We start from the raw sequence: 72,089 nt of genomic DNA, 5'->3' as shown, positions 1-72,089 counted from the left end.
AGATGGTGTATAAGAAGCCCGGGAAGGTACTCAATACTTTTTATCTTTCTCTTCCTTCTTCAGGCTTTGCCATAGAGTTAGCCAATCACGCTCATCTCCAGTTTCCTGCTTCCCTTGGATTGGTCTTAAGAGCTGGGTGGAGGCCAGTCTAGTTTTCTATTTCATATTCTCAATGAAGGGTGGGACATGGCATCTTGGTTCCCAGCTATTACCCCCCAATGTCCCAGGCTCTCTCAAAAGATGGACCCCAGGCAGGAAGGCAGAAGGAGCCAGGAAGGATCAGAGAAAACAATTGAAAATGAGAAGACAGGTCTGGCGTCACCAACTAGAGAGTCTGTAAGAAACAAGGAGAAAGGGGAGCTGAGGCCTCAGTCGAGGAACTCGGGGTGAGGCTCAGTGAGGGAGCCTTAGATGTGTCTTGCAGGCTTATGCACGAGACCCCCAGACTTTGAGAGGAGGCACTTGGCAGGGCAAGGTGTCCCACGCATGCATCTCACACATAGCCACCCTCCCCCACCAGACTTCCCCCAGCCTTGATTTTGGAAGAGTTTCTTTTTCCAGTTTTCAACTCAACAAAAACTGAAAGCATGTGCCCGTCAGAGTTTCTTCTCCACTTTGGAGAGTGATTCACTGATTCAAGAAGCAGTCGTTGATCGTCTGCCTTGTGTCTGGCTCTATATTACACATCAGGGTTACAGTAGGAAACAGAATGGATATGGTCCTTGCCTTCAGGGAATTTGCTAGAATCCTCTTGTCTAGCCACCAGTGTCCCCCATGGCAGTCTCACTGCTCAGTATTGAGAGAGCTGCATTGGAACACTCATTTCTTCATGAGACTGTTATGAAGAAGACAGCTCGAGGAGGCAGACCAGGCAAAGTCTTGAATCAGGGGTCACAGAATCTCCCCAAATTCTCCAGAATGTGTGCAATTGGGATCTCCAGGCTGGCCTGGGAGAAGCTTGTCTTTATCCAATTCAACATAATAAATACTGAGCCTAAAATGCCTATGACTCTGTGCCAAGCACTAAGGATTCAGCCCTGCCTGCATAGAGTTCATAGACTAGTTGAGCCAACAATCAATTAAACACAAAGCTGCAATATGGTGCAGTAAGCCAGTGTTAGGGGTGCACAGTGATGGCAGAGCACGTAGGAGGAGTCAGCCTGGAGGTCGGAGCGGGCTTCTTAGAGGGAAGGGACATCTCTGTGAACCTAAGAGGAACAGAATCTAGCTCACGTGCACCGGCTTGGCGGTGAGAGAGCATGAGGCTGTCAGAAGCGAAAGAGGTTTGGAATGACTGGCACTTGTGAAAGTCCAGATCCCGCTTGGTTCCCAGCTATTACCCCCCCCCCCCAATGTCCCAGCCTCTCTCAAAAGGATGGACTCCAGGCAGGAAGGCAGAAGGAGCCAGGAAGGATCAGAGAAAACAACTGAAAATGAGAAGACAGGCCACGCTGAGAGTCTGGACTTCATTCTCTGGAAGTCCTCGAATTGATTTAAGGAGGGGCAGGACTGGAGAGGGGATGAAATTCAGGCAAGATTAGCCTGGACGATGCCAGGAGGCAGGGAAGCTAGCAAGTAACCTAGCAAGAGCGATGCTTCCCTGGCCCCAGGGCCGAGGGCAGGGGTTTTGAATCAGACAGAGGGAAGTCGAATGTGGACTGCTAAGCCCTGGAGGGACTGAGGCAGGACTCACTTTCAGTCAACTTTACAAAAAATTATGTATGAGTCCAGGGACAAAGATTTCATGTATGTGTACCTCAATCACTATGCTGTACACCTGAAATTAACACAACATTGTAAACCGACTATAATTCAAAACAAAAAAAAAAGAAAAAAGAATAATTTTAAAATAAATAAATCAATAAAAATAGCCACCTTAAAAAAAAAAGATTGCATATTGTCCTCCAGTGATCATTCTCCCTTCTTACTTGGTAATTGAGCCTCTAGATTTTTTTGCCTCCTGACAAAATCTTCCTTTCATAGTCTCTCTTGCAAGTAGCTGTAGTCATGAAGAAAAGTTCTGGCCAATAGGATGTAAGCAGAAGTTGCAGGGGCAACTGCCAAGAAGTGTCCTTAATAATACAGGGCACATCCTACTCAATCCAGTCTTTTTGCTGGATGGAATGCAGGGGCCTAACAGGCTTCTGCCACCACCTTAGATGATAAGACAACCTTGAAAATGGAAACTACACACTGTGCGATAAGACGGAAGGTCCCTGACCGGTGAAGCTCCAAACAGCCCCTGATAAACTACCTATTGTCTTCTTGAAAAAGAAATAAAACCCTATCTTGTTAAGCCTCTTATTTTGAATTTTTCTGTTACTTGCAGCCAAGCTTGATCCTAACAGATGAAGTCAGAAAGGGTTGGCTCGTTCTAACCACAAACACAACCATGCTTACTCAAAACTGAAAAGCGTCTGGGGAGAGAAGGGCTGAGAACACATACACAGCTGCACAACATCCCCATTAAGACTGCCGAGACGGGATGTCTCCCTGCCCATGGGCTCACGTTTACGATGATCCTGTGGGATTCTAAGTGTGTGCATGTGTGTGTGTGTGTGTGTGTGTGTGTGTGTATTTTACAACACTCACTCAGACACACTGCTTGTTCAACTTAATTTGTCTTTGGATAGTCAGTGACACAAAGGGAAACTTGAAGGAGACAAAAGAAAGTCCACTCTAGCTCTCTTTTTATATCCCTTCTCCTGGTCTCGTATTTTCATTCTTCATTATAACCTTGTTCTTACCCTGCATTATATTCTTACAGCCTGCACGCTTCTGGCCTTCTGTCTTTACTGCATCCCAGATCCTCAAAATCTTTACATCCTCATTTGATTTTTAGTGCTTTAAAAATAAGCCTTCAAAAAAAAAGTAATATGCCTTCAGAAAGGTCAACTTCATGCCCACATGTTGAGGTCACAGAACAATCCTGCAGATAAACCATCCACAGACTTTAGGCCAACTTCCACCAGGCTCTTGGCAGAGAGATGCAGCCCCAGGAAGCAAGGAGATGAAGGTTTCTGATTGATTCAAGCATTTAATGAGCGAAACTCTGAGAGAGTTTGTCCTCTCCCTGCCCTCAGGTGGCTACAGATGTCCAAAGGCATCTGGGTGCCCAGCTCAGCCTCCAACCCAGCTGTCATTGAGTCTTTAATCAGATAATTTTTCTGCTCACCATTTGAGTGAAAGCGTCCCTCAGAGCCCTAAAATAGGAATCAAAATCAGCTTCCTTCTGTGGCCTGTCTCCTCAGCACTTAGCCCACTGAATCGTGTGGGTCAGGGCACAGATGTTTACTCAGCACCACGTGTGCCAGGCACTGTGCGAGACATGGGATGCTGTGCTGGAGACACAAACGAGACCTCTGCACTGAGGGTGAGGGGAGACAGGCCTAGAGCAGACCAGGCCCTGATTAAAAGGCAGGCTTGACGAGGGCTCTGCAGTCATGTGGTGCTGCGGGAGGCCAGCCTCCCAGGCCTCAGCTGGTCCAGTGCCTCAAAGGCCCTTCCCTGGGAAAGTGATATTTAAAGCTGCAGGCAAGTCTGAGGAAAGTAGCTATGTTCTGCGCTTATTTTAAGTCATTCAGAAAGGTAGGTCCCACAAGAAGTATATGCTTTGGGTGGTTACAAAGGTAGCAAAGCACACCCTCCTGTTTCTGAAAATGACAGTTTTCAGTGCCCCCAAGGGAACAGTAATCTTCTGAAACTGAATCACAGAATGATTGAACACCCTCAACTAAGGAACTGTCCTTGCTCAGAAGAGACAATTTGTTTCCCCTGGGGTTGGTTATCACAAAATTTGAATATAATCGAGACTCTTGTGACAGTCGCAAAGCTGGTTTCTTGGTCATCTGGGGGGTGGAGTTGTCTTGGGGAGATAGAGAAACATATACTGTCATCCAGCTCCCGGAGCTAATGTTTCACAGGCTGACAATGACAGAGTGATCGCCTTTGATTAAGGCACATTTTCAATTATCCACTGGGTAGATACAGACTGTTAGAGTGTGCGCTACAAAATAAAGGACCCAAGGCCCTACAGGGATCCCATGAGAGGTCCCAAGTTCCTTACTGTGTGCATTTGGTTAATTATTTTATTGCTCCCTAAACGTATTTATGAAATGACTTCACTGTGTGGTAAAAGCCTAAATGGTTAATGCTGATTCCTGCTTGGCCAAAACCCAGCCAGTCCGTTGAGCTCTATCTCTGCTCAGCTGTGATTTGAAACCACCAGAGGGCGCAAGAGGCCAGCTCAGAATCTCAGCCTGCTCTGGGTGCGTCCACAATTAGTGCCTGAAACCAAGCCAAGTGTTCCCCAGTGTTCTGGAAAGAAGCCAGATCAGGGCCTCTCCCTTCCCCAAGACTCCCCAGTCACCCCTAGAAAGCGGTTCAGTTCCAGTCCAGCCCTCAGCAAGCTGAGGTTCCACCAGCAGGTCTGACCCTGTCTGGCGTCATCCTTGAAATATTAAGTTTTACGCATCAGTACAACGGGGAGGGGAGGAGGGCGCAAGAAGTAATTGAAAGGACAGTTTGCATCCCCAACCAAGTGTCAGGCTCTGTGCTAGGTCGACAGGTAATTTCCGTGAAAAATTCAGTGATAACACCGAGGTACGGATTGTAAGGCCGTGAATGCACGGAATCGAGGCACTTTGCCAAACCTCAGAGACTGGGGAAGCCTTCCTGGAGCTGTGTGCTAAGATTTGAAGAGTGAGTAGAAATAAGCAGGGAAGAAAGGTGAGAGACATGTCCCTGGTAGAGGGAAGAGCTTCAGCAAAGGCATCCGGGTGTCGGGGATGCACCCCATCAGAAGCAGGCGCTGAGAGCCCCTGACTTTGTGGCCAACATTAGAGCAGACTGAAATCCAGCAGTCCCCCAGGAACTTCAAAGAGACAACTCAAGACCTGAACGTAAGTTCAACTCAAATTTGAAATGCCCAAAATGAGCTGCTCTAACAAAAATCAGTGCCTCATAATGCTCAGTCTGCATCTGTCGCTGGAATTCTCAAACACCGAAACAAAAACTTTAGCTGCTGGCGAGGAATGTCCTAGTAAGATCTGCATTTATTACCGCAAAAACAGTAAATTTTTCACAAAATTCTCCTGCATCGAGAAGCCAAAAGATTTAACTTTCCGAAGCTCTCCCAGGAAGACGGTACTCTAAAATTGGAAGGCATCAGGGAAAAACTTAAAAAAATTTTTTTACAATATTGTGTTAGTTTCTAGTGTATAGCATAGTGATTCAGTTAAACGTATATATACACATATTCTTTTTCATTACACATTACTATAAGCCTTTGAATATAGTTCCCTGTGCTGTACAGTAGGACCTCGTTGTTTATTCTGTACATAATAGTTTGTACCAGCCAATATTTCTTATCAAATAATTTTCCATGGCAGACCTGTGAAAAACCTGATATCGTGACTGTGGGTTAGCTCCCTTATGTAACTTAGGAGTGTTAAGGTCAATTGAACCAAAGTGATATATCCAGCTGATAGACTCACGTTTTGATGGTTAAGTCATGTTACCACAGACACAAATACTTGTCTCACAGCATTAGAAATTAAAGTGACACATGCACACATCTTTAAGAAGAATCGTGATCATTCAGATCCAATACCTATTCCATTCTGGTTGAACTCAGATATGATTGTGATGACTTCCAATCTTTGAATTTCATTCTCTACTACTAACCCATCTTCTACTAAATAAGGGTGCAATGGCATGATTTTATTTGTAAAATACATGAAAGTAAATCTGTTTTTAAGATATATTTCAACACTCCTTGGATAATTAAATACACACCAGACTATCACACACGCAAAAAGTAAGGAATGGCTAATATAAATTCCTTCGGATTCCTGTGGGTCACCTGAATTTGCCAGAATCAGGATTAGATTTGACAACTCTGGCATTTGTAACTGCTGTTTCTCTAGGTCCACAAACAACTGGATATCAGGAATTAATACAGTTTAACCTAATATCTAGCATATTAAACTAGCCTCTTATTGCAGGCAGAAATTCACATCAATTCTGCATACTTAATAAGTGAATTGTCTATCGCAAGGTGCTTAAATATTTAACTTTTGTCCTGGCCTTTAAATGAGATTGACTGTATTTCCCAATAAAAGACAATTTAAAACTGCAGGCTCATGCTTCAAGTAGTGGTTATCTTATCTGCCTGAGTTCTGTTTGCTTTCCCTTAAGACTCCAATAACACTTGAGAAAGTAGAATTGGCCACTCAAGAATTCCCTGCCCCCACCCTACCTGGAAGAGAGAAGAGCTTTTCTGATGGGTGCTGCTGGTCTCTGAACACAGTGACCTGCCCAGATGACTGCTTAAAATGCACAGCCCTCCCGTGACCATTACAAGTTTCACTCTAATGCTGTGAGACAAATGGCTCACCCTTATAGCTCCATCACATATACCATCCAGAAGACAAATGCCCTGAGTCTACATTATTACCTGAAGGTTGGATGAAAAATAAATGTTATAGTTATTTTGAACTTTCAAAATCCCGACAAACCACTGGAAAGATGGGTCACTTTTATTTTTTTAAAAATACATTCTCTATTTAATTTTTTAAATTGAAGTCTATTCAGTTACACTGTCACGTCACTTTTCTTTAATTTCTGTTTTTCCAATCCATTGTAAATGACCCCATACTGCCATGCCATTTTACACCTTCTGAAAGTGTTTCTGAATATGCTAGCTTATCTGCTGCCCTACACAGCCATCTAAAATGCAAACCGGACTGCGCTACTCAAAGCCTTTCAGTAGTCCTCCAGTACAACAAGACCAAGTTCCAGAATCCTTGGCATCGCCTATAAAGCCTGTTGCGCTTCCCAGCCTTGCCTGGACACCTAGCCTGCACCCAGCCACTCTAGCTCTGCAGATCTTTCAACATCCATTGTTTGGGTTGAACCTGGACAACTCAGAAAACACTCTTTTTCACTTTTTCTTCCCTCATGTCCTCTGGTGGGTATTTGGGTTCCTTTCCTTTCTTTACAAGTAAAAGTCTTAATTTCAACTTTCTATGACCTTAGGGGAAGAGATGGGAATTTTCTACTTTCTGGCTAGGAGAGTAATGCTGAGAATATCCTTGCCACCTTCCTGGTGGCAGGAGTTTGTTAGATCCAGAGCTACAGGGATGGGAAGAAATTTGATAGACGGTGGACTCCCAGGAAGAGAGTATGTCATTCTGAGTAGGAATGGTCCTCCTTTTTCCATCCAGAGAGTTCAGGACTGGCAAGGCTCCAAGTGTTCCGAACCATTTTGACCTTCTCCAATTCCCTGGGGATCCAGCCTTGCATCAGTAGAGGTGGTGGGAAATCTTCATTCACAAACTATAGATTTTACGGGGTGGGAAGGGATAAAAAGGGAATTCAAGATTTGCAGATACTAACTACTACGTATAAAATAGATAAACAAGTTTATGCTATATAGCACAGGCAACTATATTCAATATCTTGTAGTAACCTATAATGAAAAAGAATATGAAAAGGAATACACATGTATTTATATGACCGAAACATTATGCTGTAGTCCAGAAATCGACACAACATTGTAAACTGACTATACTGAAATTAAAAAAAAACTTAAGATTTTCACCCAAACTTGATTCTCCCCTAGTCTTTCCCATCTCAGATAATGACGCCAGCCAGCCAGCCCTCAGTTGCCCAGGTCCCAAATCTAGGAGTTCATTTTCTTCTTTCTTCTCCCTTATCCCCATATTCAGGCCATTAGCAAGTTTTATTGATTTTTACCTTCTAAGAGTATCTCAAATCTGTTCTTTCCTCTCAATCTCCACTCTGTCCACCTGGTCCCAAGAGAGTCCTCTCACTAGGAATCACCCTCCAGTTGCTTCTCTGTATCTGCTCATGCCTACTGTCAATTCATCCTCTGCACAACGGTCAGCATGCTCCTTTTAAAATGTAAATTCTTAATTTTTATGCAAATGAAATATATATGTTGTTGAAATATAACATACATACAAAAAGAACACAAGCCATACTGTATAACTCAGTGATTTTACATAAAACGAACACACTTGTGATCAGTATCTCAGTAACCCCTTCACACCCTTTTCCATGCTGCCTGCCTTCCAAATGTACCCATGTCCTAATTTCCAACATCACAGGTGGCTTTAAAACTTTAGATAAAGAGAATCATATATACATTCTGTTTCTGGTTCCTTTCACTCAACATTTTGTTAATGGTATTCATCCATGTTGCTTGCAGTTGTAATTTGTTTATGCTCATTTCTGGGACGTGTTCCATTTTGTGAATTTGCCACAATTTATTTACTCGTTCTACTGTTGATGGATACTTGAACAGTTTCCAGTTTTTAGGCATCAAGGGTAATACTGCTGTAAACATTCTCATGCCTGACTCCACGTGTGCATTTCTGTTGGGTGTGCATGTTTTAGTAAATACTGCCAATTTCCCAAGTAGTTGTACCAATTTATGTTCTCACTAGCAAGGTGTGAGCATTCCATTTGCTTTGTATCCTTGCCAGCACTTGATGTTTATGTTTGTTTAATTTGAGCCATTTTCATGGGTAGTGTGCTCTTTCATAAATCTGACCAGTTTCCCTTCCCACTTAAGAGTCTTCTCATTGAATTTAAAACAAAACCCAGACTCATAAATATGACCCCACGAACCCCTCCAGTGTCACTGCATATCACTCTTTCTCTTTTTGTACACTAGTCTTTTCCTTCTTAAAATTTATCAAGCTGTTTCCCACTCTGGACCTGCATACCGCTCTCTCTAAGCCTGCAAAACCTCACTCTATCCCACCTTCTTCCCAACTCTTCCTGACAACCCTTTAAATCTCAGATTTAAAGTCTGTCCTTGTCCTTAGTGAGTCCCCGACCCCTCTCTCATACTCTTCCCTTCACAGAGCTAATCACACAGTGCTTAAAGCAGTTTGTTGTTACACATGTGTTTCCTTTTTTTCCCTCTCTCTCTATCTCTCCCATTAGACTGTAAAGTTTATGAAAACTGGGAACTCGTCTGCTTCATAAACTACTCTAGCCCCTGTGCCTGGCAGACAGGACACTCACCGAATGTTTATCAAAAGAACAAGTGAATGACTCCAGCCTATTTCAGACTATGAGTTAAGTAGTGTTTAATATCATCTTTGAGTGTGGAGTTTTGACATCCACTGAAGGAAGCAGGTGCACAGAAAAAACATGACCAGAAGTGGGCTTGACGGATGAACCGACAACGTTTAGGCAAGCAGCCCAAAGCTTGCCCATGAGTGAGGAATTGCCAGAAAAAGACAGAGTTTACCTAAAGAGAGGTAAAATGTCTTAGTCCCTGGGGGAAGGTGTGGGTATTCCAGGAAATAAAATGTTTTAAAGAATCAAATAACCCTCCATACCCGCAAGAAGCATCCTAATGTCTTCCAAGAGGGAACGCCCTTTTCTCAAGGGCTTACATAATTCCTGGGGAGTGGTGTAGGCGTTAGGGGTCAGCTGGCTCAGTAACTTTGGTGTAAGAAAGAACATGCTTCAAATATTCTAACATTTCAGTAACAACGGGGACAGAATTTGATAATGCAAAAATTAGTGTTCCTGGCAAGAATTTTGAGAATACATTAATGATGATAAGTTGGTAATTTTGTGCATGTCTTAAATATGTTCAGCCTCTCTTGTGCTCACCTGATTTCCCTCTATTGTCTACTTCATCTAATAGCACCCATCTGACAACCACTGTTGTAAGTTTCCTGCTGGACCGGAGAGGCTAAGCACCCTCTGGATGTGAGGAGAACGGAAAGTACAGAGTATTCAAATGAGAACAAGAGCAGGCTTTATTGTCATTTTCGTTTAAAATTAACTTTCCAGATAATTGGAAGGCATTCATCCCTCATGGCATGTACATTTAAAAGGTTTACTTTGGCTCCAGTAATCCTACTGATTTAGCCACGAAAGTATGTTTCAAATAATGAGCTGCATGTTCAACATATCTTCACACTATATAAACAGGCATTTCTGTAGGGCATATGGTATTTTAAATTAAATGTACTCATTTTGTTGTGTTAAGTAGCTAATTTCAGGGAAAAAAAATTTGGTGGGAGATCATATCAGTAAATCCTTGAGGGTCTCCTAGGTGCATAGAATACAGAGAATGTCCAGGCAGGCAGATCTCTGTCCTCAAAGAGCTTATATTTAACAAGGGGAAGGACAGCTAAACAGGCAGTGGTGTAAAAGGTACTTCGGGTTACAGCAGAGTTGATAGAGGAGCTCAGAGGAGGAGCTTACCCCAGAATGGGGGTGTGTGGGAGGGTGTGTGTCTGTCTCCAGGAAGCTGTTCTCTCTTACTTGATATTCTGTTCCCCAAATCTTCCAAAATGCAACTCAAATTCCCATCCTTGGAGAAGTCTTCCCAATTGCTTGGCTAGAATGTTCCCACAGTGGGTTTTCTCACCCGTCCCTGAAGGTTATTCTGGTATTACTGCTATTTGCATACCCTTAAGGGGGAGGGCACTTTAATGTCAGGTCAGGAGAGCGGACTCTGGATCAGACAGCCTAGACTAGAATCTGCTGCTTGCTGTCTGTGACACCTCACTTACCTTTCCTGAGCCTCCATTTCCTCACCTGTGTGAAGACGTGATGGGGCAGCACGAGCAAAGCACTTAGAACTGTGCCTGGCACGTCGTTGAGTACTGAGAGCTCTATGACTGTCCATGAGTGTCTTGTCTCTTTCACTTCATTGTACATTCCCCAGAAGCAGGTACTCTGCTGTGCACCTTTGGGTCCTGCCCATGGGCCCCAACCATTCTCCACCCCCTCCAATGTCTAAGATGGTCCCTTGTGCATTTCAAGTGCAAAAAATAATGTCACTGTCATTGATAAAGATCTCCTAGGTGCCATGTGGATCAAATTTGAGTTCTTTGTGAAGATCATTTTAAAAATGCATACAGCACATCGTTTGCATCGAACACTTACTTAGACTGTATGCTGTCACCATACCTAGTACTTACTGAGCACTTACTACATGCCAGGCACTTGGCTAAGCACCGTACACAAACTATGTTGCTTAAATTGCACTTTAATCTACGAGGCACTTTCATACTATTATAGAGAGCCTGAAAAATTGCCATTACTAGTTTTTCCCGGCATCAAAAATAAAATATTGCCAATAAAATCAAACTTTATATTATCAAAATGCAATACACTTAGATTATATACTATTTCAAAGCCATTTCTTTCTGCAGACTTGCTATAATTACAGTGGTATTGTACTTCTCTATGTTATAATTCTAAAATTACCACAGGCATAGAGGGGAGATTCCTTTGTACTTTCATAATAGGAGACTTTTTCCACCACTCTCAAGAGTGCATATACACAAATGCACAGTCAGCCATGTTGTTAGAATATATCGTACAGGTCAAACCATAATTAAAATAATTATTATTTACATAGCACCGTAAATGTATCCACTACTTGAGTCATAATCACAGTAGTCAGAGACAGAAAACAGCAATTATATAATCCAGTCAACCCCACAAGTGTATGTCAGCCAGGATCCCAGCGGAGAAGGTCTGCGAATTAATCCCAAGCAAAAATAACAGGCACACGGAATCACATCCCATTCTCAGATTTCCATTCTCTTCACGTTACTATGGTTTTCATTCATTCATTCACTCACTCATTTGTTCATTCATTTACTCATTCATTCAACAAACATAGTTTCTACATTGTTTACCATGTGCCAGGCCCGTTGCTAAGGAACAGGTATCTACAAGAATAAAAGGTCCCTGCTGCTACATGTCCTTATTCCCACAGCTCCTATTTTAGCAGAATTGTCAAAAGAGCGTGGCCTCCTGAGCTAGACTTTCTGGGTTCAGAAACTGATTCTATCACTTATTGGTCCTGTAACCTTGGACAAATTACATAAACTCTCCGTGGTCAAGTTTCTTCACCTGTAAAACACGTAACTATTTCACAGGGTTGCTCTGAGGACAGAATGAATTACAGCATATTAAGGGTCTAGAAAAATGCCTGGCAGACATTGGATGGTCCACACATATTAACTGTTACTACAGTGGTTTGCATTTGTTCAAGATTTATCTGTTTAAATAGAGCATAAAGACATGAGAGTAGAGTTTTATTGCCTACACCTTGGTGAACGTATTCACTCGATAGTCTTTACTGGGCACCTCGTAGCCAAGAGCCCTCAGGTAACCAGTACAGAAATGAGATGTAGCAGAAGACAGAGTTCTCCTTTATGATGAAAACTGGCTACTTTGGGTCATATCATCTTTGTTGTTGTTTTTAATTAATAGACATAACTTTTTAGGATAGTTTTAGGTTTACAGAAAAAGTGAGCAGATAATACAGAGTTCCCATATACCCCTCCCATACAGACAAACCATTTCCCCTATCATTAACATCTTACATTAGTGTGGCCAATTGATGAACCAATATTGATGTATTATTATTAATAAAAGCCATAGTTTATATTACAATTCATTCTGTCATATATTTCTGTGGCTTTTGACAAATGCACACTGTCATGTGTTCACCATTATAGTATCATACAGAATAGTTTTGCCAGCCTAAAAATCCTCTGTGCTTCACCTATTCATTCCTCACTTCCACACCTCTCAACCCCTGGCAACCACTGATCTTTTTACTGTCTCTGTAGTTTTGCCTTTTCCAGAATATCATATAGTTTAAATCATAAAGTATGTAGCCTTTATAGATCAGTTACTTTCACTTAGAAATACACCTTTAAATTTCCTCCATGTCTTTTCATGAGTTGATAGCTCATTCTTTTTATGATTGAATAATATTCCACTGCATAATGTTCCACAGTTTGTTTATTCATTTGCCTGTCACAAGTACCTTCGTTGTTTCCAACCAATTATGAATAAAGCTGCTATAAATATTTGTGTACAGGATTTTGTATGAACATAAGTTTCCATTTGGGTACACACCTAGGAGCGTGGTTGCTGGACCATTTGGTAAGACTATGTTTAACTTTGTAAGAGACTGCCAAACGGTCTTCCAAAATGGCTGTACTGTTTTGCATTCCTACTAAAAAGGAATGAGAGTTCCTGTTGCTCCACATCCTCACTAGCATTTGGTGTTGTCAGTGTTTTCAATTTTCACCATTCTAAGAAGTGTATAGTGATATCTCATTGTTGTTTTTTTAATTTTCAATTTTCCCTAATGGTATAGATAGATGTCAAGCACCTTTTCATATGCTTAGTCCATCTGTTTATCTTCTTTGGTGGATTTCCAGATTTTCTGCCTATTTTTTAACTGGATTGTTTGCTTTTTTATTGCTGAGTTTTAAGATTTCCTTGTATTTTTTGGATACAAGTCCTTTATCAAATATGTTTGCAAACAACTTCTCCCAATCTGTGGCTTGTCTTTTGACTCTCTTAGGAATCATATTATTTTGAATGCCAGTTAATACTTATTGCCTAGAGTTAGTTTTCCATTATGCCATTGTTTCAATACTAGTGCTAGCTTCTTTCACAAAATAAACATAGAAGGAAGAGGCAAAAACTGATGAAAATATCCTAAGGAATGCGGAACAGTTTCAAAGTCTTCAGTTGGTGGTGTTCATAGCCATGTTAGCTACAAATGCAGAAGGATCTCATTAGACATTTTCTGCTGTAATTAGAAATTAAAATAAATAGGCTCAAACAGCATCAGAAAAATTTCGTATGAATTGAGGTTCCTTAGGAAAAATCCTGTCCTGAATAAATATTTAGAAATAAAGGCTGGTATTTTTTTTTTTTTTTTACCCTCCTCTACCTTTATACCCATCAAGGTCTTTGCTTTAGAATAAGCCTCTGTATTTAATAAATTCCACTGGGGGCATGGCCTTGAGAGTATTAAGTCCTTGAGGGGTTGTTATAAATCTCATTTCTTGGCCACACTAGCAGAAACCCAGCCCAGGAACCCCCCTCAACCCATTCCTGAAGAACTTTACAATGTTAGTCATCCACATGGATGACTTCATCCATTACCTGGTTGAAACCTCGCAATCATTCTGCATCAGAAAGAACTCCACTTGGCACCTTGGCAGGGGAGGAACAGGGAAAATCACAGAGAGGACCCAGGCAGGGACATGAACGAGCTGAAAGTTTTCCAGCAACATTTAAAACATTCTTTTTACACTTGTGACAAGTGACATGGGTTTTCTTAATGAGCACATGCAGCCAACAATCCCAGTTCATACATTGGAAGGAAAACAGTCCCATATAACAAGCTGTACTGCTCTAAGAAATGATTCCAGACCCAAATGCTAGGAGTTGGCTTCTGAACACCCTGCTCTCAGACCACCTGGGAGTGGTGTCCGGGCCTCACCCTGGCCTCTAGAAGATTCTCAAGCCACCACTCAAGATGGCTTGTCAGCCACCAATAGCAAGCAACACCATTAGCCTGAAGGAAAATGCAATCTGAAGCCTTCTAGCAGAGGAAATATAAAAAATAATCTTTTCCACATGGATGCACTAAAAAGTTCATTAAAAAAAAATACTTGCAACTATTATGGAAAATTCCAAGTTAAATGTACTTTAAAAAAATTCTGGTAAATATTTTGCTGGAAAACTCACACTTTAAAGAAACAATCTTTGAGGCTCCTGGGGAAAGCCTGACACTTTTTAAAATGAAAACAGCTGCTCTGAAAACATACACCTTCAAAGGAAACACAGACGTGAGCCCAGTTCTTTCTGTGCTGAGGACGCTCACTGCGCACTCAGAGCGCCCATGCCAGGAAGTCAAACTCCATAGCAAGCTGGCCTGAGCCCTATTCATACTGGCCAGTGGAGAAAACCGTTTTGGTTCGTTTTGTTTTTCAGATTGTGATGATCACATCTGTTCCTTATCTTTCCTCTTCCACCAGGGTTTTGTTTACAAGGGTCCCAGGAACAACAGGGACTGTCAAATCTCTGCACAGATGACAGAAGACAAGACTCGCAGGGAACTGGCGGGGTCTGCATCCCAATGAGCCAAAGGTGGGGTTTTCAGAGCAGCCGCCAGCCCTCATCAGTGACTCAGACTCAGGAACTGAGACCAGGACTGGGAAGGAGCTGGTCTCATTTACGGAAGCTCCAGAGACACACAGGCAGCTTTTCCAATAGAATCCAAGTGTGTGCACTCTTCCTCCCCACACAGACCTTCTCCGGTTTTGTAGGAGGCTTTCTAATGGCTCTGGTCTGCCACCCTGCCGCCATGCCATTCTCATCTTCTCCCTCCTTCCTCCTTTCCTCCCTAGATTCTGGGAAATCAAGATCAGAGCAGCCTCACCAGTCCCTAAACACCATTATTTTTTGGCAAGGTATTCTGATAGTGGAATAAATGCCTGCAAAAGGCAACCCAGAGTCCTCACCTAGACATCCACCATTCAAGAGTACACCTGTGTCTTTTCAAAGTAGAAGCCAGGCCCTTGGTTTATGACTTTTTTTAATCTTTTTTTTTTTTTTTTTTTTTTTTTACATATATTGCACGTCAAGCAGGAGAAAAGTCTGGGCTACGGCACTACTCAAACTGTGGGCAGGATGGGCTGCTTGTTTATACAACTGTGCTCTGGTCAACAACAAGAAGCGTGTGGAAACTGAGAGAAAGCGTTTAGAAACTTTCATAGCCATTTCAGTCACCTTATGTCTGTTGACTCTAATGATAAAAATTAGGGGACCTATTTTTTTGTCTTTGGGTTTTTTGTTTCACTTTTCTAGATAGTAATTTTTATTATATTTACAAAGATACTAGGCTATAATGGATTGGAAATTTTAAAAGAAAAAAACTTTACCACGTGTAGTTTGAAAAGCAAACCACAGAGGATACTGTAGAAAACATTCATATACCCATTAATTAGCCAGAGTTTGTCAAGTCTGAACATTTCACATTTGCCTTTGTGTTTTTAAATGAGATAAAATATTACACGTTGCTCATCCTTTTTTCCTTTCTTTTCCCTTTCTTCCCTCCATTCCCCTCTATATCCCTCCCCTGCTTTTCTCCCCTCTTCCCTCCTCTTCCCTTCCTCCCCATCTCCTCTCTCCCTTCTCCTCCCCTGCTCTCTCCTTTTAAGTGGACAGACCATGATTGGGAGAGAGGGAGCCACAGTGCCCAGCACGGAGAAGCAAAGTCTGCGCACAATAGATATGTGGGATGCCCACATGAAGGGAAGGGCATGGAATGTCAGGGCCCAGGACCAGTGAGGAGGGTGCTTACTCAGAAGGGCAGCCCCTGGTATGGGAAGTCAGAGCCCAAACAGGAGAGAGGTCTTCCACATGAGAGAAAGGGTGATAGAGGAGATGGGAGATGAGCTATATTCCTAGGAATTGATCAAAGGAACAAATATAGTAAGAGTAACAGGAGCCAGGTTTCAATGGAAAGAGAGAACAAGAATAAATTCTATAGTGTTGGCTTGGAATTAGTTGTGTTTTGGTGAGAACATATGGTTTTCCATATGCATGGATCAACAAAAAATAAATATAGATATAAATGTGTGTATACACATGTACATATGTATATTCCCTGGCTCTGTTCGCTGGGAGCAGTGTCACCTCAATAAAGATGAGCATACCTAGTGCTCAGATCTTGACTTCTACACACTATTCTCCACTAAGAGCAATGGAGGCTTCCTGAAGAATTGGCTACTTCTAGAACTAGGACTGAGAAGGAAAGTACAAGATAAGCCTGGAACATCTTGTGCTAGAAACTAAAAAAACTGCTTAAGTAGTGATGAGAACCTGTTAAAGGACCATATGTGAGCTTGAATGGTCTCCCAATGGTCAATACGAACATGATTTGAAGGTAAAATTAAATAATAATAATAAGAAATTATAACCTATTTAATAAAACAGGAATCATGAGTCCATATAGACTTAAATAAATAAATGAATAACTTGAGAGTTTGAAGAGAAATGGGATATTTCTATAGCTATTAATTATAAAGAAGAGAGTACCTTCACAGTGGAGGAAGTTGGCAGACACCACTGTAATCATGTGATCAAAATGAACATCATTAGTAACAGGACAAACTGAAATTGTCACCATCCAACATACAATGAGAAAAATACATCATCACTTTTGTGATATTCCTGCTAAAGATGTACAGTCTAATCACAAGGAAATACCAGAAAAATCCAAATTAAAGGACATTCTACAAAAGAACTGACCTGAAATCTTCAAAAGCAACAGGTCATAAAAGTCAACAAAAGACTGCGGAGTTTGGAGTTAGGAGTCACAACAATGAAATGCAATGCTGGATTCTGAATCGAATCCTTTTGATGTAAGTGGCACAACTCGAAGGGGGTCTGAAGATGAGAAAGCAGCAATGTTAATATTTTTTAACACCCTTATTGTAGCATAATTCCTGTACAGTAAACTTCATAATGTTAATATTAATTTCATCATTTTGATGATTGTATTGTGGTTACATGGGAAAGTGTTCTTATTTATAGAAAGTATACAAAACATCAACCACTTTTTTTTTGAAATTTTCAAATGGATTTTTATTGGTTTCACAAATCTCAAAAGTTTTAGTAAGTTTTAATTATAATTAAAATTTTCCTCACTAATATGGAGATTTTACTTGCTGAAAGGCTAATAATCAATTACTCCGAATTTCCATGAAGCTTAATCACCCCTCTCCTTAACTTTTACACTAAATGTCATAAAAATTTGATCTGAAACCCAGTATTCCATAAACTCTCACTTTATGAAATTATTACAGAAGTATCCATGGAAATCCAAACATGTCCATTACCGTTAAACGCTAATATCATGAACATACACATATGATTAACTAGTATAAACTGAATTCCCAAAAAGGACGTTCTTAGGCATATACGTACACGAAACACAGCCAGAGAAACAAGATATTGGGGTTCCCTCCTACAAAAATCTGCCTTAAAACCATGTTGGAAAAGGTCCTTTCAGATACGTAGATTTTAACAGTTTTCTTGAGGTATATAAATGCATACCATGAAAGTCATCCATTGTAAGTGAACAGTCTGAAAATTTTTAGTAAATGTAAAAAGTTGTACAGCCACCACCACAACCAAACCTTGGAACTTTTCTATCATCCCAAAATATTCCCCTGTGTCTGTTTGCAGACAATCCCTGCTCCCTCATTTGGGTTCATGGAAGACAGATTCAAGATCAACCACTTATTCTTAAATGAGTCAAATTTTAAAATGTTTGTATTATAATTTCAATTTTTTTCTGCAACATTCTGATTGTTTTGAAACAACTATAATCAATTACAGATCCCTCTTCTTTCCCATTTCCTGTCTCCCCCTGCCCCCAAAATTTAATATTTTCATGCACTTGTATGTTTTTATCCTTTTATAATCTGTATTTATATTCATAAACAAGATACAGCACTGTTCTACAAATTTTAGAACTCCAAAACATAGTATATGGTGTTTGTTTTTATTATTGGTTTTGGTTTTTATACTCAAAACTGCTTTTGAAATTTATCCATTTTGGTACAGGCAACTCAAGGTCATTCATTTTAACTATTTAATATTATTCCACAGCACGAACATCTCACAGTGTATTTATTCATTCAGTTTCCTATTGGTGAAGATGTTTATTGTTTTCGTGTCTTCACAAACAGTACTGCAATAATCAGTGTTTTTCCCCTTGAACCAGTGTACAAGAATTTCACTGGGGTGCGTACTGGGAAGTAGAATTACTGGATGGGAGGGCAGGAATATTTTTAGCCTTAATATAAATCGCCAGGTTGCTCTCCAAAATAGTCATATTTATTTGCATTCTCCTCAGCCTTTCATAAGCAGCCCCACTGGTCCACAACCCAGCTAACACGTGGTTTTGTCAGACGTGATTTTTGCTAATCTTCTCTGCATTAAATTGTATCTTGTGATTGTATAATTTGTATTTCCCTTGTTATGAATGATGCTGAAAATCTCTTCATGTTTATTGACATTTAGCTTTCTTTTCCTGTATCATTTGCTCATTTTTCTATCGGATTGTCTGTCTTCTTCTTTTTGATTAGAAAAGGGTACTATACATTCCAGATTCTAGTCCTTTTTGTAACTTGTAAGTATCTTCTTCCAGCCTATGATCTACATTGTCATTTTGTTGGTAACATCTTTTGTTCTTTAGAAGCTTTTCCATCTTCCTGTAATTAAATGTATTATTCCTTGACTTATGGTTCCACTAGACTCTAAGTTCTCTGGTACGAAGAATTATCTTATCCTCTTCTTGTTCCCAGTGCTTACATCAGTGCCTGGCATCTAGTAGATTCGCAGTAAATATTTGTAAAATGAATGAATAAAGTAATTAATGGATAAATGCTTTGGGCATTTTGTGTCTTCTTTTTTGTTGTTGTTATTTTGTGTCTTAATACATTCTTCCCAACCTTGGACTCACTAAGATATTTTCTTATATTTTCCCCTAAAACTTTTAGAGTTTTGCTTTTGTCTTTAATCTACACAGAACTGACATTTGAATACAGGGTGATATCGGAATCTACTTCCCCTCCTCCACCCATTTGAATAATGAATTATCCCAGCATTATTTATTGAAAAGTTCCTGACCCTACTTGTCCAGTGTGTGAGTTTTACACACCAGATGTGGAAAAGAGAGTTAAATTGCCTTCTGTTTTGGATTCCATTGCCATCTTACTTGTTCCTGGTGCTACAACTTTAAAGGAAATCTATCTCAGAATGCTTCATCCTAAGTGGAACAAGACTGAATACTCTGGCAATATGGCACAAACTTTCCACATTTTCATCAAAGTGATAATGGGTTTTTTAGTGAAATAACCTCCTGCTAAACTTCCAAAGTCGTAAATACTAAAGGAGCACTCCTTGGCATAGAATAGTCACCCATTACATGATGGTTATTTCTCAAATCTTGGTATTTGGGGAAGTCTGCAGGCCACCAACTTGTAATAGACATTAGGGCTAATCACACAAGTTCCCAATCTTTAAGCACAAGGTAAGACTTCACTTTCCTGCCATCCTTCAAGTTAGAAGTTGCCATGTGACTTGCTTTGGCCAATGAAATGTGAGCAAAGGAAATATGTTATACTTCCAAATAAACAAATTTAAAAGTTCCTTTCCGGCCCCTGACGACTTGAATCATGTGTCAAAATGGAGCCTCTATGAACCTGACTCATTGGATGATTGACTTACATTGGACATTTTGCTTACGCGCTTGGTTATGTTAAGTTGTGTTAGAATACACCGTGCTTGCTTATTTTAAGCCACTGGGGCTGCTTGTTACCGCAGCATGATACAGCCTACCTTAACTGATACTCCACTAAAACCAAATCAACATTGCCAAAAACAAATAATATCTTACTACCGAAAAAGAACAGGCTTTAGAGACCGAAAGCCAATGGTTCAATATAAATTCAGCAAAGTTCTCCCTAGTTTTCATTTAGCTTGAGATCTTTAGTAAGCTAGAAAAAAAAAAAAAAAGCAGATCTGCATTTTCCAATATAGTAGCCCTATGTAACTTGAAATGTGGCTTCTGTGAATTGAGATGTGCTACAAATACACGAGATTTAGAAAACTCAGTCTGAAAAAAAAAAGAATGTAAAATAACTCAACACTTTTTAATGTTCACTACACAGAAATAAGGATATTTTGGACATATTGTGTTAAATAAAATATATTATGAAAATTAACCTTGCATGATTCTTACAATTTTAGCATAGCTACAGAAAATGTAAAATTATCTGTGACCTGCATTTGTGGCTTGAACTATTGGGCAGCACTGATCTAGACCAGAGACCAGGGAAAATACAGCTTGTGGACCAAATGCAGCATGCCACCTGTTTTTATAAATAAAGTTTTATTGGAACACAGCCAGGCTTGTTCATTTATGTATGTCTATGGCTGTTTCTTGCTGCAGAGGCAGAACTGAGCAGTTGCCATAGAGACTGTGTGAACCAAAAGGTTCATGTATTTACTACCTATCCTTTACAGCAAAAGTCTGCTGACCTCTGATCTAGACTATACAGCATGAGAATGCATTCTAAGAGTAATGCCCTAGTCTACACATTCCTCTCAGGGCATCTCTGTATAATGCCTTCTCCCCCATTTAATTGACTATAACAGGTATTAAGGGTTTTATGTGGTCCTATCATAATACTTGCTGATTTCAATACCTACAATATTCTCCCAATATCTTGGACTCTCATTTTCTTAACCTCTTCATCTGTAATGATTTTTTGTCTTCTTCAGTCCTACACTGCCATGGTCATCTGTAGATTCTGTCATTCCATACTCTTTGTGATGCACACTCCCGTAGTCTCAGTCAAGTATCCCACTTTCCAATCACCATTCTATATTTCCAGCTCCTTTCTTCCCACATTCAGACCTCTGTTCTTCTGGGTCCTCAGTCTGACAACCTTGGAATCACCCTTGCCACCATTCCCTGTGACAAAGGAAAGGAAGGGCATAAGGAAGGACAAAACCCTATTGCCAAGAGGTGGGGTAACATGGATGCCGGGAAGAGAGATTATAGGATTTCCTCGTGTGAGGTCAACAATGCCCTTGTAAAGAGCAAAGTTTCTGGAGGGTGGGGACAAAATCCTGATTAAAGAATGTTGAGGAAACAAGAGGGGAGGGTATAGCTCAGTGGTACAGCTCATGCTTAGCATGCATGAGGTTCTGGGTTCAATCCCCAGTACCCCTATGAAAAAATTAAAAATAAACAAATAAGTAAACCCAATTACCTCCTGCCCCTTCAAAAAAGAATGTTGAGGAAACAGCGCGGTATTTCTCTAGCAATTTGTTGGAGTCTGAATAGTTAAAAAGCTCTTATTAAGCAAATAATGTGGGCTAATCAGTTTGTGGAGCCATTTTGGAAAAGCTTGAAACTTTAGCCCTGAAAGTCATACTAATGAGTTTATATTTTCTTTGACTCTGAAGGTCTTTTAGAGTTTTGCATTAGGAAAATTATTCAGGCAGAAATTGGCACCAAGTATCTCGATGGGTTTAGAAGTCAGTTAAGAGGCTACTGAAAATAGTCCAGCTACAAGCTAATGAGGTACTAAAGTGGGAGGTAGGGGGCCCAACAGCGACACTGGGAATACGAAATGTGCCTCAGATGGAATTAATCAGATTTGAAACTGGCTAGATGTGGGTGAGGAGAGGGAAGAGTGAGCCAAGGACATCCAGAAGCGCTTGAACTTGGATCCCTGGGAACTGTGGAAGCAGGAAGAGACACTGAATCTTAGAGTTGGTTTGAGGGGAAGATGATGGCTTGAGTCTTAAATATTTGGAGTTGACAGAGCTGGACGACAGTCTGGTGAAGACGGCAATTAGAATATGGTCACGGCACTAGAAAGAGTACTGAAGCTGCAGTTCAGCGAGCTGCATAGAAAAGGAAGTTGAAGCTTCAAAAGATGATGAGATAGTAACAATATTTCCTTTTACTGGGAGCTTACTTTCTAACAAGAACTACCTTAAACATTCTAAATATTCCTTTCCCAATCCTACAGTGTAAGTAAGTAGTAGGCAGGTCTGGTCTGTATTATAGACCAGAACGCTAAGATTAAGGGGGATTGCACAACTTGCATTAACAGAGCTCAAAGATAAAGGGTTAGAACTTGAACCCAGACCTGCCTGACCTCATGGGGTCTGAGGCATGAATTTGATAGCAGAAGAAAGAGTCAATGAAGGAGACAGAGAGAAGTTATTAGGAGAAAGAAAATCATAAGCTACTGAGGGTAAAGAAAGAAAAAAGAAGAAATTTCAAGGAGAAATTCATCAATCAAATGCTGTAGAACTGAAGAAAAAAAAAAAAGAAGAAGAAGATCACTAGGTTTAGCTGCTACTGTCCATTTCAGTGGATGGAGAAGGAGAAAGGCAGATTTCTAAGGTTAAATCTGAACAAAGCCCAGAGTGAAGAATGACAAGGGGGTGCTGTTGTCAGTAACTGTCCTAGTTGCCTGGACACCCAACGTCCTGTCTCCCAGGAAACCCCCACTGCTCATCCTAGTAGGGGCATGTGGTGGAGACTACTTTTTCCCACTTTTTTTTTTTTATTGTGGTAAAATACACGTAACATAAAATGTATCATCTTAACCATTGTTTAGTATACAGTACAGTAATATTAAATACATTTATAATGCCAGCTGTCACCACCACTCACCTTCATAACTCTTTTCATCTTGTAAAAGTGAACTCCATACCCATTAAACAATAACTCCCACTCCTCCTACCCTCGTGTGGATCACTGTTTAGACGCTGGGCAAAAAAGAACAGAGAGATAAGGTGTGTGCTTAAAGGAGTATCAAGGCCAAGGAAAGATTTTTGATTCTGATTTCAAGGTAAAGAAAACCTGTGAATAAGTGAAGAGAAGAGATTTAAAAGTACAACCAAGAGGAGGAATAGTTGTTGGACTGAGTCCCAGAAGAAGTGAGACTATATTGTCCAGAAAGACAGAGGGCAATGTGCCCTGCTGGTCTCAGCCCTCAGGTCTGGGCTTGGAGCTGCCTAATCCTGGGTCTCTAATAAGCAAGGAGTTCCTGGATGCCAGCCTTCGTGCTCCTTCACAGATCTGCAGTGGAGTGTGGGATTCAAGTCAGATGCTTTAGGTCTCAGATCCTAGCTTGCAGTCCTCGGGAGACCGTGGGTGTCACAATCTGAGTCTCAGTTTCCTTCTCTGTGTGATGCACTAGTATTATTTTGCTTGGGCTGGTGGTTACAAAGGTAGAGTAGGGCAGGTTGCAAATTCCCAAGCACTCACGACTTTTATTATTTCTCCTATCTGCTGTGTTGGAATTTTTCTGGACCTCTGCAGCCTATGAATACCTTTCCCCTCACTCACCCAGTCTACTTCTGTCCTGAGGTGTAATCCGGGGTGATCACAGAACTGGGGCAAGGCATAGAGGTGGGGTGATGGAAACCCATTTAATGGCCCTGCTACTGAGAGCTGGGCTTAGAAACCAGCCCATCTGGCTCTCTTTTCACTGCCAGTGGGACACTAATGATGTGTCTTTGCACACAGGCTGGGAAAAAATGAGATTTACATATGTTTCAGTAGAACCCCAGATGCTAGCACAGGAGGCTTGGGTCAGGGAGAAGGGCCGTAGGAAGATGGAAAACCAGATAGAAGTCGGGAGCACAGCAGCTGGCCCGTGATCGGTACTCAACAACTGTATGCTTAAACTGCAATTCTATGCTTCCCAACTCTATGCTTAAATTGCACCTATTTTGGGGAAAATTTTCCATATTTGAAGTACGCATCTAGTTCACCTTCCCCAGGGCGGATCCCAGCTGTGCTCTGTGAAGCTCTTCCCATCAGACTGATACCCTGACTTCCAGGATATCTAGAAGGAATACCTGATAGGGAGATAACAGATAGGAAAATAGATGGGAAGGCTTATCTACATAGATGGAATTTAAATGATTTTAAAACAGACGTGTTTGGAAATCAAACTGATAGCCATCAAGTTTCCCTGGTTAGAGAAGTCCTCTCATTTCCTGGAAGAAGGAAATGTTTTTGATTGCTAAAACTCTTTATGAGAAAAAAAAATTCGCTGTGGGAAATTATAAACATTATATATAGTATCAAATTAAACTTATTATCGCATTATCAGAAATTGGAATCATCGTTGCCATGCCTTTCCAGAATAGTGACATTCAAATTCATGATCTGATGAGTGTCAGTACATCACTGTGGCTAAATCTACAGGCTTTGGAGTTAGAAAATATGGTTTGTAATTCTAGCTCTCCCTAGCTGTGTAACTGTGATCAAATTACTTAACCTCTCTGAGACTCAAAAGCCTCCACTGTATTGTTGTGAAACTTAAACAATGTCATGTATGCAAGGCACTTAGAATAGTGCTATGAATAGTCTCAATTATTATCATTAAGATGACAAAATACCTAATAATATGTTTAGTATATTTTTTACCCTAAAAGTGGTTATAGTGTGCTAATTAAAAAAAAAAACCTGATCATCTGTATTTGATATAGATTCTAAAGCTCCGATAACCTACTAACATAGGGAATAATACTTACAGAGTGAATCAGGAGAATTACATCATTTGTGTTCTGGTCTCTCCCATCTTCTTCATCAGCACAGTTTTCAAACAGTAGCTTTTTGAACAATGTTCAGGTGGCTAAAAAGAGTTAATAAAGATTTCCAAGAACCTGAGTTTACCACCTAAGAAAAGTTTAGGCGCTGGAAGATTCTTACTCATTTACCCCAAACACAAAGGCTGAACTAACAATCAGCCCACATTTTCTTTTAATAAATGGCATAAATTTTCTTTTTAAGTGCATTAAATTAAAATTTAGACTACATTTAAAAGGATCTTATCAAAAGAAACCACATGTAATGACAATTAGTCAACGTTTATAATTCAAATTTTAACTTGTAACGTTGTAGTTAGCAATTGCCTCCCTATTTACATCACCTATCTAACTTTCTCGTCAGCAGTTCCCTCCACTGTTACAAATAGGCACAAAACTCAGAAATGTTTGAGAGATTTGAGAGTTTTTACTTCTTTGCTTTCCCCAGTTTATTGCCTTATAAGAGGCTTATTTAAATAATGGGTTTTAAATATTTTTTAAAAGGGCATCTGTATACACCTCTTTATTTTACAAGCTAGGTATATATTTAGGAAATTCATTTTATGCACAACATTTACCTTCCTTTTAAGCTTATTTCTCATTCTGTATGTTTATATAAACATGAAATTTTCATGTTTTTTTAAAATTTCATTTTCTTTTCAATGAAAAAGAAAGTTTTAGAGGCAAAGGTTACAAAACAGACACAGTCCCCACCCTCATGGAGCTTAAAGTCCAGGAGAGTAGACAGACATTGAACAGGTCTTCACAACTGTGATGATTCTTTGAAAAGCGAGGTGCAGTGACATTCAGGGTAGGAAGAGGTTTGCCGACAATTTGGGGGCGTTAGGGAAGGATGCCTGTGCCCGGGCCTTGGGGTTAGGCAGCAGAAAGGCGAGTTAAGAATATCGATGGTACAGAAAACAGCCTTGGTGTAGCCTCAGGACAAAGCAGAGTGTGGTGAGCCGGGTTAAAAAAAAAAGGGGAATAGTCCCAGGGTGAGGTTGGAGGGGTCGGCAGGGGCTGGCTCATTGGAGCCTTATGGGCTGTGGTATGAATTTGGACCTGATTCTAAGGGCATTGGGCAGTCATTGAGAGATTGTATGCAAGAGAGTGGCACGATCATATTTTGCATTTTTAAAAGATAGCTCAGGTGGAGAGAGGGAAGAAAGGAGACAGAGTAGAAGCAGGGAAACCAGTTAAGAGACTAGTTAGTAGAACAGAGACAGGGGATTTTGGCTTGTACTGGAGGATGACAGTAGGAACAGAAAGAGATCTTTAGCCAGTAGACTTGACAGGATCTGGGGTTTGATTACATTTGAAGGATTAGGGAGGTGGAAGAGCCAAGCATAACTTCCAAATTTCAGACTTGAGCCCCTAGATAGATGGTGAGAACTATTCATGGGGCTAGGAATCCTAGAGGAAGTGCAAGTTTGAGGAGAAAGTGACGAGTCTGAGATTAAGATGTCCAGTGGGCAAGTGGCTGTCGGTGTCTGAAACTTAGTGAAGTCCAGTTGAAGGCTTAGATTTAGAGTCATTAGCATTTAAAAGGAGTTTTAGGTCATGGGAGTTGAGAAGCTCAGCAAATGCGTATGGACTAAGAAGAGCAACAGTCCTAGAAAACAATCTGGAAAAACTCCAACATTTAATGATTGAATAGATGGAGAAGACCAAAAGTGGAGAATGCTGCATCACAGAAACAAAGGGAAGAGAAATGTCTTAGGAGAGAGCAATCAACATTAAAAACACTGCTGAGCTGTTAAATAAAGAAAAGAATACAAAAATAGCTTCTGTACTTACCAACATGGAGTGGAAGTCACAGGAAGCCCTAAGGAGTACTCATGGCACACTCTGAGCAGGCCTAGAATGTCAAAAGATGTTTGACTTTCTGCCCCCACTGCTATTTGGGGGCAAAAGGGTTTGATTATAGCTGTGCCTAAAAGGTATTAACCCAGTAACAAACTACAAATCACAGGGACACGGATTAGAAGTAGGGAGGGTAATTAAGAGGCTCCTGCAATAGTCCAAGCAAGAAGAACCTGAACTAGGGGGCTTAAAGCAAAGCTAAAAATAAGAGAGAGAGTGTATCAGTCATTCATCTTTCGGTTGTAAGTGAAGAAAACAACTCATTTTGGTTTAAATAATAAAGGGGATTTACTAGTCGTGTTAAGTGAAAATGTTACCGATGCTCCCAATTTGGTTGCCAACCAGGGTCCTCCTGTCTCGTGTCAGTGGTGCCAATAGAATGAGACTGAGTTCTGTTCAGAAGCAAAGGAAAGCTTTATTCTTAGATCAAAAAATGGGCAGGTTCAGCTCTCAGAGTCCACACTCTCCCCGAAGGCCGTGGGCGGGGCTCTTCACAGGGTTCTCCGCAGCAGGGAGGGGCGCACTTCCCGCTGGGCGGGCGCAGGCGCAGGCGCAGGCCCAGGGGGGCTGCTCCCCCTTCAGGTCGCGGTGCCAGGGGCAGCGGCTCTGCACACGGCCGCCATCTTGAATCCGGGTGTCGTGAGCAGCCCTTCTGCGCGCAGGCCACCGCACTGAGGCGTCCGCACAGCCGTTTGGCACTAGGAACTCTGGCCTGAAGGGCTGGGTGCGAGGACTCTGCAGGCAGCTCCCTGTGAGCAAGTGAAACTGGACCAAGCACAAAGAAAAGGATGAAAAGGTTAGACTTTGTTTATTACCCAGATTCTAGTTTTATTTCCTGTAATTATTAATGGGCTTTGCTGGTGACAAATCCCTCCCCTGCCTTTTGTCCTGCTCCTCATTCTTCAGAGGCACAAGTCCGTCTTCTGTAACTGATTCCTGCTGATTTGGGGCATCGTCCTAACCCTGGGGAGAGGAGCAGAGCTTCCCGCCAGCTGCCTTTAGATGTGTTGGGTTGTCACCAGTACTCAGCCCTGACTGTCTGTATCCCTGAGCCGCCACCATTTGTCTAATCTTTAGAGACACAGAACACCAGGTGATTTAGGTTGTGAGGCCCAAACATTAGCAAGACAATAATGGTCATTAAGGGCACAGGAGAGGTAGGAACCCGGTGACACCGGAGAGGTCCTGATTACCCTCGCTCCATGTTAGTTCATCCAGACTATGCAGCCTGGTTTCTGCCAGCCAGGTTGCTTTTTCCAGTTGTCTGTGCTTTCATAAATTAGTCCACTTACATCAAAACAGCACAGTGGCCAGTGCATGCCCCTCCCTGGGGAGCTAACAGATAATCTAGGGCAATTTGGTTATCCAACCATACCGGCCAGGAAGGCAGTGGACTTCTCTGTAACAGCTTGAAGTCAAGACTGGTCACATGGGCCACCAACATCATCGTGGCTGTTACCTTTCTTTTTTGTGGTAACAGAGTTATATACAGTTCACCTGGCCAACGTCACTAGCACCCCTATTAGTGCATTGATTCCAATAATTAGTAGTCTGTCCTTATGGGACACTTTTATTGTTTTTCAGGAAGAGAAGTTTCAGAGAGAGGCTCAAATCAGTAGTTAAGAGGGTCTGTTGCCCCAGGTTGTCTCTCTGGAGGTTGGAGCTCAGGGACCCTCTTCACTCGAGTGTGATGTACACACGGAGTGATCCCCTGCAATGTCAGGGCAGAATGGCTGGTTAGCATCACTAAGTGGGCTCCGTTCCACTTAGGAGTGAGCTGATCTCATGGGCTGCTGGTTTTCAGATGCACCCAGTCTCCTGGCCAGAAGGGGAGGGCCGGGTCAGTGGGTGCAGGCAGCACCTGGTTACCACATGCACGGAGGGCTTTCATGGTTTCTCCTACCTGAAGGGCATATTGAGTTGTTCCATTTCAAGGGGGCTAAGGTGTCCCTTCTCTCGGGCTTGGGGGATGGGTCTACCATATATGAGTTCAAATTTAACTATAACGTATCCCCTGTGGCTAACCACATACAGAGAAAGGCAATTGGGAGTAACTTGATCCAGTCTTCTTGAGTTCCCCTGACACAGTTGGGTTGGCTAAGGCCCATTATAAGGTCTGACTGGATCGCTCTACTTTCCCCCATGATGGGGTCTCAAGGCTGAGTGTAAGGTCCATTTTATGCCCTGGGCACCTGTTATTCCTTTTGTTACTGGAAGAAGGAATGCTGGGTCATTATTACTCTGTAGGGATCCTGGGAGCCCAAACCTGGGGATTATCTCTTTTAGTAATACTTTAGTCATTTGGGCTGCCATTTCCATTTCCGTTCTAGTGGGGAAAGATTCTACCCACCTTGAAAATATGTCCACTAGCACCAAGAGATACCTAAAAGTGCTGGTATTGTCATGTCTCAGCATGACAGCAAAATCAGTCTGCCAGTCTTCCTCAGGATATGTCCCTCTGGTCTGAATGGGCTTTATCTGGGGGCCTCTGGGGAGTCTGGTGTTGGCGCTGTTCATTGGGCAGATGCAGCAGGTCTCAACTATCTGACCGAGTATACTTTTCATGCCAGGAGTTACCATGATCTCAACTAGCCAGTTACATTGGGCTTCCCTCCCGTAACAAGTACCTATACAAGCCTCCCTTGACAGTCTGTGGTTTGGGGAAAGTATTGCCATTGCTCATTAACTAGCCACCCATGGCATCCTAGATGTCTACTGAAGCCCCGTCTCTGGGCTTTGTCTAATTCTTCCTCTGTATTGACTGTGAAGTCATTAGATGGATCTGGCCTCTCAGGTATGAGGGGTAGCTGCCAAGTTACTGGATCTAGGGCTGCCTTTTTTTTTTTTTTTTTTTGGTAGTTTCATCTGCTTTGTTTTCCTTTATTTACCTCTGTATTCTCTTTATGATGACCCCAGCAGTGAATCACTCCCACTTTTTTCAGAAGTTGCACTGCTTCTAGGAGTCTCAAGACGATCAAGCCATGTTTCACCTGCTTATTCTCTGCAGTCAGTATACCTCTTTCCTTCCAATAGCCCCATGTGTGCATAGGATGGCATACACATACTGGGAGTCTGTGTAAACACTTAAAACCTTCCCTGTCCTGACCTATAAGGCTTAGGTGAGGGCTACCAGCTCAGCCTTTTAGGCAGAAGTCCCTGGGGGTAGGCTTCATGCCTCTATGACCTGAGTCTGGGAGATCACTTTATATAGCAGCTTTTTTTTCCCTCTCTCCAAAAACTGACCCCATCTGTGAACCAGTCCTCATCAGTGTTTGGGAGATGCTCACTTTCCAGTTCAGGGCAACAGGGATAGATCATCGCTATGGTTTCTATACAATCATACTGCAGGGGCCCCATTTCTGAGGGTAGCAGGGTGGCAGGATTTAGTGCGTGAGAGGTTCTTTGTGCTGTTTGGTTTTTGTTTTTTTTTTTAAATTAAAGTACAGTTGATTTACAATGTTGTGTTAATTTCTGGTGTGCAGCATAGTGATTCAGTTATATATATATGTTCTTTTTCATATTCTTTATCATTATAGGTTATTATAAGATGTTGAATATAGTTCCCTGTGCTAAACAGTAGGACCTTGTTGTTTATCTATTTTATATATAGTAGTTTGTATCTGCTAATCCCAAACTCCTAATTTATCCCTCCCTCTTCCCCACCCCATAACCATAAATATGTTTTCTGTGTCTGTGAATCCATTTCTGTTTTATAAATAAGTTCATATTGTGCCATTTTTAAAAGATTTCATATATATGAGGGGGAGGTCATTATGCTTCTTCACTGATTTCTGCTTGGAGAAGGTACTGGGGTTTGAACCCCTGACCTCCTGGGTGCTGAGTGTGTGCTCTACCACTTGAGCTATACCCTTCTCCCAAGATTTCATATATAAGTGATATCACATGATGTTTGTCTTTGTCTGACTTACTTCACTTAGTATGATATCTCTAGGTCCATCCATGTTGCTGCAAGTGTGTCACTAATGGGCTGTTTAAAAGCACAGCCTGAACTTGAATCGGCTTTCTGAGGGTTAGCCATTCTGTTCGTTTAGAACTTACTAAAGCCTGAACCTGGTGTGGCATCCATACCATTGATTGACTATTAACTTTTCAGCCTCCTTTAACCAGGCTGTAGTAGCTGCTCCTGCCCAGAAGCAAGAAGGCCATCCCTTAACCATTTGATCTAATTGTTTAGAGAAATAAGCAACCACACAACTAAGGGATCCCAGTCTTTGAGCTAATATCTCCAAGGGTGATTCCTCTTCTCTCATGAGTATAAAGATCAAAAGGTTTAGCTAAGTCTGGGAGGGCCAGGGCAGGGGCTTGAAGTAATCGCTTTTTTAATGTTTGAAAGATCCCTCACATTCTGAATTCCATTCAAAAGGATCATCATCCTTTCCTTTCAATTTTTTGTATAGAGCCCTTGCTATTGGACCATAGTTAGGGATCCAGATGTGGCAAAACCCAGCCACCCCCAGGAAACCCCTAAGCTGTCTTCCAGTTTTAGGAGAGGTGAGGCTGCAAATGGCCTCTTTCCCTTCCTGGGGTAGGCTTCTCTGATCTTCCGTGAGAATGAAGCCTAGGTAGGTCACCTAGCTTTTGAGATTTAAGACTTTTTCTTGGACACCTTATATCTTTTATCAGCTAGGAGGTTCAGGGTGGTTACAGAATCTTTGTCAGAGGCCTCCTGAGTAGGGCTGGCAATCAGAGTGTCATCCACTTACATCTGGAACCCTCCTCCAGATGTAGATCTTTTAGGTCATTAGCTAAAGTTTCCCTGAAGATGGTTGAGGGGATTTTTGAAACCTTGGGGCAGAACTGTCCAGAAGTATTGTTGCTGTGGTTGCGTATTTGGGTCCTGCCACTCAAAAGCAAAAATTTCCTGTGATTCTGGGGCTAATGGAATACAGAAGAAGGCATCTTTTAAATTTAATACAGAATATTAGGTTCTAGTGGACAGTAGAGTGGCCAGTAGGGTGTAGGGATTAGAAACTACTGGATGTATATCTTTAGTGGCTTCACTGACTGCCCCGAGGTCCTGTACCATCCAGCACTCTTCAGCTGGGTTTATGAGGAGAATGGGCTGTTACAGGCTGATTGGCGTGGTCTAATAAGCCCTGGTCCATCAGGCCCTGTATAACAGGGGCAATGCCCACAAGGCCTCCCGATGGAGAGGATACTGTTTGCTACTGGGCCATGTATGTCTGGGTTTTAGGTGGGTGTTAGATGGCTCCTAGAGCTTGTCCCACCCATCCCTGGGCCCAGACCTCGGGATTTACTCCATGGGAGTCAATGTGCTCTGTCTAGGGAGGTTTGTCCTCAGCCATTAACATCATCATCTTGTGCCCTTTGTCTAAGGGGATATCAGTCTCCAGTTTGTCTCCTGTTAGGAGGGTAGTAGCTCTCAATTTATGTAAGATAGCCCTTCCTAGCAGGGGTATAGAGCATTCCAGAAAGTATAGGAAAAAATAGGTGAGAGTGTATTCATCCAATTTGCTCCTCATGGCTCTATGAATGCCTGGTCTTGGGCCTTCCTTAATACCGTCATAATTTTACAAATCTTGTGACTAGGTTTTCCTGATCTGGTGTTGACTAAGAATTTCACAGGCTTTCCCTTTATGTCCAACATCAGCCAGGGCTCCTCGGGGTCAGTCGAAATGCCGGCTTTGAATCCCCTAGACCCATCATTCTTCATCTCTTTGGACCATCTGCCTTCAAGGGTAGTGGCTGGGCTCTGCCATTTCCATCCCCTCTTCTGGCACGGTGAGGGCATTCTCCCTTCCAGAGTCCCTTTTGTTTACATTTGGTGCACTGATTGGGTCTTAGTTTCCTTGGCTTGCTATCTCTTGGTGGGAGCCGGGGGTCGCTCACAGAGCTGAGTCTCCACAGGTCTAGATTTCCCTGATGACTGATTGGCATTGGAGGGCAACAGCTAGTAGGTGGGCTTGCTCCAGGCCTTTTTATTCTCTGGCTTTTCCTCCTCTATATCTTGGATATTAAACACCCAGTAGGCAACCTCAACCAGACAAGAGGTAGGGGTGTCTGGCTCTGAAACTGAGCGGAACCCTGTGGGACCCTCCTGGGTACAGAAGCCTTTCAGTGTCCCCCATTCCTCATTTGTAGGAAAAAGGCTTTCAGCCTTTTAGACCTTCCCTGAGTTCCAAAGGTCAGATTCAATCAATTATGAATTAGAGAAGTGAAGAAATGCAGAAACAAAGGAAAGGCAATCAAGAAACAATAGCGCAGTGATGGTCCTGGTTCCTCCTCAAGGGGAAGGTCCTCCTCAAGCAAGGTCCTGGTTCCTCCTCAAGGGACGTATATAATCTGACACAGATCTCTGAGTGTTCTACAGGAACTAAGGCCACCACGCAGGTAGACGATGGTAACTTCAGGCTGAGCACAAGCCGGTGGACCCCCGAGTAGTCAGAACCAGAAGGCTGATGATTGAACTGTTTGTTACCTCACCACTAACCAATCAGAGGAAAGTACACACACACACACACACACACACACACACACACACACCAGCTTTTTGAGCACAAGTCACCCACTCTCCTTGATTGGCCCTTGCAGTAAACCTTTCTCTGCTCCAGACTCTGATGTTTCAGATTGCTTGGCCTCACTGTGCTTTGAGCACACAAACTTGGGTTCGACAACAGTTCTAATTCCAGTTTCTGAAGTTTACACCTAAGGTTGGGGGGCACTTTGGGAAATGAATTATGACCTCAAGATTGCATTCCCTTCCAATGACTCAAGGTCAGTGGAAGTGTAGATTCCGAGGCATTCCCTGAGGCGCTCTAGGAATGCTGAAAGGTTTTCCTTGGCTCCTGATTGGTTTCCTTCAGCTTATTCCAATGGACAGGCTTCTTTCCTGCTGCCTGGATTCCCTTTAGGATCTTGCTGTTATAATGGGTCAGCCTCTGTCTGCCTCTCCCTTCCTCAGTGTCTTAGTGGTCCCAGTTACATTTGTAATCTGGGACTGCTTGGTTCTCCAGTCTGAAAATAGCATGACCTGCATTTTGTCTGCTGCTTTACTTTCCTCTGGCCCTTTCTTCTGTGGTAGGACTACATTGAGGAGGCTCTGGATGTCAGCCCAGGTAAGGTCATGGGTCTGAAAGATTCTTCTAATTAGATTCAGGAACCCCTCTGGACTCTCCCTCAACCCCTTACTATGACTTTTCCGGTTACACATGTAGGAAGTGGTAAACAAGACGTACACCTGGATGTGTCCTCCTCCATCAGGAACCTGCCCAAAGGGAATACTTTTCTTAGTGGGTTGTTGGACCCTGGCTGGGATCAGTCCTGCTTCCTGTACTTGCTGCTGGGTTCTGGGGCAGGGGGCTGGTCTGGAGGGGGTTCCTCTGGCCGGTGGCACAAATCAGGACATATGAAGGAAGGTGGCAGGGAGGAGGAGGGCTGGGGAGGAGATCAAGAAGGTCTTCAGGAGGAGGGTCAAGGACTGGTATTACCTCAGTGGAGGAGAGCCCATATCCCTTTTGAAGGCCTTTACTCGGATATATAAGGCCATGAAAAACTCATTATGGGGAGTTCCATCCCATTTCCTTTGTGTCTGGCATAGCAGGTCCAATTATAAAATGGTGCTGTAATATTTAGAGACCCATTGATGAACCAACTTTCCCCATCTCCCAGCTGGCATTGGAGCCAGGCTGTATTACATAGGAGGATTAAATGTTTTTGGGTCAGGGAATGATACCTGAAAAACTTCCAATTTTGCAAAATACACCGTAATGGATTGCCCATACCTTAGATGTTCTGTTTTGGATTTGCTTTCAACTACCCCTCAGTTGGAGTGATTTGTTGGCAGGCAAATACCACAAGATTTGACCCAAAGAAGATTTCCAGTTCAGGAATTTGGAACCAGAACCAACTGTTCATGGATTCCTCAAAGGCCCAAATAGGAGGCGTCCAAGTGGTGCGGACTCTGATATAACTGAGGGTCCCCCTTGAATTTGTAATGGACCATGCTTGAGATGTAAGTCCTTCATTCAGAATGTGCTGCAGGAGGCTTCAGGGCCTGAGCTCCTGCGCCTCCAGTTCCCCACCCCTGTGGTCCATTAGGGAGCAGCGCAGTGGCTCTGTTTTCAGAGGGAATTTCTGGATCTCCCACCACGTGAGGGCTAAGAATGCAAGGGAATCCCACAGGGTACCCACAAGATCGCTCGGGCAGTTGACACTTTGTGCTGAAACTGGGAGGAGAGCCAGGGGGACCTCGGTGGAGTAAGAATCACCCAAGCCTCACTCTCAAGCAGAGGGGGGAGGAGCCCTGAGGATTAAGAACAGTGGTCAGGCAGTCTGCAATTTCCTCGTCTTGCCAGCAGCTCACAGGGCTTCCTGAGCCAGGTTTCCTGGTCTTACAAGTGGCTCACAGGGCACCCCAACTCCCTTCAGAGAGAACAGTGCTAACTGGAAGAGAGGTCAAGTCACCCGTCACTACCTACTTGAGACCCTTTTACACTCAGGCATCCCTGAGGACCTTTCCTGAATTTGCATCAAGTGTCCTCATTCCATCTGTCAGATGGTCCTCATTACCTGGGCCTTTTCCTCATCTCGCCTGTAGGCTCACAGGGCTGCCCACTTTCCTTTACCAGATTAAAGTGACTATGGAGAAGGCTATGTTGAGCCTGGAGGTCAATGAGGGGGGCAAAAGCCCTGGTGTGGTGGCAGCAACTGAGATTCAGAGGCAAAAGAAAGCTTTATTCTTGGATCAAAGAATGGAGAGGTGTGAGCTCACGCTCTGGGGTCCACGCTCTCCAGGCAGCCGTAGTGGGGGCTGCTTTATAGGGTTCTCATCAGCCAGAAGGGGGAGGGGGTGGAGGGATGAGCTCAGTGCCAGGTGCACGCTTCTGCACACACCCCATCTCCCCCCGACAACTGAGCTGTCAATGCAGCCATTCTGCAGGAGGATCTCTGGTCTGAAGGGCTATGGGAGGCCTCTGCACACAGCACCAGATGAGCTAGTGAAACTAGGTGAAGCACAAAGGAAGAAAAAGGTTAGACTTTATTTTATTACTCAGATTCCATTTTTATTTCCTGGGAATTGTTAATGGGCTTTACCAGGGACAAAAACTCCAGAAGCAATGTTAACTTCAGGCAAAGCTGTATCCAGCCCCTTAAACAATGTTTCCAAGGAGCTTTTGTTTTTTTTTTCCTCTCTCTCTTACTTGCTTTCTGTGGTAGAGCCTCATCCTTAGGCTCCATTTTGTGGCCCTCTGCAACTCTTATAGAAAAATAACTCCCATAATTCCATTTCTCACACCATGCAGGGAAACAGGCAAGCTTCTCCACACTGGAAGTCCAACAAGCATCTCCTTGTATTTTATTAGCTTTGACTGTGTTGTGCTTCACCCCAGAACCAACACATGAGGCCATGGGATATAAGCCAATCAGCCTATCCCTGGAATCTGTAGTAAGATTTTTCCCACCCAAATCACAAGACTTGGGGAAAGAAATTTTGGAGTATGGTTAGAGGAAAAGTGGAAGATGAATGCCAGGGAAATAACTAGCAATGATCATCACAAATACAAAAAATAACCTTTGATTGCTTTATCCTTTGAAATTCAGCTTTAATAGCTATCAGGTCAGTCTGATAATGGAGTTAATACAACACAATTATAGTAAACCTACTCTAATAAAGCTGAATTAGCTAGGAAACAAGTAGAATTAATTCATAAGTAATAATTGAATATTTTAAAAGAATACATAGCATGTGGAACCAACTTCAGAAATAAGAATTCACTTTTAGAAAGAATGGATTTCAGCAGAGATTAGCTTCAGTTATAATTAAATTTAAAAATATGCTGAAATTATTAAAAGATTATCCTCGTCAGCAAATTAACCATATTTCTACATCCACTCAGTGTGTTTTTCCTATTTCATGTATGTAGAGCATCCAACCTGCATATCAAGATCTACCTATAAATTCCAGCATCTTCACATTTAAACTATATCCCTGCAGCTGTACCTGTCTCCAGGACAGCAGCCAGAAGCTCTCAAAATCCTTTAGCAACTTGCATCACCCCCTGTCATTCATTAGTCATGGAGAAATGAAAAGCCTTGTGTAGGCAAAAGGCTAAGGACTGTGATACAGGCAACTCTGCTGATTTTGGCTGTCCTTCTCACAGGATGGGGAATTGGTTGGCTGTGAGTTGTTCTAGGATGGCCTTTGCAGGAATACCTGGACCCTCCTCCATGTGGTCTCATCGTCCAGCAGGCTAGCCCGGGCTCATTCACAGGGCTGTGGCAGGGCTCCAGGAAAGAAGATCAAAGTATACAAAGGCTCTGGAGGTCTTCGCCTGGAGCTGGTACGCGGCCCCTTCTCCTTCGTTCTGTTGGCCAAAGCAAGTCACAAATGCAGCCTTGCTTCAGAGGATTGGGGAAAAGACTCCACCTCTTTGTGCAAGTTGCTGCAATGACATATCGCAAAGGATGTGGATACAGGAAGCCATTAAGGCAGCCACTAAAGCAGTCACTCTATCAAAGCTGTAAGGATTATAGGTTCAATACATATTGTGGAGGATCTAAATTGTGGTCCAGGGCAAATCAACATCTTGAGTGAGGTGGTGGCAGCGGCAGTAGCAGTGTCCATCCAGGTTTGTGCTTGTCTTTAAAAATGTAGAACATGCACTCACTTTGAAGAGTATTAGATTTTAAAAATTACACGTAAGCAAAGAAATCTGAAAACAGACTAAGCCTTTTAGAAGCACACTTTTATAAACCATCTGCCTTCTTATCAATATTTTTCTAAACAGTTTGGCAAATTGAATATTGCATTTTTATGGAAACTACCATACTTGTTTATAATTTGGTACAGAGATTACATCTTTTTAAAGAAAGGAGCAGGTGCATGCTTACCTTCTTCTCATTGTAAATAGTTCCAGATGGTGACTATTCATTTCAGAAGTTTCTTAAGAAACATCTAGTTCACAATATTTATATTTGACTTTATTATATTTTCCAAAAATTTCATTTTAAATACAGTTTCCTTTAAATTAAAAAAAAAACATTCATTTTTTCCTATTCATAAGGGAAGTCTTTGCGTTAGTTTAGTCTCACTTTGTGCACAAGCTCTACATTATTATATCACAAACAAAGCTAGATTTAAATGATAACTGTGAAAGGAAAAGGGAGAGGAATACATGGAGTCTCTTTTATAGTATGTAATATTGTCATGCACAAATTAATTATTTCTCGATTAAGAGAATCTAATTGCTTTCAGTTTTCTTTTTCAATTGCTATATATCTGAGTTTTGCAACTGATTTTCAATAATCTCAAGGGAAAAAAACAGGTTGTGGTAGAATATTGATAGTGAAGCTGATCATTCCTCTGGTTGTATGAAAAGCTTTTATGACAAAATGCTTTCTCCCAAAACAAAGTACATAATGATTATAAATGCAGCAAAATTGCACACCATGAAAAGACAAAATGCAGTGAAAGAAGAAAAAAAGGAACCCTTTTCAACATTTAAACAATAGTGTACAAAAACTCTGTGTACTCATTGTAAGGAGCAGCTTTCTAAGGATTTGTAAGAATTCTAATTTGTGATATGATGACAATAATGAGAGATGTGGACAGCTGATTTAGTACTTGGTCCAAGGTAATCCTGGGTTAGTGAAGGATCCAACCTATACGTGTTAATCCCCTGGTCCTCTCTGCTTGCCCAGTCCTCCTTCACTTATTGTTCTCAATGAAGAGATTCATATTGTGGGATAATGTGAGTATTGCTTCTCTTAGCCTGCCCAGCATTAATTCACTCTCCTTGGGGTAATGGCATCCCTCCTTTCTCTCTGGACATGTTACCCCTTCCCCTGTGACTCTCAGTCCCTGCAACCGAGATAGGTGGAGTCGACCACAATCTCAGATATTTGTGTTGATCTTTAACTAAGATCCAGCCAACCAGAGCAACCATGCACCCTGCCTCCCTCCCCAGCCACTGTGACTGGTTCAGGGATGGCATTCCACCCAGTCAGCCTGGCTCTGAGCCAGTCCCACAACTTTTGCTGAAGGGACCAGGCAATGGGTACTCTCTGTGCTGCTAAGTGCAAGTTTTGAAGATTAGGCCGGCTGTTCCACTGGCCTTCACTTTTCCAAGAAGGGTCTGTTTGATGGCAAGGCCAACATAGGGAAAAGTCTAGCCAAGAGTTGGGCTGGACTCTGGTGACATTATTTGAGACCTGAAATCCGGCTATGACTGAACACTTCAGTGTTAAAAACCAGTGGAGTTCCCAGTTTTGCTAAGAGCAATTTTAGTTATTTGTTTGGGGAAGAAAGGAAAGAAGAAAGGAAAGAAGAAAAGAAAGAAAAAAAAAAAAAAAAGGAGGTCAAGCTACACACCCCAAAGAGAAAGAGCACATTCCTCTGTGCCCATTCAGGTCTCGCTAGGACAGTGCCTTTGGGTGTCACTATGTTCCCCATATTGTACACATTATTCTCTAGAAATTTGGTACGCGTATATTGGTATGATTTAACAGCGAAGCAGAGTGAAAGGCAGCCATTTGCTGTCCCTGTGGTTTGCAGTCAAGATCCAGGCAGCTGGTTAATCCGGGCAACAACGTTCAGGCACCCCCTGCAGTGCCTTTACCTGTCAGCCAGCCACCAATTCTGCCCCTGCCGCACAAAAGGATTTCCCACCGCTGAGCAGGATGGCCACTCTTTTATGACCCAGCCTGGTTGTTAGCTGCTCCTTTTTTGTGAGGAAACACAAAAAGCAGAGAAGTTTTTAGAACCAAGGAGTCATTAGATACCCAACAAAACCAGAAGGGAGAAAGGCATGTGTATCAATTGTGACTTCACATCTTCTCTCGTGAGTTGTTTCTTGTAAGCCCATTATAAAGAACAAAACAGCCTCCTGGGGGGAGTGGCTCAGTGGTAGAGTGTGTGCTTAGCATGCACGAGGTCCTGGGTTCAATCTCCAGTGCTTCCATTAAATATAATAATTAATAAATAAATAAACCTAATTACCTCCCCCCCAAAAAACAAAACAAAACAAAAAAGAACAAAACAAAAAAGTAAATAAAGGAAAAGAATCAAGGTGTTGATGGTTACAACTAAAAAAATGGCTTCATGATCATTTGTTCCACCTCTTCTTACTGGCTGAGGAGCTGAGGTTGGAGGAGTGAATGACGTGTCCAAGGGCACGCAGCTCATTGTTGGCAGGGCCAGGACTCGAGGGAACTCAGCTGCCTACTGCTTCTGCCACACTCCGCTTTCTCCATGTTTGACCAACACAAAATGCCAGGAAAGCTTCTCTAAACGTATGCCCTAATAGTATAAAAGAGTAGGGAATAGTCCAGTATTCTAAGTAAGATAAAGGGTTAAAAAACTTGGCAATGTGGGACAAACCAAGCTTTCACTTTTCCATTAATTCCTCAGAGTTAATGATCCCCAGAAGGGAAATCTGGGCTTTCCTAGAGTTCTCCATAGTTTTATTTGTTCCTCTAAAAAATGCTGTCAGGTAACTTTACTTTTTGGTATCCACTGCTTCCCTTGCAAAATAGAAAGTCTCTTGGTCTAAGTGCGTACGTCCCTCCCTGCCTCACAAGGCTGACAGTGAACTTGGCTAGAGCTTCCAGAAGAAACACTACTAATACAAAATATTACATTTTGTCCACAAGAAAGTAAAACCATTTGTATCTGCTGTTAATTGGAGGGCCTCAGATGACAAACATTTTAGGAATTAAAAACTTTTATTCCAGAAATAGTCTCATCTTAAAGAGGCATAGATTAATGGGTTATTGCCATATCTAACCCTGACAAGAATTTTCTAACTTAATTTCTGCTTCAGTAGCTTACATAGGCTAAAAGACCAAAATGAATTTGAAGCATGAAAGTAATTTCACAGGCAAACAGTTTCCAAAGGAAAATATATTTATCAGCTTTTGAGAGACGTAGAACATCAGAACATTCTAGTTTCTAAGTTTTAAAAATTTGACACATATTTCCCACTCTCTTTTTTCCAGATCAAAGCAGAATTCTTCTCTTTCTCCTCTCATTTTTTCTTTCAACGTTACTGTGTTTCAAAGTATTATACATGATTCCATTTGCTGAAGTTACTTTTGGCGGGGGAACAGCATTATAAGACTACACATTTGAAAATGAAGACAAAAATTTGGAGGGAAAAATAGCAGCTCTCTGCTTCAAAATACATTAACAAGGAAAGCGAAAATGTCTCTTGTCAGGTAAAGAGATTAGATTAAGAATTTGAGGAGGACAAGAAAGAAGAGGAACTGGGAGAACATGGAAAGGGGAAGAGACAAAAGAGAACAAGGCAGAATAGAAACAGCATCTCAGTATCATCCATTTATCTTATAAATATTTTTTGAGAACCTACTGAGTACCTGGCGTTGTGTTAGACTCTGGGATGTAATGCTGTGCAAAACAAGTTTTGGGCCCTGACGTTGCAGAGTTTATACGATAGCAAAGGAGACAGACTTCAATCCAAATAATCACACAAGCAAATGTAAAGGAACTCAGTCCCAGATGGTCTGTTGGAGAGGAAGTGGGAAAAAGGATTCAGGGAAGGCAGAATGGTTCCATCTCAACCTTGAGTTTCAGAGTTGAAGGGAGGCTGGATAACTGAAATGGTGCTGCCTAGATAGGCACAGTGTCCAAGAAGCATAATAGATCTGGCCCTTGGGCCTTTACTGGCCCCTGGGTTCCCAGGCTAAGGGGAGGGGGATCCAGTGGCTGACAATACTGAGGAGGCAGGTGAGCAGGTCAGGTCATCTGGGATGGTTTCCTAGGACTCTGTCCCTTGAACTGTGGGGCAAGCCTCCAGCCTCCTGCAGTTGGCAAAAGGAAGGCAAAGCTATAGAGGCCCAGCCCTGGGCAGAGATTCAGAACATGGCTCCAGCCTGCAGGGACTGGGAGAGGTGGGATAGACAGACTGGGATAACTGGGACTGGGGAGTGTGGAGCTAGCCCGTGCTTCAGGCCATTGGGCTCAAGGCCTAAGGTTCTCGGGGGCTCAGGGTGCATGGAAGAAATTTCAGACCTGAATTTTTTTTTAATTAATAAAATCAAAATGAATGAATGGTAATTAAATGTTTAAAAAACATTGCATTATATCACTCTTACTTAGTATTCGCACACATTTCACTGCGTTGCAAAATTAGTTGTAGGTTAGATTTTCTCATTTGTAAGATTTTCCTAATAAGCCTGGTGATTGTTGAAAATTCCTGTCTACCATAAAATCAGTGAGACTTAAGAGACAAATAATTTTACCATGTGTGAATTCGCATGTTGAATGTATGATGCTGTGATGGTGGCATTACACAGTTATCCGAACCCATAGGGTGGATAATACCAAGAGTGAACCCTAATGTGAGCTAGGGACTTAGAGTGACAGTGATGTGTCAGTGTAGGTTCATCAGCTATAACAAATGCACCCCTCTGGTAGGAGAGGTTGAAAATGGGGGACACTATGCATGTACGGGGGCTGAGGGCATATGGAAAATCTATACCTTATGCTCAAATTTGCTATGAGCCTAAACCTGTTCTAAAAATATATATATAGTCTTTTTTCTTTCTTAAGTGAATGACTGAAGGTCTGGGACAATCTCACAATGAATGACCCTGGACTAAGGGGACTCTGGATGGGTCGGATAGAAAAGAAAGCAACTGGGAAAAGAAAGCTGAGTTGGGTCATTAAAGTGTTCTGGGGTCCTTCCAGAAACTGCATCAAAGATCTTACTGCCTCACTGCTGCCCTCTCTAACCGTTACATTTCTGGTAGACAGTCACATCATCTTTAAAACATAGATGGAGCCGTGTCACCTCAGTGAATTCCCACAACACATGAGGGAAAAATCAAAACCATGTAGTATGGCACTGGAGGCCCTGAATTTAAAAAGACTGCAAACTGGTAAGCCTCAAGCCATAATGAATTCAAAAACAGCTTTCACTCGCTCAGTATCTTTAAACATTCTTTTAAAATTAGTGGACAAAGTTTAAAAATTGGGAAATTTTATATAAAAAACTATGGCTTCTCTTGAAATCCTGTAAGATAGATATTATTTTTAATTCCCTTTTTATAGATAAGGAAACGGAGGCATGGAACTTGCAACTCATATGAGGTTACAACATTAGTAAGAGACCGAATTGGGACTCGAACCTGGGGATTCTGGTACCAGTCTGTACTCTTTATCAACCATAACATACTGCCCCTTGTGCTCTGGGTTTGTGCTCTGTAGCTCCCCTCTCTACCAGCCCACCCTACCAGGGCCCTCACACACACTGCTCTGTCTTCCATGGGACAATCTTCCCTCTACTTGAAGGATGTCTGACACCTTCTCATCTTTCTGTCAACTTAAATGTCACCTCCTTGGAACGCCCTTCTCTGAGCAAACTCAGAGGACCCTTTTTCTCTTTTTCTCTGTCACTGGCATCTGTGCTTCCTTCATAGAACTTATCACAGTTTCTAATTTCTTTTCTCTTGTGACTTCACTTTGTCTGTGTCATCCATGGGATTATCAGCTCCGTAAAGGTAAACACCATTTGTTTGATTTATCCAGGGCCCCTCATGTAGACTTTCAACAAGTGATTGTTGATGGATGGAGAAATGAACAGCCTCACATTTAACTGTACAGACAGGTGAGGACCATCAGTAGGCACAGCATTAATGAGCTGGGATGATGTCCCAGTAGGGGCAGATTTTCAAGCCTGCTTTTTCTTTCAGAGGCAAGAAAAGGTTTATCCTTCTTTAACCTATGAAACCAGCTGTATTGAGCAGGCTTTGGGGTGTGGGTCTCCTGAGAAGGGAAGTGGAATGAAGATAGCTCTTTATCAGTTTCCCACCCCCATCAGAAATGACATAATCTATCACAGTTAAAGAATGCCCAGGAATCAGGACAAAGTTAGAACAATACTTTATAATTTTACATGGAGGATATTATAGTTGAGAACTTGAACTCATAATGGCAACACTTAATTAGATAACCTAGGAGATTGTAAAAAGACAATAAACAGATGAAAAGTTTGGGTTAGACTCCCTGAAATTGTAGTGAATTCAAGTAGGATAATTTTTGGAATTTCTACAGCAACATTTGAGGAACTGTTATGTGCCAGACAATCTGACAGGCACTAAGGGAAAAAAATAGTCAGCAAGCATATAAAGGTTATCACTATTACTGTATCTTTCTCTCCAGAAAATATATCTGGAATCCCTGAAGGAAAAAAAAAAAAAAGACAATCTCAAATTTGTACCCTGCCTTCTCTTGAGAACTGAGTGATACCTGAGTGCTGCCACCTGTGTTACTCTCCAAATCACACGTCCCGCATCAACCATCCAGGCTTCTGGGACGTAGACCTTGTATCCTGACCCTTCTCTGCCCACAGGGGCACTGCCTCCCAGGGAGGGGCATTTACATGTATCCATCATAAGTGAAATTGTGGGTGAGAGTTATCATTCCAATTCCTTAGGTCCAGACTGTTTCCCCTAACAATCAGTAGTTCAGAATGTACGGCTAGATCCTGGAGGCAAATGCATGAAAAGGCTAATGGCTTCTCTAGGGATACCAAAAAAAGGAATTGTGAAAATCATGAATTATCACCTACAAGGAACTTCTCTGATTTTCAGCAGGCCATTTGTCATTGTGGAAATGTCAAGAAATATAAGCCGCCTTCAATTCCTTCAGATAGAGTTAGGGATTCTTTTTCTGCCCAAGGCTTTTCTAAAGCCATTTTCTGCTCAATATTGCTAATTATTAGAGAAATGCAAATCAAAACTACAATCTACAAAACAGAAACAGACTCACAGACATAGTAAACAATCTAATGGTTACTGAGGGAAAAGGGGAGGGAAGGGGTAAATTTTGGGAGTTTGAGATTTGCAAATGAAAAAGAACATGAAAACAAATATATGTATGTATATGCATGACTGGAACATTATGCTGTACACCAGAAATTGATACATTGTAACTGACTATACATCAATAAAAATTTTCTTGAAAAAGTGTTAACACTAAAGCCATTTTTATGTTGAATTATAATGATTTGCTTTTGTGTTACATCTTCACTTAAATGTGAGCATCTTAAAAGCATGCTCCATGCCAGTTTATAACGCTTGCACAGAGCCAAAAACATAGTAGATAGCCAGTCACTGTAGAATTGATAAGTAAGTGATGTAGTCCTTGCTCTCCAAGATGTACAATCTCCAAGATGGACAAATAATTCCAAGGCAGTTATTTGCCAAGGACCAGAAGAAAAATTTGTAATAATTGCTAAAGAGATGGAGGAAAGGGAGGAATTAGTGTGTGCTGGAGTGCACAGGAGGTGTCTAAAGGAGATGGTGAGAGATGCAGAGGGAAAGAAGGGCTCTCCAAGTACAGATAATGGCACAGCTACGATGTCGGGGCAGGAAAACACACAGCCTATTTAATGGAGGTTTCTAATTAATTAATTAAGGATATTAATATATTAATCAGAAATCTTAAGGGCTATGTTTAGGTAGTGTTGCTGAAAGTGGATGAAAAGTAAAAGATACCTTGTATGTCTTAAGCCTGAGTTGCTGGGGGAATGGGTTTCATTTAGGAGGGATCAGCCATGGCGGAGCTAAGCGAAAGTATCCAGTAACAGTTGGAAATGTGGCGATGATGCTCAGGACAGAGGTTGCTAGAAGAGACATTAGAATAGATACTTGTACACCCATGTTCGCAGCAGCATTATCCGCAATAGCCAAAAGGTGGAAACAACCCAAATGTCCATCAGCAAATGAGTGGATAAACAAGGTAGCATATACATACAATGAAATATTCAGCCTTAAAAAGGAATAGAAGTCTGAAACATGCTACAAATATGAGCGAACCTTGAAAGACATTATACTAAGTGAAAAAGCCATTCACAAAAAGATAAATACTGTATGATTCCACTTACATGAGGTTCCTAGAGTAGTCAAGTTCATGGAGACAGAAAGTAGAATGGTGATTGCCAGGGGCTGCGGGGAGGAGAGAATGAAGAATGATTGTTTAATGGATAGAGTTTCAATTTGGGAAGACAAAAACTCCTGGAGATGAATGGTGGTGATGGTTGCACAACAATTCGAATGTATGTAATGCCTCTGAAGGAAACACTGGAAAAATGATTAACATGATAAATTTTATGTTGTATATATTTTACCACACAGAAAAAAGAGATCTTAGATCTGTCAATTGTCCTTGTAAAAGGCATCACTGATCCCATGGGAGAAGTGAGAGCCCTGAAGAAGAATGAAGAACAAGAGAAGGACAGAATCTTAGGGAATGCCTACACTTAGGGGCAGAAGGAAAAGGAGTTTAGTTAAACCTTCCAAGAGTTTACATCCCTACCATTCAACTTTCTAGCCTGCAAATTAAATTTGAAAATTCTGAGTCCTGTGGAATATTCCTAAAGTGTTCAGTGGAGGCATTGAAATGTAAAATTGCTGGGGGGGTGGAAAAGGATGGTAGTGATTTTAATCTACTTTCCAAGTTGTTACAATGGCAGGTCTATGATGTTTTAAAGAAATACAGTAGCTGTTTGGCAAGAAATGAGTTCTTAATAGTCATTGGCTTCTAGCCAGTTTTTCTCTCAGAGCTTGGAGAGAGAAATAAATGTATCATAAAATATATTCACTTCAGTCATTTGTAGAATTGTGGTTCTCTGCATGTAGGATGTAGGAAAAGATGAAAAACTATGGAATATATATCATACATATAGATTATATAGCATATATATATATATATATATATATATATATATATATATATATATATAAAGAGGAATGTAAGACAAGGAGTGATTTTTAAACTATAATTACGAAATACAGCACCCCAGCACCAATAATCATGTTTACTTAGGGAAAATTTCTCTTGAGAAACAGGAATATTAAAATGGTTTACAGGAAGAGGTACTGTCCTTTGTCACCCAGCACAGGTAGGCAGCTAAAACAAATAGGTCTTTAAATAGCAAATAAGACTTTGGTGTGAAGAATGTTTTTTTTTTTTTAAGTCCATTTGAAATACAACAAATTTTTCTAGGAATATATACCAATAGTCTTTTTATAAATGATGCCATTTTAGCCAAAGAAATGTGCAAAAATTCTGTATTCACAAATAGTTTGATACCAGCAACCACTTGCTTGTGCTGTAAACAGGTAGCCAGCTGAAATTTTTTGACAACTTAATTACAGCTTGACAGCTATGAAGACAAGCCAACAGGCTGCCCTGCTGGCTCCATAAAACTGACTCATGTGCATTATGTGAGCTGCCTGATCTTTGAGTAATCACAAAAGACAAATCAGCAAAGAGAGAAATTCATACAAAGAGAATAAAGCTTTGCAAAAAGGAACCTGTCTTTGGTTCCTCAGAAGTGACTAAAATATTTTAATAGGGCTATTTTACTGCCTCTTTCTGCTTACCTATGAAATATTGACAGGTCTTCCTGACTGGGAAAAATCAAAACTCATTAAACTCACTGTGTCTTACTTGATTGAATTAGAGGTAGAAAGAGAGACTGGTTATTATGAGAAAAGAGAAACAATAGAAAGTATGGAAATTGGAGCTCCAAACATCAATCTTAATTTGTGCATTCCTGAGCAATTTTCTAACTAGACATCAGCTTCCCATACCGCATTACCATTGCTAGCCATCGTCTTCTGAGAATTCCCCAGGGCATCCAGACCTGCCACTGAATACCTTCAGTCCAAGTGTGCCTCAGAGGTTCAACTTCTGTCTGATGTCCTCCTACTCCATTTCCGTTTTCTTCACCTTGCCCCCAAGATCTGCATGTTGACTTTTGTTTTGAGACTATATCTGAATGCCCCCTACCCCTCTTACAGATTGAAAGGATTCTGTAAGCACAGAGAAGTCAGCTAAGGACCTCACCTGAACACATAAGCCTTTGCTCTTTCTGATTTTTAGACTAAGGGAATGTTACGATGAGAGGAAAATGGGTGAGGAGAGGTGATAACATGTCTGGATGAAACAAATATTTCAGATTAACAGCCTTAGTTCCTTCAACCACATCTCTGATGACTAAGGTCTTGACATCTTTCACCATCCTGGCCATCTTCTTGTTCATTGCCTAGAACAGATAATATAAATATTGTGTCTTCTATTTTTATTCTTCTCATAGCTGTTGGAATTTGGAAAAACCTGGCTCATAATTCAGTATTTGCACAGTGTTTTGTAGCTTACAAAGCACTGTGCATGTATCATCTCATTTAATTTCCACCACTCCCTCAACTTTACAGATAAAGAAAACTGAAGATCAGAGAGGTTAAACAGTTGCCCAAGGACACACAGCTCATACGAAAAGGAGCCAGAGCAAAAAGCCAGGTAGGCCCTTATTTTCTATATAGTGCTCTCTTCATGCACAAATTCCACCTTAAAGAAGGTGAAATGTTTTGAAGTTCTTGATAAGCTTGAAAGTAACCCTTATTTTCAAATATAGCTTATGAAATTATATAGCTTTATGAGTGTTCTAAGGAAGATATAATTTCATTTGTAGTGCTTCAAAAGCAATATAAAGAAAAAAGATATCCTATTTCTTTATTTTAAATTCAAGGTCTATTAGAGAACAAGACTGTAAATTCAAAATCCACTTAGGCCCACAAAAATCACTTTTTTTTTAAATACTGTATTCTGAATTTCAGTTCTATAGATATGTTTTGTTGTTAACTCCTCTGATCAAAGAGTTCTAGGGGTTATAAAATATACCTTAAAAACTATGTCCTCTTATACTCCCTTCCTCAGAAGTTGACAGATTAAAACAAAAATTCATACATTATAGACAATGAACTATTTCCCAACAAATAATTAAAATAAAATGTATAATCTTTTTAGCTACACATTTGGTACATTGTGACTATGCACCTCCTGTGATTTCAGTTTCATTTGCACGATTTCTTACAGATGTGTGAATTTCTCAGTAAACTGAAAGTCCATACCCTCTGCACATTGAATAAGGTTTTTGAGAAATGCTATTGAGCTGCTGAGTTCAAAAGTTTGGAAACTTTTCTGGAAACTTTTCCTATGCTTCTGAGTAACAGTTTAACTCTTTGTGTATACATATATAAAACATCATGATTATATATAATAATTATGTCATATTATATAATTAATATATAAGAAATAAATTAATAATATGATTATAGTGTATTAATTATGTTATAGATAACTTATATTCAAATAGAAACTATAATATATAATTTAATCTCTTCCTTTTTAATATTGGTAGTTCTTGATTCACTTTCTTTTCTTATGGCTTGCTAGAACCTACAGAAAATGATTAAGTAAAATGATTAAAATGGGTAGCTTTTCTTGTTCCCTACTTTAATGAGGATAGTGTGAATGTTTCACCATTCAATAAGATACTAGTTTCTGACAAATATCCTTTATTAATTCAAAACAATTTCTTTCTGTTTTTAGCATACTAAAAATTCTTATTAGAAATAGAAGTTTAGAAAGGAATTTTGGCTAAGGTATGGGTACCTCTAAGACCAGACCTAATGCAGTGTGCTTTGAGAAAGAGATTTAGCAACTTCAACTCCACAAGGAAAGTCTAGGAAACCAAAACAATTAAAAGGAAATTGTTTGGTGCTATAAAGCTTTCAACATGGAGGAAAGTTTTTTTAAAAAACACAAACATTTTGTATGTACCCATGTCTTGAATATCTCTATATGTACGGGAGGAGGAAGCTAAAATTCAAAAATAATTATAAAAGTAACCCTGGCACTGACCAAGAATGCATTCTGAGTGTGAACTTGTTCCTATGCTTCTCAAAACTGAACAGGTCATAAAAGCCAAAATCATTTTGTGATTATTCTTACTCTTTGATTAAGCTTATTCTTTGTGATTATTTTCTTAGTTGTTTACTGTTTTAAGAAGCAATTTTACACACATTAATTCACATTTCTAAAACTCTGTCTCAGTAAGCATTATCTCTGTATTTGGGTGATGACATTTTCAGGCATTTTAAAAAGTATAATTTCTTTAAAGCTATGTCTTTGGACTCTTTGAGCTTCACTTTTCATATTTACTAATATAATCCTCATCTATTTAGAGAAGCTATACACACTGGCTCTGGGCATAAGTCCAGGAGCAGTTTTTTGAAGTTTGCTTTCAGTTAATCCTATGGAAATATGTTGGTATTACTCAGTAGCCCGGCATAGTTTATTTAAAACATAGCTAAAGCCATTCCTGCTTGATAACACCAGCTAATTATCACAAACTAATCACATGGGGAAAAAAAGTTTTCCTAGACTAAAAGCTGCCATTTCCCAGGCCAGTCATCCCTCAACAATGTGAGCTCTTGGTCATTAGGATTACAGGAGGGGAGGACAGACTCATCACCATCCTTGGGAAGAGGAGACCAGGACACGAGTAGAAAGACTGCCTGTCCCGGCTGTCCTCCCATAAGGAATTCCAGTTGTCCTTCTCATAATATGCTCAGAATATGAAACAACATGTCAAATTTGCTATATTTCTTTCTTCAATCATTATGCCTTCACTAATGAACTTTTTCGTTCCTTTATTCCTTGATATCCCTCTAGAATTACTTTTTATTATTGCATCTTACAGTCCTTGGTAGCCTATTCATTATACCTCTTGTCATTTATTCTGCTTTGGTTTGACTTGGTTTGGTTGTTGCTTTGGGGTTTACAGTATGCATCCTTACTGTCACAGTCTCCCTCCAAGTAATATTATACCATGTATAGTGTAAGAACTTTATCTATTGCAGGAGATCCTTATAACAGCATTCTTCTATCTTTCCCTCCCAGCTTCTGTGCTATGGTCACATGCACTTTACTTCTACATATAATTGATCCTTATTATTTGCAGATTCCGTATTTGTCAATTCACCTAGTTACTATAATTTATTTGTAACCCCCAAATCAATGATCATCTCACTTTCTCAGTCATTTGTGGACATGTGCAGAGGAGGGAAGAATTTGGGTCATCCAAGGTATATGGTCTCATCTGAGGTGGAACAAGGCAATGCTTCACCTCTTATATAGTAATTAAGTGTACCATTTTCAGTTTATTAGTGCCACTGCCCAAATTTTGTACTTGTTGGTAATTTTGCTGTTTAACAGGACCTCCCAAAAAACTTGTATATACTGAAAACTACAAAACATTGCTGAAAGAAATTAACAGCACAAATAAATGAAGCAACACCTCATGTTTCTGGATTGGAAGACTTAGTATTGTTAAGATGTGTATATCACTCAAAACAATCTATAAATTCAATGTGACTCCTGTCCAAATCCCAATGACATTTTTTTGCAGAGATAAAAAAATTCATCCTAAAATTCACATAAAATCTCGAGACCCACAAATTGCCAAAACAATCTTGAAAAAGAAGGATAAAGTTGGAGATGTCACACTTTCTGATTACAAAACTTAACTTCAAAGCTATGGTGTTAAAAAAAAATGGTACTGGCATACAGACAGACATATAGATCAATGGAATAGAATAAATTACCCAGAAATAAATGTCAAATAATTTTCAACAAGGGTGCCAAGAGCATTCGATGGAGAAAGGACAGTGACTATTCAAGTACAAAAAAAGAAAGCTGGATTCTTATTTATACCATAAACAAACTTTAACTCTAAATAAATTAAATACCTCAATGTAAGACCTAAAAATATAAAACTCCTTGAAGAAAACACAGGGGAAAATCTTCATGACATTGAACTTGACAATTTCTTGAATGTGACACCAAAAGCACAAGCAACAGAAGAAGAAAATAGACAACTGGGACAAATCAAAAGTTTAAACTTTTGTGCATCAAAGGACAGAATTAACAGAATGGAAGGCAACCTACAGAATGGGAGAAAATATTTGCAAATCATAACCTAATAAAGGGTTAATATCCAGAATAAATAAAGAACTCCTACAACTAAACAACAAAAAAAAATCAAATAACCCAATGAGAAAATGGGCAAAGAAATTGAATAGACACTTCTCCAAAGAAGATACACAAATGGCCAACAAGACTATGAAAAGATGCTCAGTATCACTAATCACCACAGAAATGCAAATCAAACTCATAATGAGATATTACTTTATACCATTAGGATAGATAATACCAAAAAAAAAAAAAAAAAGCCACAGAAAATAACAAGTATTGGCAGGGATGTGGAGAAGCTGGACCATTTTGTATTGTTGGGAGGATTGAAAAATGGAACAACCACTATGAAAAACACTACAGTGTTTCCTCAAAAAAATTAGAAATAGAACTACCATGTGATCCAGTGATCCCACTTCTAGGTATAATCCAAAATAATCTAAAGCTGGATCTCAAAAAGATATTTGTACACCCATGTTCAGAACAGTACTATTCACAATAGCCAAAAGGTGGAAGCAACCCAAATGTCCATCAGTGGATGAGCTGATAAACAAAATGTGGTATATAAACACAACGAAATACTATGCAGTCTTAAAAATGGAAATGCTGTCACATGCTACAACTCAGATGAACCTTGAAAACATTATGCTACGTGAAATAAGCCAGACACAAAAGAACAAACACTATGTGATTCCACTCATATGAGATATCTAAAGTAGTCAAATTCACTGACACAGATAGTAGAATGGTGGTTACCAAGTACCATAAGACAAAAAAGTTCTGGAGATCGGTAACACAACAGTGCAAATATATATGAACTATTGGACTATATACTTGAAAATGGTTAAGGTGGTAATTTTTATGTGTTTTTCAATTAAAATTTTAAAATTATTTTAAGAATAAATAAACTCAAAGTGGATTAAAAACCCAAATATAAGAGCTTAAACTGTAAAACTCTTAGAAGAAAACATAGCAGGAAACCTTCATAACATTGGATTTGGCAGTGATTATTTGCATATAGCAGCAAAAACACAGGCAGCAAAAGAAAAAAATTAAGTTGGACTTCATCAAAACTAAAAACTTTTTGTATCAAACGACATTATCAACAGAGTGAAAAGGCAACCCATAGAAATGGGAGAAAATATTTGTAAATCATATATTTGATAAGAGAATGATACCCAGAATATAGAGAGAACTCTTAGAACTCAATAACAACAAAATAATCTGATTAATAAATAGGCAAAGGTTTTAAACAGACATTTCTCCAAAGAAAATATACAAAAGGCCAATAAACACGTGAAAGGTACTCAAAATCATTAATCATCAGGAAAAAAAATCAAATCAAAGCCACAATAAGATACCACTATACATCTTTTAGGATGCTTATATCAAAAAGCAAAAACAAAAACAAAATCCAAGTGTTATTAAGGGTATGGAGAAATCGGAACCCTTCTACATTGCTGGTGGGAATATAAAATGGTGTAACTGCTGTGGAAAACAGTGTGGCAATTCTGAAAAAAAATTAGGCATAAAATTACCATATGATACACCAATTCCATTCCTGGGTATATACCAAAAGAAGTGAAAGCAGGGAACTCAAAGAGATTTTTTTGTACCTGCATTCATGACAGCGTTATTCACAATAGACAAAGGTGGAGACAACCCAGATGTCCATTAATAGAGAAATCGATAAACAAAATGTGGTGTATACGTATAATGAAGTGTTATTCAGCTTTAAAAAGGAAAGATGTTCTGACATAAGCTACAGCATGGATGAATGTTGGAAACCTTGTTTTCAGTGAAATAGGTTAGTGACAAAAGGACACATATTGTATGATTTTATTATATGAGGTACCAGGAGGAGTCAAATTCATAGAAACAGAAAGGAGAATAATGGTTGCCAGGGCTGAGGAGCAGTGGATTGGAAAATTATTGTTTAATGGGCATGGAGTTTCAGTTTGGGAAAATGAAAATGTTCTGGGGAGTAATGATGGTGATGATAGTTGCACAACAATGTGTAAGTTCCTAATGCCGCTGAACCATACACTTAAAAATAATTAAAATGCTAAATTTTATGTCATGTATATTTCACCACAATTAAAACAAAACAAAACAAAACAAAAAAACCCTAGTGCTAAACTGCTATTTAGTGTTCCTAAGTGCAAGAAGATTGTGACGTGCCCTATGTGTGTGAGGTGAGCTTTATTCAGGCATGATGCTATAGACTGAATTTTGCATACCCCACAAATTCATATGTTAAGATCCCAAAACCCAATATGATGGTATTACATGGTGGAGTTCTTTGGGAGGTGATTAAGTCATGATGGCAGAACCCTCATGAATGGCATTAGTGACCTTATAAAAGATATGCCCAAAAGCTCCCTTCATCCCTTCTACCATGTGAGGACACGGTCATCTCTTACCTGGCTTTATTTAACAGCATCTTAACTTCTCTGCTTCTTTAACATAGCCAAATTCATCCAGATTACTCATAAGTCATACCACATCACTCCTCTGCTCAAATCCTCCAAAAGCTTCCCAGTTAACTAAAAATAAAAGCCCAAGTCCTCACTCTGACCTATGGGTCCCACCCCATCATCACTCTGTCCCTCCCACCCCTCCCCAAACACACACACATACACCCTCACTCTACTCTAGCCACTCTGCCTCTTCATTATTTCTCAACAATTTCAGGCATCTTCCCACCTAGGCGTTTGCTTGGAATTCTTTACATCTGTTTGGAAATCTCTTGCCCCAGCAAGTCACATGGTCAGGACTCACACTCCCTTCAGGTCTTTATTTCAAAGTTTTTTTTCAGTTAGACCTTCTCTAACTTAACTAAATATCTATCTTTATGTGTATTTCCTTATTTAGTCCTCATCACCCTATGAGGGAGATACTTATTAATTACCCCCATATTACAAGTGAGGAAAATAGAAGAGAGGTTAAGTGAATTGCCCAAGGTCACACTGCTAGTAAACAGTAGAGCATGAAGACTGATTCTAGAACCTTCTCTATATCCTATCTATATTTACTCTATATATAGGATATTTAGTCTATGTATGTATATATATTTTTCATATATATTTGTTATTTGTATGTACATATAGCTACAATGAAATATAGCTGTTTCTAACCTCCATGTTTGAGGCAACTGGTGGAGGCTTGGAAGCAGAATGATGCATTGATCCAGTGAGTATTTTGGGGGCATCTACTATGTACTAGGCATTGTGATGTGTTGATGAGGATGTAGAGATGAAAGATGCAGTTGCTGTCATAAAGGAGGTTGCAGTTGGGAATAGGAAAGAAGGCAGACACCTAGAAGTCCTATGACGAAAGAACTAGGTAGGACCCATGGATAGAAATTACCAAAGGAAGATTCTGATACAACACAAATAAATGTTCCTAATAGTCGAAGCTGTCGAAAACAGAATGGGCTGAGACAACTCCTCTCATTAAGAGACGTCCCAGCGAAGGTGAGGAGACAATTGACCTGGCTGTTAGAGAAGAGATTGACTGAAGCATAACATGGCTGGGCAGCCACTAGGCAACCGCTTTAAGCTGGGATTTTTGAAGAATTTTTCAACAAAATGACTATTTGTATAGGCATGTGCAGGGCTGAGGGAACTAACAAGAATTTTGATGAACCTATGGGACCAGTAGAAACTGGAAGATACTGCCACCGTTTTTCATGAAGGTGCAGGAGGAGCCTGATTAAGAGCTTGAGCCTTGGCAAAGAGGCTCTCAGAATGGGAATCTCTGGAAAGTAGCAGCAACTGCAGAACTGGGCCAATGCAGCATCCCCAGACACAATCAGTATACCTCCGCTTCTCTCGCATCAGGTTGTTCTGTGATTATGCAGTGCCACTCATTCACCAAGCCCAAATGGAAGCCAGAGGCAAGAGGCTGCAGGTGATGCAGTTAATAGAGGATGTAATACAATCCACAGCGGCCAGTGTCTGCTGGCACCCGGCAAGACAGAGGAAGGTGGAGGTGGATCTAGACCGGCAAATGGAGAATAACCAGCACAGTTGGCTAAGGGCCATTCTTACTTTAAGTAGCAAAAAATTCTCCCTGAGGTCTGTAAAAATAAATGGTTAGGAAGTGAACTTCAACTATGGGAGAAAATTGGAGCTGAACAGAAAATCTGGCTCTGCTCTTCCCATGTCTCTTTTCCCACCGCAGCATTCCCCTGCTGAGCTCCAGTGTGCACCACCTGCCCGGGCGTCTGGGCGAAGCACGGGGCTGGGGAGCCTCCCATCCTGAGCGGGGGAACCAAGAACAGTCGGGCGCCGGGTCTCAGCCCAGCTTTCGGAGGACGAGGAGGCTAGGCTAGGGCAGGCGTCCCGCCCCGCCCTGGCGCTGGTGCCTGCAGGGTCCGCCCATCCCAGTTCTGCGCGCGGGGGTCGCCGCGACCTTGTAGAATGCCCTGACTACCAGACCAGCAGGGCTCTCCACGTGGGCAGAGGCGAGGTTGTTCAGGTGGCAGGGATCCAAGGCGGAGCCTTCTTCCCCTCCGGGTCCACCCACCGCCCCTCCCCACCGCCGACCCAGAAAAGGACACGCACACAAAAAAACTTTTGCCACACTATTAATATATTCGAGTTTCCTCCCACTTTCCCAATGGGCTACCAGCTGCAGAACTCCTGAATAGAAAGCTTAATTGTGCTTTGTCATGCAGAGTACCTCGATTTTCTATAGAAGGTTACAAAGGGCCATTTGAAGTATTTCTTTCTCGCCTAATAGTGAACCATTTGCATAGGGCACCTCTGCGCCTGCCAGACCCAGGTAGCAGTGCGGAAGCTCCCTGGGACCCCGGGGTAACAAAACCCACTGCGGTTTCCAAGGGACGCCCTACTCTGCCTCCAGCCCGCACCCTGACTTTTCTCTTCATTTGCTCGGGTCACGGCCAGCCTGGGCAGCAGCAGATTTAGAGGATGCGAAGCCTAAGGCCCTTCTGGCTGACCTCCCATCCTGGCCCCTCTACCTTGGGCTGGGGCCTGCTTTAGGCGGGGCCTCCGGAGCCCAAGTGGTGTTTTCAGCTTCTACCTGCAGGTCCAGAGACCATGGGAGGCCCTCTGCCCATTTGCCACCAGCATTAAGGCCCAAGGGAAATGTTAAAGGAACTGAAGCTGAGTGTGATTTGGATAGACACTGTAACATTTCTCCTAGTTGATTGGCAGGGCTGCCTTCAGAATATCTTTTCTTGTTGCTTGTTTTGACAGTTCAAATCCAGGTCTATGTGACATATAAAGCTAATAAAATTCTAATTTCATTGTTAATCTTACTTCATTGCAGTATAGGTTTTTACCCTCACACCTGCATGGCAGGGTGTAATTCCATTAATAAAAAAATCAACATATTCATTGCATGTCTTTTCCTTGATGATATATTGTGAGCAGTGTGAGTTGAAAAAGAACCATTTATTCCCACCGTGAATGAGCCTGCATGGGGCGGGAGCTTCACCTGCCCCTCAGTCAATTAGGAATGTATCGAAAAGTCTAGCAGAAAACTGAGTTAAATTAACCGTTCGCTAATTTCCTTGTGTCCCTCCTACATAATCCCCCCTTTTCAGCTTGCCCCAGAAATTACCACGTTGCAAGGTTCAAATAGTGCCTAATGAAACAGTGACTAAACGCTTCTCCCTCCAGCGCCACTGTCGGGGGAGCCCTTTCGCCGGCCTTCAGAGCCAGCGCGATCTCCTGCTCCCGGCTCTTGTGTCCTTAAAAAAGGTTTCTTTAGCAGGAAAAAAAAAAAATCTAAACTGTCAATAACCTGTGTATCCAGCCGGTGAGATTATACTGCTGTCCCTTCACTTCCGGCCACTGACTAGACGACGAGATTCCGAGGTGCCCGCATCCTCCCCTCTTCTCGGACAGCTGGGGTCCTTGGAGTTGAGAGGGTTGAACCAGAATCGGGAGACTGGAGGAGGTTGAGGAGAGGGGCCTGGAGAACAAAGAGGAGAGAGAGAGAGATAAAGAGACAGAGACAGACACCAAGGTAAAAAGAGTCCAAGAGGGCGAAAAGAGCATAGGCAAAGAGAGACCAAGAGAGAAGCAGACAGGAGACAGACTGACAACACTGCCAACATTCAACTTTCTTCTCCTAAATTAGAACCACGTGTCTGGCTCAAGCAACTCATCAGCCCCTGGGGGAAGACATTTTGAAGTCTTGAGATGCAAGACCCTAATAATTAATCGTGGTCATTAATTAATTAAGGAGGAAAGGGAGGAGGTGGCTTGCTGCTGCTTGACCCCAAACAATTTAAATTAGGCTTTGTGAAGGTGGACTCCAAAAGCCTGCCCTCCCCCTCCTTCCTATTATTTCTTTTTCACGCTCTCAAAAATTTCCATTATAATCCTCAGCGGTCTGGGGCCAGCAGAGCTGCACGTCCCTCTTGAGCCCTTCCCAGCAAACTGAGGCCAAGCTGGCTTCAGATCCTCGGAGCCGGCTGCCGCCCATGGGCAGGGAGCTCTTTCCCATAGGGAGTAGCTCCCACCTGCCTGTTTTCTCTGCACCTGCTGTGGCTTGTTTCTCCCTGAACTTCAGAAACCAAATAGTGAGTGCCTAAGAATGAGACCCGCTGCATTCTCTGTCTCTGCCTCTCCCTCTCTCTCTCTCTCTCCCGCCTCTGCCTCTCTCTCTCGCTCTCCCTCTCCCAGTCCCCTTTTTCCTCCCTCTCACTAGAGACTTGAGTTTCTTATTTGAAATGGGGCAGCTAATACAAAGTCATCAAAGCACTATGGTTCTTGTCTTAAAGTGACAGCCCTCTTTATGGGGCTGTTTGAAATACGCCCCCTGCTTTTCAATGTCTCTCTATCCATCTTTGTCTGCTCTTCAGAAAAGCGGACAATATAAAGCCCAGCCTGGCGAGCTCCCCACGCTCAGGCCTGGGCAGTGCCAACCTCCGCCTTTAAGCAGATTGAAATTGTCACTGCTTCATTAATCTGAAACTAGTTACTTTCCTAAGCACACAGCACACACTTCCGATCTGTTGGGATTCACTCAGAGGAGCCCCTGGGGCCTTCCTGAGTTTGGGATTTAGAAGACTCAACAAAGGTAGGACAAGGGTTTAGGGAAATATAGGGCTGGGCTTGAAGAAAAGCAATGCCCAGTGCAGAAGGGCAGGCATTGACATCAATATAAGGGCACACAGAACACTGTTTTTAGAAACAGTGGGATGCCCAGGCTTTTGGAGAGTGCACTTGAGAAGAAGAAGTCCAGCTGTGGGAACAGACCAGGGTATCTCCCTCCATGTGGAGTAGCTTACAGGACTGTGAGGACTCACAGGCTTTGGATTTTCTCTCCCAGAACATTGCTTCCAAATGTGAGTCAGGGTTCTGTTTCTTCACTGGAGCTCTGATTCAACTCTGTTCCTAAGAGATCTCTTTAAGTTCTGTTTTCTTTGCTCCTTCCCAGTTCCAACCTTTGTTACCCACTCCTAGTGCCAGGGCCTTGGATGGGGAGCCCGGAGTTTCTGTGGAATTCCTCATCTTCTGTGAAACAAGCTGACTCTTTTCTTCATATCTCTACCATTAACAAAAGACAATACAAAAGATTCCTCTACTTTTAATATTTCCAAGCTGGCTTAGAATAGCAAGTTTTTGGATTCTATTCTATTTAATTTAAGGAAGAGACGTGGGTATTTTTTTTTTTCAGAGCAGCTCAATTTTCAGTAATGTAAGCCTAAAGATTTATGAAATAGATTTATATTAAATTATGTTAATAGAAGCCTAGTAAATGCACCATTTAATTGCATGGAAAAATGTTCCCTTTTAAGAGGTCTGTCACCTTAACAGGTACATTCAAAGATTCCCTGTGAATAATAAAGGAGCAATTGCTTTGATGCACTGAGCTGCATTCAGTCTAGGATAGCTTTAGGCTGTGTTTGGAGAGGATGGGAGGAGCTCCTTTTAAAGCAGTGATTGCTCCTTTAAACCCAATTTCGTCTAGCAAATAGGTCCTATTAGGAGTATCATTCTTCCCCTTTATCTTACATAGCTAGGGCTGGACCTGAGGTCTTGCCTAGAGCTGTCTGTAGTCTTCCCTGGATGGTCAGCTTTTTTCTCCTCCCCCTAGCCCAGCTCAGCATCTTCCCATCTCCCTCAAAGAAATCTCCCAAGCAGTATCATGAAAAATGAGTGGAAACTGCAGGAAAGATAGAAGTGGGAAGCAAAACAAAACAAAACTTCTCTTTCCACATATATGACCACCACCAATAGAGTTCCCCCACACCCACACACACATATGCATATGTCCATATACACACAGAAACACACAGAAACACACAGACCCTGCTGCCCTCTGTGACCACCTTTAGTTGGAGTAATCAGCTTTCTGGCAATTCTCTGACCACAGTCAGTGTGGGACAAGCAAACTGCACTTCTAATCCTGATTAGATAAAACTGGACAGCACTGGTGAGGAGTGGGAGTGAGGAAAGGAAGGAGGATGCAAGAAATCAAAGACTTCACATCTCCTCATCCCTTTTTGTGTCCCCTAAAATATCTTTGGTTATCTTTAGGGGGATGTGTTTGGGGGTGGGGGCAGGGGGACTAAACTATGATGATCACTTCAGACCACTTCAGAATAAGGAGAGGGAGTGATGTCCACCATCCCCAGTGTCTCTATCACCTGGGCCCTGAACACCCCAGGGATGAGCTGCTGGGCCGCTTCTGCCCTGGGCATGGTTTGCAATCCAGAAGCCTTGCTGAGCGCCACTATCATTGTTAGGCCATTGGCCTTGGGCTTGTGTTGGTCACTGAGTGGGAGGGTGAAGGGGAAAGGTCTCTGCTCCTCTTCTTTCCTAGGAATGTCTGGAGTGGTTCAGGACACAACGGCAGGTGGTCATTCTTCCCGCTGTCCACACCCCCCTAACCCTCAGTTTTTCCTGTTTAAAGAGGTGGATTCATCCATGCTAAAGGCTCCTGCTGCTCACTTATTTTCTCTTAGTGGAACAAGGTTCTGATTTCCAATTCTTATTTTCATTCTCTTTCTCTCTTTCCATTATGTGTGTATAGACCTTCTAAGAGTCCATGTTTTGGGGAACAGAGTTCAGTGTTTCAAGTGGGGCTTGTTGAAAAGCTAGCTAGCCATCTAGTGCTTCCCAGGTAGAAAAACAGTCAAATGTGACCCCACACATCTCAGACATTCCTCTCGAGTAAATCTGGGGACACTTCTTTTAGGGTGTTTGATATCAAGACTGTTTAGCAGAGTATTTGTGTGTCTGAGTGTTGGCTTAGGTGTTCTTAATCTAAAATTAGACAGATCCCCAAAGCCTTATTCACAAACCTCAAAAACATCAACTGTTGGGGGGGGGGTGTTGGGGAGGTGTAAGATAGTAGACAAGTAGACCTCGTGATCCACTCTGAAAGTGACAAGAAGATCCACTCGGCTCAAATGTCTTAGAACAAGAAGGACCTGCCTGGGAATCCTGGAGGACCTTTCTTTGGATAATGTCCAACTTCTGCCTGAATCTTTTTTGCCTCTGGTCAGGAAATCCAGTGTTTATTGTCTTTCCTAAAAAATTTCCCCAAAGGCAGGAGCGAGAGGGCCTGAGACCATGCATGCAGCCCAAAACCAGGCAAGGAGGACTGGCTCCAAGTCTCCCTTGCAGGAAGGTGGAGCTGGGTGCAGCATCAGATGTGGCAAGTGGGTGGTTCCCTGCTCCGGGGCAGGGCGCAGGGCCTGGGGTGGGATGGGGGCAGTCAGGCAGGGCGCAGAGGCCCTCCCCAAGTCCCTGGCTGGGCAGGGACTTGGGGAGGACCAGGCCCGAACGCCGGCCGACAGAGGGGCCAGGCTGGGTGTAGATGGGAGGGGGGACGGGGGTGTCTGTCCACTTCACAGATGAGGCTTTGCTTTGGGCAGGAGCACGAAGAGCTGCGAGCTGCAGCTGAGGCTCTTTGACCTTCTTATTATTTCCTGCGAAGGAATTCTTCCTTAGATGTTCATTCTTTGCGCTTAGAAACCTCATTTCTCCCACCCCTGTACTGGTGCCTGGAGAGACCAGTTTATTTGCAAGGAGGGAGACAGGATCTTTGGGAAAGTCAGCAAGCCGGCACCTCTTCTGCTTCACAGCTGGCAGGGCGAGGGGCCTGAGGCTGTGAGAGAGACAGATGTGGGAGGTGGGGAGAGAGGGGGAGATTGAGATTGAGATCGATCCAGGGCCTGAGTCTCCCAGGCCCGGGGCAGGAGAGTCAGATGAAACCACCACGCAGGACCAGGACCAGGTCACTGCACAAAGCAGCGGCAGTACACTATTCTGTAGGACACCATCCGGCATCTCCTCCCCCTGCCTGCCCCTGGCCAACAGCCGAATGAGAGTTGACAACAGGTCTCAGAGTCTGAAAGAGGACTTTCCTTCTCCTGAGCCTCTGGAGTGTGTGTGTGCGTGCGTGAGGGAGGGGTGGGGGAGAGTCCCTGGCCAGGGGAACCTAGTCACATCCTCCCTCCCTTCTCCTCATTCGAACACTAGAGCCTCAACCCCACCTGGTGAGGTTTCAGTTCCTACAGACCTATAGTAAATCAGACCTGAAGAAGTGTGTCTATGTGTGTTGTGAACAGTTCCTATATAGATTGAACCTCTTGGTGACATCTTTACAGAAAATAATCAGAAATAACACCAGTGAGTATTTGTGGGACTCAGCTTGCAGGGAATGAGATCTCCTAGTTTCCATGTTTCCAGCTTCACTCTCTCCCTTAGAGGATAAGACCTGGCTGCGATTAGGAGAGAATCAGGTTGCCTTGCTGAAGGCAGAGCCAGAGTAATTCTTCTCCATAGCCAGGCTTGCAGGAATTAACTCTGCAGGGTCCTTGGAAGAGAGACTAGAAGGGAGCCAATTTCGGTTAAAGTTAGGGAGACCAGGGCGGCGGACTCAAAAGTCCAAAGGCACCTCTGAGCTATTTTGGAAAAGTGAGAATGTAAGTCTTTGGACACAATAATTCTCTATCCCTGAACTTTTGTCTTTTTGGCAGTGGTGAAAACTAGCCAATTTTTCAACTAGATGAATAACCAAAAACGGTATTGTTTCTGGTCACTTACAGCATTATTTGTCACTTTTCCTGTGTCTGCTTCCAATCTGTTTGATGGATTGTTGCTCTTCCTAAAACAATTCTGACTATTCAAATTCCTTCACATAATTCAGGTTTTAATATTAAGAGAGATAAAGAAGGGGGAAAAGGGGCATGGGGACTGCTACAGAAAATATATACTAGGTAAGGATTTTCCCCTTCACCTGCTAAATAAAAGAGTTGGCTGTAATTGATTGTCAGTGTCATTCTAAATGAAATGATTTATCCTATTTAACTGTGAGGAAGTGAGATATTTTGAAGGATGCAGTGTACTACCTAGTATGTGGCATCATGACTAAAGATTTCTTCTTGGTAGAAGTTTCGGTGACACAAATCATATAAAGCCACAAACTCCCTCAACCAAGAGACCCACATTACCAAGTTCTAGTCAACACTTCCCTCTAAATTCTCAGAATACTTTTTTTTTCCTGCCCATGCCTTTCTCTAGATATGAAGGTGAGAGAGACAGGAGAAGCTGGGAAGAGCAAATACCACAAATTTAAAACCTTGATTTTGTTTCATTTATTTAAATAAATATAAATATAAGTTTTATATAAAACTATTCACAAAGGGACTTCCAGCACCTTGGATTTCAAACTGTCCCCAGGAAAATTTCAGAAAGCAAGACCTACAGGGTTTAATTTTCTAAGTTATTTGCAACTTAATACTTTCATTAAAAAAAAAACTAACAACAAAAAATAATCAAGAAACCTGGTGTTCTTATCAGGTTCTGAAAGACAGCAGGGAAAAGGAAATGACATGCGCTTTCAAAAAACCCCCATACAGTGTTAAACCAACCCTGTTTTTCTTTGTTATATGACAAGACTGAGTTGAATCTAGATTATTTACATTAAAAAAAAAAAGATCTATAACTGCGAGTGGAGCCGCAAACAAATAGGTCAAGGAGGAGACGTGGAGGGTCAGGCCCAGCATGTACACCCCCCGGTATGCTTGTCTGCACCTTCTCCAGGTGGGACCCCCCCCGAAAGGGGGAGGGTTTTGGCCGCTGGTATCCGCCTCGTCGGGCGCTGTTAGGGATGCCCGGAGCATGTGGCGAGAGGGGGTGGCCCTCCCTCATAAGGGGGAAATCTCCTTGTCATCGTTGGCCGAGGCCGGCGACAAGGAGTCCTCATCCTCAGACCGCCCGTAGTGCGCCTGACTGCCTATGCACTTGCAGCCCGCGTGACTGTTCCTCTGCGTGCCCTTCCCTTCCTTCTTATGCTTCACCCGGCGGTTCTGAAACCAGATTTTCACCTGCTTCTCCGACAGGTTCAGGTACGTGGCGATTTCAATCCTCCGGAGTCGAGACAGATACATGTTGGAAGAGAATTCCCGCTCCAGCTCCAGGAGCTGCGTGCTAGTGAACGCCGTCCTCATCCTCTTGCCGTTGGGTACCTGGCTGGCGTCCGAGCCCCCTGCAGACGGGCGAAGAGAGGGTAAGAGAGGTAATTTTCGGGAGAGGTGCTCCTACCCCACGTGCCATCCTTTGCAACGCATGCCTCTCAAGGAACCACCTGCGAAGCTCAGCCGAACACCTGTATCCATCCCTCACAGTTTCTCATTTCAAGACACATCGTTACTTAGCTGGGAAGGACAGAGGCGCCCAAAGCAAGTGAAGGCCTTTGATGTTCGGGACTTAAAGTCAGAGGATTAAAGTTTGGGGTCGGGGGGAGGCGTTACATTGTCCGGTCATCTCTCTTCAAGCCTAGCAGAAAGGCAGGGAGGCTTAGTCAAAACCTCGAAGCGCTTTTAGCCAGCCCCGACGCCGGAATGCCACACCTAAGTTCAAACACCCACCCCGGACCTCAGCCAGCTAACCTGCGGTTTCTCAGCCCTCAGCCCTCAAGTTTGAAGTCCCAAGGGCCCCGGTATTACACAAGACTCGGGCACCAGGCACTGGGAGTGAGGCGTACCAGGCTGCTTGGAGAGGCTGGCAGGCTAACTTCCATCTTCGTGGAACTTCTGGGAACGACTCCACAGATACACTAAAAGCCCCTCCTCCCTCCCCACCCCGCCCCCCGGGCTCCCACTTCCTCCACTGGAGGCAGAAAGTTTGCTCCCGGGATCCCGCACCGCGCGGCGCGCAGGTGCCCAGAGACCCCGCCCTACCCATGGTGAGGCAGTGGAATCTCCGCGGATCCGCCACGTTGTAGGTGGTGGCGGTGCAGACAGGTGCGTGGTGCTGCGGATGCCCCAAGGCCGCCGCGGCCGCCGCCGCTGCCGCCGCGGCCGCAGCGGCGGCGGCCGAGCCAGGCTGCTGGGGCTGGTGATGGTGATGGTGGTGCTGCGGCGGGTGGTGGTGATGGTGCGCGTGGCTCACGCGCGGGCAAAACTGAGCGTCCCCAGAACCTGAAGAAAACTGACTCTTGAGCAGAGGCAGGGCCCCGGCGGTTCCAGCCGCCCCGCCACCCCCAGCCCCTGCACTCCCGTTCCCTGCGCCCGCGCCGCCGGAGCTCGCGGGCCCCCGAGAGGGGTGCAGGTGCGAAGTGACGCAGAGCGGGCAAACGCAGAACGCGCCGCTCTTGCGGGACGGGCAGCCTGGTCCGGACACAGACATCACCAACGGGGACGGCATGCCCAGCGGGATGAAGAAATCTGGCCCGGGGTGCGGCTCAGGCAGCGAGGGCGCGGGCCTTGAGGAGTCCTTGATGATGAGCGAGTCGACATAGAAGGAGCGCGACATGTCGGGAAGGGTGGGTAGCTAGAGGGCCCGGCCGGCCGTGGAGCCCCCTCCCCTCTCCTGTCCTGAGCTCTGCCCCGGGCGCGGTGCGGACGCAGGCGGTCAAGCCCTTGGGGACGCGGAGGTGTCGGCGTCTAGGCTGCGAACAAAGGGGTCCCTGGAGAGGGCTGGTCCTCACGTCCCCCGCCCGACGCCCCAGCTACGAGATTTTATAGCCCCCACCCCGACACGTGATGCTGCGGAGTACCGCTCGGCTCAGGCTCCTCGGCAGCTCCCCACCCTCGGGATAGGCTGCCCGAGTCACAACAGAAGCGGCGAGGAGGGGCGGGCGCGCGGCAGGGAAGAACTCGGAGGAGGGGGATGGGGGAGACTTTGCAAAGTGTAGGTTTTGTTAATTTCGCGGGGGGGCCAGCCTCCTCCCCCTCTTTCTCCACGCTTTCCCGAGAAATCACAGAGCTGCATCCTCCATCCCACCCCTCTCCCTAACCTGGGCCCCAACCCAACTCTTTCTTGCGCCGGGCCGCAAAGGGCACCAGGTGGGGACTTTGCGGCCTTTTTAATAGGAATGCCCAGAACTCCCTGCTCCTCTGTGTCAGTCGTGGATAAGGCAAGGTATAGTGTGAGGCCTGCGGTTTAGGGGAAGATTGTGAGTGCGGTGGACACACACACACACACCTACACACATTCCCACATACAGAGTCCCCCAGCTTTTAGACTTGGCCAAGGTCATTCAGGTGGTTAGGAATGAGGGAGGGGGGCATAACAGTGAAGCCTCCCAGCTAAGATGCTGCTGAGCTTTTCATTCTGATGCCTGAGAATCTCTAAAATGCCCTTGCACTTGGGGCCTTCCTGGGGCCACCCAGATCAAGGAAGCTTTCTTGTACTTCTTTCTAACCTGAAACTCCCCCTTTGGCAGAGAGAGACTTTGAAGGGTCACTCTTTCTTTCTCCAAGTGGTTCTACTGCTGTATTTCCAACCCTACAAACTCCATCCCATGGATTTTGGGGAGAGGACCGAACCTCGGCCCTTCTGGAGACTGGGCAGGGGTTGAGAGAAGCCTTTGCTTTGGATCCCGTGATCTCCTGCCCCTTTGCATTTACAGATCTCAGGCAGTTAGCAGACTAACCATGAAGCACTCCCCTATGCACCCTTTTTAAGCCCAAAAAGATTGAAGGGAATTGAGCTTCTCAATGAATCCTGCCTTGGGATGGGTGAAGTGGCTTGGTAGAGGAAACCTCTCTGAGTGGCACAGGCTCCAGTGGAAGACTGGTGTACCAGTGGCTATGTGAGAGAGGGTGGCTGCCCACATAGGAGACATTGGTCTTTTGGGGAAGGCAATGCTGCAGAAGTGACAGCTTTCTCTTCTTTACCCTATAGAAAATCTGGCTGAAGCAGGGAGGGTGAGCAAAAGCTACAAGTCCAATCTTTTCCCAGAACAGCTAACTCCAGGCCTCAGATCACAATGGTACTAAGAAACTTGGGGACAGGACTCCCTTCACCTGCGAGAACCAAGTGCCCAAATCCTAGGGGAGCATCAGCTTCTCAGCCGGCAGCATGGTTGTCTCTCTGTCTTCTGTCTTTCTGTTTCTCCTTTTCCCTTTCCATTTCTGTGACCGTCTCTCTTGCCTGCAAAAGAAGTGTAATTGAGTTGTAGGGACGCCCCGCTCTGGGGAGCCCAGGATTTATGGATGGCAATTAAAGTTTTATGAATTGCAGCTGAGGCTGGTTATTGAGCTATTTGAATGTGATTAGAATTCAATTAGAAAGCGGTTAGTGGATGGTGGGTCTCCAGAGTGTAAACAGACAGCTATTCCAGAAATGTGCTAATCCAACATCTTGTGACAACAATTAAGGAGTCTCAGGGCTTAACTCAGGGCAGCTCAGCTGTAACTACTTTTATACCACAAGATTGGCCGCTGCAGCCATCGCAGGCACTCAGCCTCAACCCAGTCCACCCTCACTCAATCGGAAGAATCTGGGAAGTACCCAAATCATTCCAGCCTCAAAAAGAAGACTGGGAGCTCAACCACTGAGAGGTGCTTAATGGCAGGATGTTTTTACAGGCCTTAATTGTCCAAACAGGTGATGTGATTTCCTCATTCACTTTGCAAGTCTATATATATATATGTAATTTTTTTACTTAAAATTGTATATATTCATATGTATTTATTCACTTTATATAATATATATCCGCAGTGGTTCTAGTTGTGCTTGAAGGAAGAACTCCTATGTTAATGGGCTAGGAGTTATGCTTCTGTGAGGATCATTTTATTTTAGAGAATCCTAATTACGAAGCTTTAACATCTAACTCAATTTATGTCTGACTGCAGAAACATCCAGTTGGTGGGCTGAGAAATTTTGAGAAAAGTGAGAGGCCCGTGGGGTTGCTTAGGGCTGCAAGGGGAGCAGCAGTTTTGGGGCCAAACTGAGGCTGAAAGCAGACCATGTTCTGAGAAATTTGTCTATTAGAATTCTTGGTTACTTGCTTAAGCCCACCAAGGCTAAGTATTTAGGGTCACGTTCCACTTTGGAGTCTCTCAGACTCTTTAGTTCTCTTTGGATCTCTCAGTGTCTCTCTCTCTCCCCTCCTTTCCTCCACTTCAGCTCCATCTTCAGAAGCTCCCCCTATGTGCCTTGCCATCATCTCCACCCCACCCCACCTTGGTCCTGGGTAGCTTTGTGGCTGGCCCTTCCCAGCCCGGCCCTTCCCAGCCCTACCCTTCCCGAGGACAGCACACCTCCAACCAATTCAGAGCAGAAAGGGACCCTGGGCAGGCTGTCAGCGTGCCCCCCTTGTGCCCCTGCTGCCACCCAATTTTATTTCTCAGTGATTCTGTCCGATAAAATTTCATCGTCCATTAAGTAATCCCTGAAATGAGAGCTCTTATGAGCCTATAATGAGCTCTAATTGCCACGACTCAAGGAGCCACGTGGAAGGATTTATTCGGTATTAAGCAGTCGGGTACAGAGTACAGGCTGTTACCTAAGCCATTACTTTCATAATTCAAGGAGAAAATTAGTTCTTTCAAGTGTGGGGGGGGGGTCCTTTGATTTTTTTTTTTTCCTCTCTTGCTGGAGCTGACGAAGGATAGCTTTGTCTTCCTTGAGTGCAAGATGATGTCACAAATGTGAAGGTAACAAAATTGTCCCCCACCAACCCCCACTCCTGTCAGGACACCCCACCCTTACCCTCAACTGAGAAAAAAAGTAAAAGCAGTCAGAGGTACCATTTTCTTGCCTCTGAAGTCTGGATGAGCAGTTTCCTCACAGCTCAGCCTTGAGATATGAATTCTTGAATGTTGCTTTCAGAAAGCCTTTCAGTACTTTTCCGCACCTAGGATCACACCAGACCTGAACCTCACATTCTCCTCTTCCTTCTCTCTCTTCCTGTTTCCTTTTACAGGCTAAGTCAGGGAAAGAAAAGTGCGTGGACTTAGCATTACTTGTTCAACAGGCCCTAGAGTTCTGACCCACTGATGTGCTTACCACTCTGGGGGGAGCTAAGGGAGCCCTTAGGGGGCGCAGTTTGCCCCTCCCCCTGTGCCCCTTAAGGGCGCCCCCCCCGCCCCCCATCCCTGGTCCTTTTTTCTCTCAGTTCCAGCGTTTGCCCACATGGTTCTCCTGCTCCAAGTGGAGGAGGCCGGCAAGCAGGGCGGGACAGCCGGGAGTTGCCCGGCCGCCTCGGATTTATTTGCTCCTCTTACATTGATTTCATATTAGTTTCCAAAGCGATGAATGATCTCAAAGCTGGGTTTTGTTAGCTGAACACAAACAGGAGACAGGACTTACTTGCCCCCAGCTCCCTTTAATGAGGTCATTATCAAAGCGTGAACAAGTCTATGAATGTTTTATTGAAAGCGCATCGTTAACTTGTATCCATCCTTTTCTCCGAGTGGCATTGTGATATTGCTGTCTGTGGCACATCTTACCCGATATAGCCCGAGATTTCCCCATTCTCTGTAACCAGGCAACCCTTTCTGAATACCCCAAAATTGAAAAGAACCGCTTAGTCTTCAAGAAAGTCCTCAATAATAGTGGAAAAGAACAAAGATCCAGGAGACAACAAAATGCCACAGGGGTGACTTTTCATGAGCAATTATCTCTCATTAATCAGAAGAACAGCTGCAATATTAATTTTCTCTCTTTCTTCCTCTCTTTTCACAGTCCCCAACATTTGAATAATCATAAATTTTGATTTTATGAAGGAGTCACATTTTCAGGGACTGGAGAAAAGCAGCTACCTAGGTGAAGACAAGGAAAAAACACTCTCATTTGATTTTTTTGGGGGGGGGGTTTGGGTAAAGCTGCCAACAAAGCAAAATGAAAAAAATACATATATAAATAAGGGAAATGCCAAAGAAAACTGTCTCCCGCCTTCTTGTAGATGGTGGCTGAGAATCAGGACTCTTCCCCTGCTCACCCTTCTAACAACCGCCTCCTACTTTCCTCCCCCTGCCAGGACCCATTCCCCCGTTCGGCTCTGAGCAGGGCGGAGGGAAATGTCCCTGGCGTCTGGCGTGGGAGTTTCAGCCGGGTTTCTGCCCGTTTAACTTGCAAACGTGAAGCCAAGCGTTGTCGATCTGACCAAAGAGACACTCTTTGGGCGTAACTTGCATTGTGGCCATCAAAAGCCCGCCAGCTTTCGATGAACGGAGACTTGCATTCAGCAGAAATGGGGCGCTCTCCCTCTTTTCAGGAGCCGGCAAGGCGATTGTTCACGGGATGTGTAGTAAGGGTGGAAAACGAGGGTCCCCAGATAAGGCTGTAACCTGCAGACGGGCTTGGGAGAGTTAAAGAATCTCATTAAAGCGGAGACTGCAATTAGCAAATACACACTCATAGAGAACCCAAGCTCCCCTTGAAAAGCCGCAAGTCGGGATGAAAGAGGGGCAGTTGGAAGTCAGTCCTCACATTCCTGTGCTAGCTGAGTGGTGAGGGGCTCAGGCACCCGCTGTCCCTTCAGCTGCCCCAGTACAGTTACTTTTAATGCGTGGTGCGGCAGGCCGGTCCATGGAGTTGTGGCCTTGTGTTCACCCATCACCAAAAATGATCTTGCTTCTCCCCCATGTTTATTCAGAATGGATGGGCCTTTGAGAAACGTGAATTCGCCTTTGTGCTCACCACAGGCACAGAGTTCAATTTGGCCCTCGCAGAAGAAGGGGTGGGGGGAGGTTCTGGGAAAGGAGTGGGGAGTTTGGCTGAGAATTTCAGGGCCCTCCGAACAAAGTTTTGATGGTACCCAATCTCCACCACACCACCCCTCTGCTCCCCACTTCACCTTAATTAATATTCGCCCACCCCCAAATCCTTAAGCCTAACAAGGCATCCCTCCCCGACCCTTAAAGCTCTCCTCTGTCATCAGAATAAAATTTATTGGGCGCCAACTCAGTGCCCAGCGTGTGCAAGACGCCGCAGGGGAGCAAGCCTGAAAAGGCCAAGACTGTATCCAATAGAATATTGTTTCATTTTAGTAACAATGGTCTGAGATGGGGAACAATTATCCGGATAATTGAAGCAAATGCTCCACCTCCGTCCCTCTCCAGTTCTCTTGGTGCTTGCCATTTTTTAAAAACTACGTTTTTCCAAGTTGGTAGTGTTCCCTTGTTTAGAAGCAGGGACATGGGAGTGTAAGGGGAGGCTGAATGAACATGAATTCTCCACTCCCCTTGGCCTAAGTTTGCTGAAACCATTGGGCCTAAATAGCTGCTTAGTAATGGGATTCAAGACAGGTTTTTCAAAAGTTACCAAAAAGAGCGAACTTTAATAATTTTTAGCAATCTGGCCTTTGTGGTGTTCAACCTTGGTCATCTACAAAAATCACCTGGAGAGTACAGAGGCCCTAGAAATTTTAATTTAATGAAAGCTTAAATTAAAACAAACAAACAAACAAAAAAACCGTGGCAAACTATCTACATGGTTCTGATGCAGGTGAGGGTTCAGAAATAATGGATAAATCCTACCCTCCCTTATCCAAGAGATTAACCACCTCTCCGAGCCTCATTCAGCAGTTAATCATTGTTGAAGGTGTATACTGAGTGCCTACTGTATGCCAGGCTCCCTGACAGGCAATTCCGTTGCACATGACGCATCCTCTGGGAGTTTCCAGTGTGTCAAGCAAATCGACAAATCAACTCAGAGCTGGTGAATTACAAAAGGTCGCGTGAATATGAAAGAAAAGCCCTCACGGCTCTGGGAGTGGATAAAACCGAAGTCTAAAGTGACCTGCAGGACAACCGGATATTGGCCTGCGACAGGGGGGATGGGGAATGTGTCGGGCCACCGAAGGGCAGGTACAAAAGTCGGTAAGAGTTTCTCTTGGCTAATTGCAAGAACTGAAAGGAGACAGGGAGATGGGTAGAAGAATCTGTTTCTGCAGCTGTGAAATAGGAAAAACGCACGCCGCTTTCGAGTCTTTGCGAGGAATTAAGCACTGCCTAGCACCGGGCTTGGAGCTTGGTAAGAGCTCATGGCGTCTCTTGTTTTTGTTATTATCTGCGACCTGCCACTCCAGGGGCTCTGAGGCTTGGGAATGAGGTATCAGAGCCCCGGGTTTCGTAGTGAGTAACCAGGAAACCGGAGCCTGTTTCCAATCACCTCTCTGCCCCGGCACTGCTCTTCCCGGCTGCATT

The 72,089-nt window shown here is 42.8% G+C and overlaps 1 protein-coding gene and 1 long non-coding RNA gene across 4 annotated transcripts; one reads left to right on the top strand and one right to left on the bottom strand.

Moving 5' to 3' along the window:
- The first annotated feature begins 27,588 nt into the window (after positions 1–27,588).
- On the top strand, positions 27,589–64,179 carry LOC116669007. Its single transcript, XR_004326379.1, has 3 exons — positions 27,589–27,685; positions 48,112–48,196; positions 64,050–64,179. It is a non-coding gene; the product is annotated as an uncharacterized LOC116669007 (long non-coding RNA).
- On the bottom strand, positions 63,372–67,293 carry GSX2 (GS homeobox 2). Of its 3 annotated transcripts, none has more exons than XM_032497663.1 (2): positions 64,890–67,293; positions 63,372–64,195 (listed from the first exon to the last, which is right to left on the bottom strand). In XM_032497663.1, exons 1-2 carry the CDS (start codon positions 65,461–65,463, stop codon positions 63,855–63,857), a joined length of 915 nt encoding a protein of 304 aa, XP_032353554.1. In that variant the 5' UTR covers positions 65,464–67,293; the 3' UTR covers positions 63,372–63,854. The 3 variants fall into 3 exon arrangements, with proteins under 3 accessions (XP_032353554.1, XP_032353571.1, XP_032353562.1); XM_032497680.1 differs by having other exon boundaries at positions 64,062–64,195; positions 64,694–67,293; XM_032497671.1 differs by lacking the exon at positions 63,372–64,195 and adding an exon at positions 64,345–64,485 and having other exon boundaries at positions 64,599–67,293.
- Positions 67,294–72,089: the final 4,796 nt, after the last annotated feature.

This window comes from Camelus ferus, chromosome 2, assembly GCF_009834535.1.
Source record: "Camelus ferus isolate YT-003-E chromosome 2, BCGSAC_Cfer_1.0, whole genome shotgun sequence".
In the NCBI taxonomy this organism is placed as follows: domain Eukaryota; kingdom Metazoa; phylum Chordata; class Mammalia; order Artiodactyla; family Camelidae; genus Camelus; species Camelus ferus.
This window is presented reverse-complemented; position numbering and strand designations above follow the sequence as displayed.

Excerpts from the sequence above, each read along its gene's own strand:
- GSX2 (XM_032497663.1), bottom strand. The coding sequence starts at position 65,463 with ATGTCGCGCTCCTTCTATGTCGACTCGCTCATCATCAAGGACTCCTCA. Across the intron at positions 64,196-64,889 it reads ATTCCACTGCCTCACCATGG|GGGGCTCGGACGCCAGCCAG; the intron begins GTAGGGCGGGGT and ends GCCCGTCTGCAG.